Here is a 72089-nt window from a genome sequence, read left to right as displayed (position 1 = left end):
TCCCCACCAAATCTCCTATTGAATTGTAATCCCCAGTGTTGAAGGTGGGACCTGGTGGGAGGTGATTGGATCATAGGGGTGGTTTTCTCATGAGCGGTTTAGCACCATCCTCTTGGTGCTTTTCTTGTGATAGTGAGTTCTTGTGAGATCTGGTTGTTTAAAAGTGTGTGGCACCTTCCACCTCAATCTCTCTTCTTCCTGCTCTGGCCGTGTGAAGTGCCTATTCCTGTTTCCCCTTCTACCATGACTGTAAGTTTCCTGAGGCCTTCCTAGAAGGCAAGCAGATGCTGCCATGCTTCCTGTACAGCCTGCAGAACCGTGGGCCAATTAAACCTCTTTTCTTGATAAATTACCCAGTCTCAGGTATTTTTTTGTATAGCAATGAGAAAACAGACTAATACACTGAGGTACCTCGCATAGTCAGATTCATACAGACAGAAAGTAGAAGGGTGGTTGCCAGGAACTGGGGAGAAAGGAGAGTGAGGAGTTATTGTTTGATAGGTATGAACTTTCAGTCCGGGAAGATAAACAAGTTCTGAAGATAGATGGTAGTGATGGTAGCACAACAGTGTGAATATAATTAATGCCACTGAACTGTACACCTAAAAGTGGTATAAATGGTAACTTTTATTTATTTATTTTTATTTTTATTTTTATCGTTTTTGAGACGAAGTCTCATTCTGTTACCCAGGCAGTCTGGAGTTCAGTGGTGTAATCTCAGCTCACTGCAAACTCCACCTCCCAGGTTCAAGTGATTCTCCTGCCTCAGCCTCCAAAGTAGCTGGGATTACAGGAGCACACCACCATGCCCTGCTAATTTTTGTATTTTTAGTAGAGATGGGGTTTCACTATGTTGGCCAAGCTAGTCTTGAACTCCTGACCTCAGGTGATCCGCCCACCTTGGCCTCCCAAACTGCTGGGATTAGAGGCATGAGCTACCATGCCCAGCTGGTAAATTTTATATTATGCATATATTACTACAAGAAAAAAGGCTAACTTAACTCTCTGGTAATATATGAAGAGGGGGAGACAAAGGATTATTATAAACAGCTGAGCAGAGAGGCATAGCTGGCTGGCAATGGAGACCAGACAGAACCCCTGGGACCTAACTCCCAATTCTGTGTTTTTTGGTTTCAGAACTCCGACCCTGGGCTGACCATGTGCAGATGCAAAATGGTGTAGTGAAGAGATAAGAGGACCAGGTATCAGGAAACCAAGATTCTAACCATAATTCTGTCATTCCTGGCTGTGACACTTGAGAGGAGTCTTTGACTTTCCTGGGACTAGTCCTCTGGTCAGTAAAATGTAGAGATCGACAACATTTTCATCAGCAAAATAAAGAGAATGTCTCCCAAAATATTTTGCTTGGAATACTGGTGTCAAGAGATATCTGCGGGGAAAAAATATGGTTTTGTAGTCAAATATTTGGGACATGCTGCAGACTTAATCCCTCTTTTGGATATTCACAAAACACATTAGCATGTTAAAAGAGCTGCAAAGTTCTGTGGTAAAGAAATCTGTTCATTTTTCTTTACCCACGATCTTACTTTGGGCTCCCGAAGCAGACACTGAGCCAAGGATTTCCGTACAAAAAGTTTATTTGGGAAATGGAGGGAAAACGGTAAGGAAATCAAGAAGGAAAGTCAGTCTTAAAGGATACGTAATCAAGTTAGCTGCCCTTGGGACAGCCAGCTCACAGTCCCACTGGGGAAATTCTAGAAGCCAGAGTAGGACACAGTTCAGTGATCACACCTGAGGGGTGGGGGAGCTGAGGTGTTTATATACCACCACCTGCCAGTCATAGGCTGAGGACGGCTTGTGGTGAGTGTCAAGCTCCTGGCACTCTTGGCCCATTATTTGAAGGCAGAACAACCCTCCATGGCTTCAGAAAGGACCCTAGACAAAAAGATTCAGACTCGAGTGCTGGACGTCAGCCTCTTGCACTGAAGCAGTAAGACTAGAGGGATACAGCAGAGCACCAACAGCATCTGCTCCATCAGCTTTTCCCAAACCCTCATGACCCTAGAACGCCTCCTCCCTTATTTCTGGACACCTAAAAATATCCTACAGAACCTTAGGAAACAACACAATATGTGAGATCCCTCTGGTTCTAATGTTCTAATAAACTCTGATTTTAAGTTACTTAAAAAAACTTATGATGCAACTTCCAAGCTCAACTACCATTCTATTTCTCAGCCTTGACCCTACCTGGCATGTGCTGGGCAAGGCTGGCCTCCTGCCAGGGCTGGCACAGAGACAGGCTGTCCAGGCATGGCAGGAGGAAGAGATCAGGGACCTGCCCTCTTCTCCCGCCCCTCTAGTGCCTCGGATCCATGGGTGTGTGTCTCAGGCTTTTCTCTCAAAGGAGAATGCACCATCTGTAAGAAGTGGCAATCTCTTCTTCAAATGCACACATTCCTTGGCTATTATTAAAAAGTCAAAAAAATAACAGATGTCGGCAAGGTTGGGGAAAAATGGGAACCCTTTTACACTGTTGGTGGAAATGTAAATTAGTTCAGCCAATGTGGAAAGCAGTTTGGAGATTTCTCAAAGAACTAAAAATAGAACAACCATTCGACCCAGCAACCCCATTACTGGGTACATATCCAAAGGAAAATAAATCATTCTTCCCAAAAAACTTACATATACTCGTATGCTCATCATAGCACTATTCACAGTCACAAAGACAGGGAATCAACTGAGGTGCCCATCAATGGTGGATTGGATAAAGAAAATGTAGTACATATATAACATGGAATACTATACAGCCATAAAAAAGAACTAAATCATATCCTTTGCAGCAACATGGATGCAGCTAGAGGCCATTATCCCAAGCAAATTAGCACAGAAACAGAAAACCGAATTTTGCATATTCTCACTTATAAATGGGAGCTAAACATTTGGTACGCATGGACATAAAGATGGGAACAGTAGGCACCGAGGACAATAAGAAGGAGGAGGGAAGGAGGAGGCAAGGACTGAAAAACTACCTATTGAGTGCTATGCTCACTACCTGCATGATGGATTCAATCACACCCCAAACCTCAGCATCACACCCCAAACCTCAGCATCACACAATAAACCCATGTAACAAACCTGCTTATGTACTCCTGAATCTAAAATAAAAGTTGAAATTACACACACACACACACACCCCCACACACACAGAGAGAGAGAGAGAGAGGAGAGAAGAGAGAAACAAAGATTTCTTTTAAAAGGAGGGTTCTTGTCTAGGTTCCCAAGTTTGCATATTTAATTTTTTTTTCTCCAAAAACAAACCGACCTCTTATGTTCAAAAAGAGAACTCTTGTCTGAGCCTGGGGAAAATTTGAGGCCAGAGATCAATCACTAAAGTCTAATATCATACCTGTTTGTAATGAAGAAAAGAAAGGACAAATCCTTACCCATGAAATGTGGATAATTCCTCCAGACAAATGGGCTGTCCTTAAAGAAGTCATATGCTGATGAACAGTCAGCCCCATCCAACCCCACCGTCAGCGTTCTCTCTCAGAGCCAGGCAGCTTGAAGGCTTCCTTCGGGTAGAAAAAATTACATTGGCCTTGGTTCAAGCCTCCTCACTTTCTTTAGCTGACAAGTCTTAAAAAGAAATCAAGAACCAGAAAGAATTAAAGGTTTGCCTATTTTTCCTCACAGTCAGAGGCGGTGCTGCTTCTAGAATTCATCTTGAAGCTCCATTCTCAATCTCTTTCTCCCTGCACAAACACATCAATAATCGTCCCATTATACACACACCTGAACTATATTTACAAAATGCAAGTAGAAATTATCCTGCAAATTGTATTAACACTGTGAATAAATTTAAGGATGTTCATGCGAGACAGAAAACCAGCCTGTTTCTAAACAACAAATACCAATGTAAAATCTATTCAAGTCAGTTCAGTCAAGAGCCTGGCTAGGTGCTGAGTGCTGAGGAGACAGCAGGCGAGGCTCGGTTGAACTGCTGTTTTTGTAGGAAGAAAAAGGTCAGATATTGGCAATTTAATGTGGTCAGCCTTATACAAAAATAAGTCACACAAACCCTGGGTGCAAGGAGTTTACAGTTCAGGAGAGAAGACTAATATGTGAAACAACCGAGGTTGAAACAAGGACCTAAAAACGTACAGTGTGCTAAGGAGCTGAGGGAGGTAACCAGGGCAGGTGCTTTCAGGAAGACTTTTTGCCTTTTATGTTAACAAAAAAATCAAATATGATGCAAGTATTTTATTTATTTATTTATTTATTTTTAGATGGAGTTTCTCTCTTGTTGCCCAGGCTGGAGTGCAATGGCGTGATCTCAGCTCATTGCAACCTCCGCCTCTCAGGTTCAAGCGATTCTCCTGCCTCGGCCTCCCAAGTAGCTAGGATTACAGGCATGTGCCACCACGCCTGGCTAATGTTGCATTGTTAGTAGAGATGGGGTTTCTCCATGTTGGTTAGGCTGGTCTCGAACTCCTGACCTCAGGTGGTCCGCCCACCTCAGTCTCCCAAAGTGGTGGGATTACAGGCGTGAGCCACCGCACCCAGCCATACAAGGATTTTAAAAAGAAAACTTCCCCAGAGTCCTTCCCTCCAGAGATAATTTACATTATCAATAGTTTAGTGTATTTTAGATTTTTTCTTTGTCTACACTTTTATTTCTGTTCTTTAAAGAAAAGTTGGGGCTAGGCATGGTGGCTCATGCCTGTAATCCCAGCACTTTGGGAGGCCGAGGCAGCAGATCACTTGATCCCAGGAGTTTCAGACCAGCCTGGGCAACATGGTGAAATCCCATGTCTACAAAAAATACAAAAATTAGGGTGTGGTGTGTGCACCTGTAGTCCCAGCTACTTGGGGGGCTGAGGTGGAAGAATCACCTGAGCCCCAGAGATAGAGACACAGTGAGCTGTGATCGTACCAGTGCACTCCAGCCTGGGCAGCAGCGGAAGACCCTGTCGAGAGAGAGAGAAAGAGAGAGAGAGAGAGAGAGAGAGAGAGAGAGAGTGAGAGAGAGGGAAGGAGGGAAGGAAGGAAGGAAGGAAGGAAGGAAGGAAGGAAGGAAGGGAGGGAGGGAGGGAGGGAGGGAGGGAGGGAGGAAGGAAGGAGGGAGGGAGGGAAGGAAGGAAGGAGGGAGGGAGGGAAGAGAAAAATTCCTTTATTTCCTTTACTTTCTTAATAAACTTGCTTTCACTTTCCTCTCTGGACTCGCCTCAAATTCTTTCTTGCGTGAGATCCAAGAACCCTATCTTGGGGTCTGGATTGGGATCCCTTTCCAGTAACAATACTGCTGATGTCATAAACGCCCCTTCACCACTACACTTACACACATATGTCTCTTCCATGTCGTCAAAGGGTATTAACTCCCTGGGCCTCTCTAAGGTAGCAGACGGAACCAAAGTCCATGTTGGATAATCATTTAATCATTTATGAAGTAATAGAGCAGGAAGCGCTTCAAGTTGACAACTGTAGTTTGGAAATCAAGGAGGCTGTGATGGGAACGGAAGTGGAGGTGGTAAAGGCTTCGGCAATGGTGATGGAATTGATAAGGACCGGTAGGTGGAGGCCTACCAAGGCCCCTTTTTTTTTGCTTGGCGCTGTCTTCTCTGAAATTTGAAGGTAGAGAAAGTGTTGAGAGAGAAAAAAGTGCATCAGACGCAGATAAGAATTGGAGAGATAAAGGATGTGTGAAGAGCAACCACCTTCAGACTAAAGAACTGGAGCCCTGGGGTTATGCAGAGACTTTCCTAAGGACACAGGACACAGATGGTTCTGGAGAATTAAGTTCCACATCCTCCATTTCCACGCATTAATTTGCCTCGGGATGTGTCTGCAGCCAAAGGTCCTGGAGATTTGCCTTCCCCGCCTCCCCCTTCACAAATCCAACTCCCACTGCTGGCTGTTATTTGGTTTGTTGTTGTTAACCATTTCCTCAGTGCATATATTTTCTATATTGTGGCACAATTTTGCTCAGAGGAGAGTCTCACAAGATGCCCTAGGGAAAGCAAGGGAAGGATATGATCTATAAATGTCAAGAAACCAGGAGTGGTTTTCCGACATCCTGTGTGTGATGAGAGATAGCCAGATCAGGGCTTTTATTACACTCTGTCTGATCAGTGTATCAGATGGGATCCTACCACGCGCCGGGCTGCATTCTGTAATCGATGGCAAGTTGTCAAAAATGATTTTTTTAATGAATTGCTTAGACTACACTGTGCCTTGAGAAAAATGGCCCTGTATTCAGAAAATCTCATTTTTTTAGAGAGGCAATTTTAGTAGCTAAATATTTGAAAGTAGTTAAATATTTATGGATTCACAATGTTAAATATTCACATTACCTCTGGTAGGCAGATGTTTCTTATCATCAGTCATAGACTCACAGATTCATGTGTCTCTCATTACCCGCTTCTTCAGTTATTCTTCCAAGTCCTTTCCAGTGATCTAATTGCTCCTGCAACCAGGACATTTTTATCGTCTTCTGTTAATTAAAAGGCTCAACTTCCAATGTGCCATGTCTAAACCAGAATTAGTAGTTGAGAACTATAATCCTTCTTGGAGTGGCTTGGCCATTCACCCACCCTGCTCCCTGCTTCCACCATCATAACCAGCCATCTCCAGCTCCAGCTCTCTGATACTTGTTCCTTGTGACTCTCTTGTCTTAGTCCCTTTGAGCTGCTAAAACAAAATGTAATACCTTAGACTAGGTGGCTTATAAATAACAGAAATTTTGTGCTCACAGTTCCAAGAAATCCAAGATCAAGACACCAGCAGATTTTATGTCTGATAAGGGCCCATTTCCTGGTTCATGGAAGAAGGACTAAGCCAGCTCTCTGGGGTCGCTTTTATAAAGGCACTTATGCAATTTATGATTAATTAACCTAATAACCCCTAAAGGCCCCATCTTTTAATACCATCACCCTAGAGGTGAGGATTTTAACATATGAATTTGGAGGCAGCACAAACATTCAGACCACAGCATTCTGACTCTTCTGTCCATCTGCAAAAGGAAAAGTGAGGCTGCCCCTGTGGGTCTGCAGGAGCTACAGAAAACAATTAGGGTCAATATGGCTGGATATCTTCTCATAAATCTCACAGTTTGGGCCAAAAGCACTAAGACCAAGCTTGTTCATTCACTTAATCCCCTTATTTGGTCATATATGACCCAGGCAAGCCCACTCCGTACTCATTCATCCTTCTCACTACTCATTACCTCCACCATTATCTTAATGCTAACTCCCAGAGAGAAATCAGTAAGAGATGCAAATAAGGTCTGTGCAACACACAGCACTGTTGGTTCTAGTCCCTAAGGTTCCCTTTCTCTTCAATTCTGCAAACTCAGGTCCTTCCAGTGAGTCCCTTTCTTGATTAAACTAGTTTGGGTTGGATTTCTGTTTGTACATCCCAGACTGCAATCATGAACAATGTATGCAATGTATGAACTACTGTTGCTTTACCATCACAATGGTAGCTTATCTAAAGGGTCTCAGTTCTATCAGTTCTATTTTTCCACAAAACAAGAAGATCCATATGATATGTACTACATGCCAGGAATGCGCAGATGGATGAGCTGCTCCTTCACCAGAGTCAACAGACATTATCTGGGTTCCTGATGTAAGTCACTGGCCTCATGAGCTTGCTATCCAAAGAGAGTGCTCCCCTCTAATTATGACAATTGTCATAAGAGAGGGACAAAATACTTGCTATGGTGGCTCAGGTGAGAACAATGATACCACCATTGTGGGAGCAGGAAAGGCTGATGATTGATGATGCATTTTAGCTGGGTCTAGAAGGATAGGTAGGGTTTCAGCCGGCAAAGATCATGAGAAGGAACTTTTCAACCAGAAATCCAGGAAAAGCAAAAGCAGAGAAGCAATAACATGCAGGGCAAGTTTGCAAACCAGCAGTACCCAAGCTGGCTGGAATGTCGGGTGTAGGAGCATGAGCTATGTGAGAAAATACAGGGAGGGAAGACGTAATCACGTGGTGGAGGGGGTGCCTACCTTGTGCTAGGCCAAAAGTGCTAGGCCATTTTTTTTATTCAAAAAAATGAATTTAATTTATTAAATTAAATTCTCTTAATTTAATAAACAATGGAAAGAACTCTCAGAACGTTTCTGAGTCAAGGAATGATGCGATCTGAGCTCTACTTTAAGAAGATTAATCCAGCAGCATTATGTGGGATGATTTCAAAGACAGAGAGAATGGGGGCAGAGAAACTAGTAAGAAAGCAGATGCAATAAGCTTAGGCAAGAGATAATGAGGGATTGAACTAGGACGGTAGAGATGGGAAGGGGGAAATTGATGGACAGGAGAGATACTGCAGAGGTAGAAAACCGACATGATTTGACAATTTTAAGTATGAAATCCTTCACAAACGTGTGTATCATTCTTATTTGGTGTTACTTAGAGTAGTCAAGATATGCAGACCATCTGTCACTGATGCTAATGAGGAAGTCAGATTTTATCCTCATTTGAAGCAGGCTGTCAGAAACCGAGAGACCCCAGGCTCACAGGACGGTGTAGTAAGGGAATATCACAGGGCCAGCATTACAAGGACCAGTCACCTATTTAGTGCAATGCCCAGAACAATACCAGGTTCCTACACCCCTAACACCTCCCCAGGTAGAACACCTTGACAGGTACCTGAACTATCACTACCTTCATGAACTTTCCCAAGGTCCAGTAGGACTGTGTTACACTTGGAGGCAAACCTGCTTCAGAGCGCCTCCCAATCCCCCAAGCAGGCCCAGGGCTCCAGGTAGGGACAGAGAACAATCGTTAGAGTCAGGAAGTAGGACTGCCTGTTTCTCACCTGCATCTGCAGCACCCAGCACAAAGTCAGCATGTAGCATTGCACAGGAAATGGATGAAAGAATGATTCAACAACGAAATGAGGCTGGGGATAGTGGCTCACTCTCATAATCCAAGTGCTTTGGGAGGCCAAGGCAGGAGGATTGCCTGAGGCCAGGAATTCAAGACCAGCCTGGGCAACAGAGTGAGACCCCCATTCTAAAGTTTTTTTTAGAGACAAGGGTCTCACTCTCTTGCCCAGACTGGAGTGCAGTGATGCCATCTCAGCTCACTGCAACCTCTGCCTCCCAGGTTTGAGAGATTCTCGTGCCTCAGCCTCCTCAGTAGCTGGAATTACAGGTGTGCACCACCATGCCCAGCTAATTTTTGTATTTTTAGTAGAGACGGGGTTTCAGCATGTTGGCCAGACTGGTCTCAAACTCCTGACCTCATGTGATCCACCTGGCTTGGCCTCCCAAAGTACTGGTAGTACAGGCATTAGCCACCATGCCCGGCCTACAAAAAAAAAAATTTTTTTTACTTAGCTGGGTGTGGTAGTGCACACCTGTAGTCCTAGCTACTGGGGAGGCTGAGGCAGGAGGATTGTTGAGCACAGGGATTTGAGGTTACATTGAGCTATGATCACAACACTGCACTTCAGCCTGGATGATAGAATGAGGCCTGTCTACAAAAATAATCTTAATAATCATGATCATAATAATTGACCGAATTACAGGATTTCTAGAATGTCCAAGCATCCTATGGAGGCCCCAGCAGCTGCCGCCCCTCTCCCTCCACCAACATCAGATCCCTGCATATCTTCTGAAGCACCCCAGAAAAGCTGAGTTCTCCGTGGCTTTCGGCTGTAGCCTGCAAGGTGGTGGAACATGACCCCAACTTGCAGGAGACAGGGGTGGGTGAGGAGGGCTTTGCAGAGTTATGAATCCACTCCTGCTCCACCTTCACCGACTTGGAAGGCCATAATGTTTGTTCTCTCAAGGGTGGGCGAAAGAGTTGAATATATTAAACAATCATTTTTTAATTTAAGTTGGTGAAGCATTTGGGAATATCAATGGTGTGAACAATTCTCACAACCAAATAACATTCAAGGCACCCGCCACAGTGACTACTTATGTCTCAACACTTGTTTCTTTCCTTATCATCCCTCTATTGCTTCAAGCCATGATTTGATGAATCTCGGTGCCAGAAAAAAAGCAAAACTTATTAAAATTGTGCTATCAAACTGTTGTGATTTTACTTCATCATGCGTTTGACTGTTTAAAAACAAGGTTCCCTCCCCAACCCTTGAGCCCTAAGCTTGGAAACAATACCCGCCTCACGTTCTTCTGCTTCTTTCTTGCACAAACAGAAGTTTCTCCTGTAATATTGGGGTCTATAAAGGTCCAGAAAGGGAAATCTCTTGTTGTTCCCCCTTCCTTTAACTACATGTGGGTTGTCATTACTGTACACATGTGGCATTTTGAGATTGAAAAATTACAGCAATCAGAATTCTGCCATGCCATGCCCCAGGAGGATCCCCTGGAAAAGGTCTGAGCAAAAGGCCCTGATCTCTATTAGATTTTTGTTTGTTTATTTTTTTGAGACAGAGACTCGCTCTGTCACCCAGGCTGAAGTGCAGTGGTGCAACCTTTCCTCACTGCAACCTCCACCTTCTAGGTTCAAGCAATTCTCCTACCTCAGCCTCCCAAGTAGCTGGGATTACAGGTTTCTGCCATGATGCCCAGCTAATTTTTTTATTTTTAGTAGAGATGGGGTTTCACCATATCGGCCAGGCTGGTCTCGAACTCCTGATCTCTAGTGATCTTCCCACCTTGGCCTCCCAAAGTGCTGGGATTATAGGCGAGAGCCACCACACTCAGCCATCTATTGGGTTTTGACCACATCAAGGACCTGGGCCCTGCAAATGAGCTGAATGGGGTAAATTCAGCAACTCTCGAGGTGATCCTACAAGATCCTAGACCTTGGAAGGTATGGGGTCATCCAGTCTTTTCAGGTGAGAGAAGGCCATTATCAAGGGTGATGGCTCCCTTCCTGGAGACCTAGTGGCCACTGGTGAGCCTAGGCCTTTGTGACCAACTACGCTAAACCTACCCTTCTTGAATCAGCCTCAAAAAGAAGCTGGTGAAAGTGTCTCTGTGAAATCATACCAGGAAATGCTGGGGAAAAAAACAAGCTGTTTGGGGACCTGGCCAGCAGTGGCACCCAGACTAACTGGTGACAGAACTTTCGTGAAACTAAAGTAAGGAATCAGCACTCTATGATCACATTCATTTCCTCCCTCTTGTATTTCTGCGTTGTCTGGTTTGGATTTGTTTTTCCAGTGCATTTTCTAGTAAGATTTCCTTGGGAAAAATTCAACTTTACTTCAGCTGAACCATGGGCAGAAAGGATGCAGACACCTGGACCCAAGTAATGAACAAAGATCAGTCCACCTCCCCGTGTTGGTGCTTGGAGGAGTGGTGACTAAAGCTCAAGTGGAAATGGGAGGGCAGGCAGAAGACGGTGGGGTAACCAGGATAGAAAGCAAAATGTCAGAATTTTGGAGCTAGAGACCCTCCTGGGCTCCTCCTGGGGCACTCTCTCTCACCCTCTTTAGCTCCTCCAGTCTCTCACCTACACTGACTGCACTGAAGAGCATGGGCTGCCGGCAGGGGAGAGAGAAGAATATTAAGAGCACAGACTTTGCACTCAGACACGCTTGGGTTCAAGGACTCGCACTGCCACACTTGGCTGTGTGACCTTGAATGTGACATTGAATATCCCTAAGCCTCTTTTTTTTTTCATTTGTTAAAACAGAGTAACTAAAGTACTGCTACTGCATGATAGGTTGTTGCTGGAATGACATGAGATGACACAGGCAAACACTGAGTGGAATCGTGTGGCTCAGCCAGCCCATCACCTCTGCCTCTTCTGGGAAAGCATCCTTCTTCTCTTGGGGAATTACCCTTCCTCCCCCAACTTCACCATAGCAATCCAAATGGGAGTTGCTGCCTTTTTACATGACCTTGAAGGCAGTGACAAATCAAGAGGTGATCACCCATTCCAAGTTATGCCAAGCACGGTACACACCCCATAACTACCCTCACTGGTCGAGGGATGGGTGTGTGTCCTAAGCAAGTCAATGAGACTCTTCCAAAGGAACCTAGACGGCAGATATTGAAGCCCCTGGCTCCAGTCACCCGGACCTTCTGTAGTTGGCTATATGCTAATTCGAATTGTGGTTATGCACCATACAGGCAAAAGGATCCTGTAACAGCCAGAAGGGGGTATTTAAAGTAAGAGAGCCTGAAATGTGGAACTGGCTGAATTAAGGATATGGGGGTTTTAACAAACATCTGCAAATTCTGTAACACCCCTTCCATCAAGAGGTAGAGTCTCTGCTCCTTCTTGAAGTTGGGCAGGTCTTGGTGACTGCCTGGATTAACAGAATGTGGTAGAAATGACACTGTATGATTTCTGAGGTTAGGAAAGAAATAAGCCATGGGGCTTCTGACAGTTTTCCTTGGGACTCTCACTCTGGGAGCCTTCAGTCACCACAGAATAAATTCAGATCCCCGAGGCTGCCATGTGGACAGACTGCGTAGAAGGGGTTGCCTGAGAAGCCCCAGCTGTTGGAGTCTTCCCATTTCAGTCACCGCCTTCATGGGATGAAGTCTTTGCAAGAACCCCTTAGCTTCTGTCTGATACCATGAGTAACGCTTCCCTCGCTGAGCCCAGTCAACCCCCAGAATCGTGAGCAAAATACATGATTGTAATTGCTTTAACCACTGTTTTGGGTGATTTGTTGTGCAGCAACAGATAACCAGAATAGCAAGTGAAGGCAGTCAGGACTCCTTCTTTCTGATAGCAATCTTTGGTAAGAGTCAGTTAAGCTCTTTGTTAAGTGATTACCTGCCGTGTCTGGGGACTCAGCCCACTGAGACTAGAACTTTAGAGATTCGGGCAAATTGAGAGTACTTAAATGTATCATATCATCTATAAATTGCAAGATCCTAAGAAGCTTCTCCTGGAACTGATGAAAAGGAATGAACGTCACCAATGATGTGGTTGGGTATACAAGATATATATGAGTTAGATATGACTTTGAAATATTTCAAGATGCTGAGGAAATAAGTAAGCATGTAATCTTTCCATGAGATAGTTGCATTAAATTGGACGAGACATTTCTGGAAATGCCTTGAAAGGACTGTGAGTGTGTGTGTGTGTGTGTGTGTGTGTGTGTGCATGCACATTCATACCCAGGCACTGAATAGCCAAGGGTATGGACTGTAATGGATCTATTTTTCTCTTTACCCTGCATTATTCCCTTCTAAATACAACCCTTTCTCTGTCTTCTCCTCAGGTTTACCCTCAGGAGAGCCATCCCTCCTGTCCATTCACTAGAGGATCTGAAGCTGCCATTATCTTAACATGATGGCTTAGGAGGTAAAACCTGGCCCATGCTGGGCCTCCCAGAGGTCTTCCCAGCATTGCTGACCTGAGCAGGAAGGCAAATAGGGGGGTGAGAGGGAGAGACCCTTCGTGCTCTGCACTTGAATCTGTAATAATGAAAGACCAAATCTGAGAGCGGAAATGCTCCTAGCCTCATGCAGGATGAAGCCAACACAGAGAGAAAATAGTTGGTGGGAGACCAGAAAAGCCCATGTGGTGCTTGAGTAGCTACCTTTGCCACCACTGACTTACAGCAGCCAAAAATTCACGGCCAACACTGTTTGATTTAATCATCAGCAATCAACAGAATCTTTTAACACAGTTCCAGGGCCATAGAAAGCACCCAATAAAGGCTTTTCAAACCTGTTTTCTACTATTGTGCTTCAGCAAGAAGGAGAAAAGTCAACTATGCATGAGAAATGTGTTCAAAGCCACACTCCATTGGGGCTCAGTGGGCCACGAAGTCAGCTCACTCCATCAGCCTCCTGGAGAGCCGTTAAAATATAGCAGTGCCCAGATCCCACCCCGGATCCCTGAATGAGAATCTTTAGGGATGGGGCCTAGTGCCTGTGTATTGTTAAAAATTTCATGGGTGGATCCTGACTAAGTAAACACAGGTGCTTATCTCCACTCCTTCCTAAAACCCCATAAAATGACAGCAAAAAGAATTAAGGAGCTAAAAATATACAAAAGCAAAAAGAACAGGAGTAGAGCCAACAGCAGATGAGAAATGTCAATAACATTTTGTACCATGGAAACTGCATGGAAGAGTCAACAAAGAAAACCGAATCTAAATGCCCACGGGAAGATAAACAGAGGCAAGCCTGTTTGCACACAGGACCCCAGAAAGGCCCAGAAATTGATCATATGTACCAGGTACCCTGAAAGACAGAGGGGCAAAGTTGGGTTGAAAACAGGAGGATTGGTTACAACCCTGTGCAAGAAGCAGTTTGTGCCCCGATAAATGTCCCACCCACATTGCCAGGCAACAGCCCTTCCTTCAACAGGCAGAAGATAAGGTTCGTTGTCTAGGGAGGATCAACAAGCCAGGTGCTAGAATCTGGGACTCAGGCACAGGTGAGGGCAAGAGGAGATGTCCCTAAGATTAGGAGAGTTAAAATATCGCAGGCTGAAAGGAGAGAACCTCCATCCCTCTTCCCTTCCTGCTTCCCCAGTGCTGGAACTAAACTTAAACCTTCAAGACAAGAGCATAGAGGAATCCTCCCAGAGAAAATTGATAGGCCCTAGAGAAAGACCCACAAGTAAAGACGTTTGGGTGTCCCCATCAAAAAGCCAAATCCCCACCCATTGACCATATCAGGTCATGATCCTACCCATGTGCTCCAGGCTTCCATTTAGCTTTTCAGAGGCTTACATCTAGATATGAATGACAGCCGATGATCCCCAACACGTGAGGAAAACTACTTCAGGAAAAGAGACCAAAACCGTTACATGGGACAAAGATGCCTGGAAGAAAAAAGGCAATGCAGGGAGTAAAAGAAAACTTCTTTAAAAATTGTAATTAATCTGCTCACAGACAGAAGATATTACAGCAATGAAACTAAAATAAAATGCTATTTTTAAGAACCATTTGAGAACAAGAAAGATTATGGCAGAATAAAAGAAGTAAAAGATAAAGTCGCAAAAAGCTCACAGAAATTAGAATTTTTAATGGAAAATAAAAGAGAAAAGATGAGCGGCCATTCAAAAAATATTCCAAAAAGTGAAAACTTAGAGGAAAAATTTAACCCCCTCAAAAAAAACTACAAGAAAAATTATTAGAACTAAGGACATGCATTTCCCTTTTATGATGGCAGGAGGTAGAAACTCCAATCTCAAAACCCAAAACCACTGGTTAACTGCTCATTTTATCTCTACAAACTTACATTCACAGGAAATACATGGGGATAATAAAATAATTACTACTTACTGAGAACTTACTCTATGCCCAGTGCTTGCTGTGTCTTACATGCCTTATATCTCATTTAATCTTCATAGCAATCCTATGAAATTGGTGCTATTATTTTTCCTGCTTGCAGGTGAAAAAAATAAAATTCAAAAAAGTAAAGTAATTTAGAGGCTATAATTCAACCCAAGACTGCCTGTCCTAACCTATTCTGCTTCCTGCCTGTTAATACAAACTGCATATATGTACACGCACGCACACACACACACACACACAGATCTTTACCGGTGCCGCCCCTTGCTCTTACCTCTTGGGTAGCTGCTAACCAGTTTTGTTACTTGCTTTCTTTTGTTATTTTACTTTTCATAAAGACTTAATCCTTTTTGCCACTTCACATTCTCAATTTTTAACTAAATTGGCCATTTTCTGCTTTTTCATTTGGGAGCTTTGCACACAGAAATGTGAAAAATAGCTCAGTCCTTGGGCTTGCTGTACCAGCTCATATGGCCCTTTAACCTCACAGTCATTCTTCAGAAGTCAAAATCCCCTGAAAAAGAAAAATCTTCCTTTTGTCCCTATTTGATTAGGTAAGAGCCTGCTAAGGAAGGACTTTGCAGAGATGCAGAAGAGTTCACATCCCTCGTGAAATGCAAAGACCAGCTGGGAGACAATATTGATAGATCTTGGGATAGGAACAAGACCGCCTTTCACCAAGGACTGCTTTATTTGAAAGTGTGAAGATAATGTCAACAGTGTCTGTCTTTGGGCTCCTCTCTAAAGAAAGGGTATGTATTCAGCTGGGCTGAGCCGGCCCACTCCGAATAAAGGCAATGACAGAATCTTTCAAGGCACGTTGGCTCTTATGTGAACATTATGGTACATTGGCACTGAAAGCTTATAAAATACCTCAAAGGCTACAATGTTACTGCACGGCAAGGAGAGGTTTCTCTTCAAGGATGCACACATGCAATTTCTTCAGTCCTATCTGTCTATCTAGGTATTCTTTTATTTTTAAATTTTATTTATTTATTTGTTTTTGAGACAAAGTCTTGCTCTATTGCCCAGGCTGGAGTGCAGTGGCATGATCTCAGCTCACTATAACTTCTGCCGCCTGGATTCAAGCAATTCTCCTGCCTCAGCCTCCCAAGTAGCTGGGATTGCAGGCATGCACCACCACGCCCAGCTAATTTTTTGTATTTTTAGTAGAGATGGGGTTTCACCATGTTGGCCAGGCTGGTCTCGAACTCCTGACCTCAAGTGGTCTGCCCGCCTTGGCCTCCCAAAGTGCTGTGATTACAGGCGTGTGCCACCACGCCCGACCTATCTAGGTTTTTTATTTATTTATTTATTTATTTTTGAGGTGGAGTCTCACTCTATTGCCCAGGCTGGAGTGTAGTGGCACAATCTCCGCTCACCACAACCTCTGCCTCCTGGGTTCAAGCGATTCTCCTGCCTCAGCCTCCTGAGTAGCTGGGACTACAGGCACATGTCACCATGCCGGCTAATTTTTGTATTTTTAGTAGAGACGGGGTTGCACTATATTGGCCAGGCTGGTCTTGAACTCCTGACCTCGTGATCTGCCCCCTTCGCCCTCCCAAAGTGCTGGGATTACAGGCATGAGCCACCACGCCCAGCCCTATCTACATATTTTTAATGTATCTGTTTCCATAGTGGGTCAGAGGCTCTTCTGTTCCACAAAAACTGTGTGACTAATGCTGACTTTTTAGCAGGGACCATCTCTTCCAGATTCACAAAGGGCGAAAGGAATAATGAGGGAACTAGGGTTAGCTCCCTAATATGTGTCATCACTGAAGCAAATAGAGAGGTTAGAAAACAGATGATATCCACCACCAAAAGGAGAAAAGGTAGGTACAGTGACGGGTCGACTTTCAAGACGGGATTGTCCTGTGAGTCGTTGAAAACAATTCCATAGTAACAAGAGAACATCATTTTGCTAAGCCACCAATATAATTATGCCTTTGGCTATTTACGGGATTATGAAAATCTTGAAAATCACCTGTAGATCAAATTAAATGAATGGCAGCATTTGACAATATATAAAAATCATTAAATTATCCCAAAGTTTATAATACTTAGGGCATTCCACTTAAATATTCTTAAATTAATTTGAAAAAGAGGCCAAGCATGTTGGCTCATGTCTGTAACCGCAGCACTTTGAGAGACCAAAGTAAGAGGATCACTTGAGTCCAGGAATTCCAGACTAGCCTGGGCAAAATAGCAAGACCCTGTCTCTATAAAAAAAAAGTTTAAAAATTAACCAGACATGGTGGCACTTGTAGTCCCAGCTATTCTGGACGCTAAGGTGGGAAGATTGCTTAAGCTAGGTGGTCAAGACTGCAATGAGCTGTGATCACATTGCACTCCAGCCCAGGGGATAGAATGAGATCCTGTCTCAAAAAGAAACCAAGAAGAAAAAGAAAAAGTTGTTAAAATAGTATTTTGCAGACTACCCAGTGTTTTTCACATCATTTTGTTTGGAGCTTTAAGATACATTTATGAGATGGATATGTCTCCTGTTACTCTCCTCATTTTACAGAGAAGGAAACTAAGGCTCAGAAAAGCTAAGAGATTTGTCCAAGATCACACAACTAGTAAGAATAATGGCTAAATTACTATAGTACTTTACAAGACACTAAGTGCTTTTAAATTCACCACATCCTGTGGAACTCTCCCTATAGTCCTATTAGAACAATGTTTACTAGTAGGCCCATTTCTCAGAAGTAAACTGAGGCTTTGATAAGTGAGAAAGTTTTCCTTTTCAAGGTCTCACCATTGGTAGGATTGGTCAATTCAATACCCACATCCCAGATTCCAAATCTCACTCTCTATCTACTAGAATTCAAATCCAGGTCTACTGACTACGAATCCATTGCACTTTCTGCTGAACCACCTGGCCTTGAAGAGAATAGAGAAATAAATATTCTCCCCTCTTAACTGGCATTTGTTGGGCTGGATATTTTGAAATCCTTAGCGTCCTTGGGCTCCATGTTGATTATTTCAGCTCATTGGGTATTACAGCAATTGTCTACCCAACAGCACTTTTAAACTGATTTACGAATAGAAGATGCCTTAGAAACTACAGAAGTCTTAACATACGGAAGTACGGCTATAGTACGGCTATAGTTTGGATATTTAACCCTCCAAGCTTCATGTTGAAACTTGATTTTCAGTGTTGGAGGTGGGGCCTATTGGAGGTGTTTGGGTTACATGGGCAGATCCCTCATGAAAGGCTTGGTTCTGTCCTCACTCTATTATTCCTGTGAGAGCTGACTGTTGAAAAGAGCCTGGCACCCCTCTGTGTTTCTCTCTCGCTTCCTCTCTGGCCATGTGATCTCTACACATGGGCTCCCCTTCCCCTTCTGCCATGAGTGGAAGGAGCCTGAGGCCCTCATCAGAAACAGAGGCTAAGGCCATGCCTTTTTTTTTTTTTTTTTTTTTTTTTTGAGGCGGAGTATCACTCTGACACCCAGGTTGGTGTGTGCAGTGGCATGATCTCAGCTCACTGCAACCTCCGCCTCCCGGGTTCAAGTAATTCTTCTGCCTTAGCCTCCTGAGTAGCTGGGATTACAGAAACCCGCCACCACACTCGGCTAATTTTTGTTTTAGTACAGATAGCATTTCACTATGTTGGCCAGGCTGGTCTCGAACTCCTGACCTCAAGTGATCCACCCACCTCGGCCTCCCAAAGTGCTGGGATTACAGACACGAGCCACCGCGCCCAGCCCGGGGCCATGTTCCTTGTACAGCCTGCAGAACTGAGAGTCAAATAAACCTCTTTCTTAAATAAATTACGCAGCCTCAATAATTCCTTAATGGCAGCACTGAATGGACTGAGGCAAGTACATTCATATATAGCATGATATTTGAAATTTTACATTGAAACCAAGACCTATGATTTTAGAAGACCTAAGCATGCCTCAAAATGCCATCACTAAGCCCTCCACCAGGTCAATGTGTTGAATTGAAAGCATGCAGTAAGGTAGTTTCAAAGCAACACCCACGCGGCCACCTACAAAATACCCTGTTGTTCTGAAGACCCTAAACACTCCTCTTAGAGTAATCTAAATCTCACCAGGTCCAACTGGGAGACAACAACGAATCTGTTAACAAAGTCCAAAGGTTATTAGTCCTAACATAGCGTTCTGTCACTTTTCTTCTCTTTTTAATTCAAAGTTAACTTTATTTTGGCATTGATTTTGGTATCTGGTATAATTTCATTTTTCAAGCAAAATTTAAAGACTGTCATTTCCACACACTTGCACCCAATGAGAAACAGCTTTGGTGACAACTTTTTTTATTAAAGTTCCTCATGACCAAACAATAGTGCTTCATTCATCTGAATTGAAAGACAAGGTTGTCAGAAAATCTGTAAACTGTTTCCACACAAATCCCCAAGCACTATGAATAGTGCCTCTGTCCAACTTTTTTCAGAGGTCTGGCTTCAGCACAAAACTTGGCTCAGTAGGTTTCATAAAACCAATCTTCAGATGCCACAAATACCCAGCGGGTTTTCTGTTGACTCTGAAAATATCATATACTGTATTTAATCTCTTCATGGGGCACGTTCATTAGTTTAGTTTCCACGTTTCTGATCTATTCGAAGGTTCTTACATGCTCAGGGTATAGTTTTAAGAAATCAAAATGGTTTATTGCTTTTTATGTTTAATACAAAATAATAGGTGTCACTTTTTCTTTTCAACATTTTTACTTTCCTAAACAAAGTGAAGGTAGGGATGAGGGGGAAAAAAAACTTAATAGTGTGTTACAAAAGTCCATCATTCTTCTGTTTTCATTTCTGTAATTCTTATGTAACTATGTAGCTAGTCTTTGAATTAATACCGAATCTCAATGTCAGTGGAAATCTTGGTCCCGAGAGAACTGCCAGGGATTTAAAACAGAAAGTAGCTCACATGATATATGTAGCTGGCATCAATCTAAGAAACCAGCTTATTAGGGAAGCTTTTCTTTGAAATGCAGCACGAAAGGCTTAACTCATTGCTGCAGATGAGATCTTTCTTGGCTTCACAAGAGAAGGTAGAGCAGGTGCCTATGGTGATTCTCAGATTACGTATTTGATTTTTTTTGCAATTAAATGAAAAGTTAGGAACCTCTTGATTGTTCACATTTGTTTTTGCTACAGTTGCTCCCAGGAGAAACAGTATTTCTGCCATTTGTAAATTGGCAGTAACTCCCAGCTTTTCCTTTATGTCGTGGCATATGTTATCAGCAGTCTTCTGTTTCTATGATATTGATATGTTCTTTTTAATCCCTGCTTAAAATTCACTTTTCCTGTGCTTCCATGTGTGAAAACCCACCAGCTTGCGCCACTCTGCTACTACTGTGCATCTTCATTTAACTCAGCACCTATTACATGCTGGCCACTCTCACTGGGCATCTCCACACGTTAGTTCATTTCTATGCTCTCAATAACTTTCAGGGATAAGTGTTTTGTTTTTTTTTGTTTGTTTGTTTGTTTGTTTGAGACAGAGTCTCATTCTGTCACCAGGCTGGAGTGCAGTGGTGCAATCTTGGCTCACTGCAACCTCTGCCTCCCGAGTTCAAGTGATTTTCCTACCTCAGCCTCCTGAGTAGCTGGGATTATGGGCATGTGCCACACGCTCGGCTTAGTTTTGTATTTTTAGTAGAGATAGGGTTTCACCATGTTGCCCATAGGGATAAGTTTTGATGTTCTGATTCTACAGATGTCAAACCTGACATTCAGAGATATAAAAAGTAACTCGTCAGCCAGGCTCAGTGGCTCACACCTGTAATCCCGGAACTTTGGGAGGCCAAGTCAAGCAGATCACTTGAGGTCAGGAGTTCAAGACCAGCCCAGCTAACATGGTGAAACCCCATCTCTACTAAAAATACAAAAAAATTAGCTGGGCATGGTGGCGCACGCATGTATTCCCAGCTACTTGGGAAGCTGAGACAGGAGAATTGCTTGAACCCTGGGGCAGAGGTTGCAGTGCGCCGAGACCGCACAACTGCACTCCGGGCTAGGCAACACAGCCAGACTCCGTCCCAAAAAAAAAAAAAAAAAAGTAGGCCGGGCTCAGTGGCTCACGCCTGTAATCCCACAACTTTGGGAGGCCAAGGCGGGCTGATCACCTGAAGTCAGGACTTCGAGATTAGCCTGGGTAACATGGTGAAACCACATCTGTACTAAAGAAAACCACAAAAATTAGCCAGGAGTGGTGGCGCGGTAATTCCAGTTACTCGGGAAGCTGAGGCAGAAGAATTGCTTGAACCCGGGAGGTGGAGGTTGCAGTGAGTCGAGATCGCTCCATTGCACTCCAGCCTGGACAATAAGAGTGAACCTCCATCTCACAAAAAAAAAAAAAAAAGTAATTCATCTACAGTCACAAAGTTCATCCATAGGAGAATTGGGATTTGACCCCAGGGCTAGTGTACTCCAGAGCCTGGCCAGTCCATGTCAGCATGTTGTTCCTTAGATGATGTGTTACATCTGCCTGGAGCAGTAAAGGAGCTATGAATACTGACAGCGTCTACATGTGTGTATAAAGGTCACATGGATCATGACTTAGATTCCGCAGGTCTTTGAGATCATCTCTTTCAAACTTCTACACCCTAATAAGCAATTCCCTCTACAACATTCCAAGTAAATGGTTTCTCAGTCTGTGCTTGAGCTGTTTTTAAATGAAAAAAAAATGTAGTAAATGGCTGTGAATATGATCACACTTACATATAAATATTCATCCCGTGGTTGAGTTTCTGCAGCAACGCTCTACTTGGGAGCAATTGTGCAAACAGCCATGCTCAGGGTGGATCAGAGAATTCCCACCAGCAGAGCCAGGCACCCAGGAGAGACCCAGCAATGAGGTATAATCAAGAACTACAGTCCTTGTTGTTGTTTATGTGCCTTCCTGGGACTGACAATCTTGAAAGTTGTCCCCAAAAGGGCCAAACAGCATCCTTTTAAGACGGCACAAACAAGATCAACATAACACAAATTCAGAAAGAAGGGGGATCCCTTACAATCCCACCGGCCGAACTCATCTGTTTCCATTCTTCTTGCTTCCAATCCTTACCCACATGTAAACATGATTTTTAGAGTTATAATCAAGTATACTTGCAATTTGCTATTCCACTCTGCATGTTTAACATTATATCATCACATTTTATGACGCTACGCAGCCTGCATAATTACAATTTTTAGTGACTATATGGTAGTCCATCAAATTGACACAATGTAATTTACTTAACTACTCACTCTTGAGTAGTTTCTGGTTTTTCTTTATTATGAATTACTCCACAATGGTCATTTTCATTGTTATTGATTTGCCTCTTATTTTGGATGATTTCCTTGGAGCCAAAAATCGGTATCTTCTTTTTTTTTTTTTTTTTTTTTTTTTGAGACGGAGTCTTGCTGTGTTGCCCAGGCTGGAGTGCAGTGGTGCAATCTCGGCTCACTGCAAGCTCCGCCTCCCGGGTTCACGCCATTCTCCTGCCTCAGCCTCCCAAGTAGCTGGGACTACAGGTACCCACCACCACGCACAGCTAATTTTTTGTATTTTTAGTAGAGACAGTGTTTCACCGTGTTAGCCAGGATGGTCTCAATCTCCTGACCTCGTGATCCGCCCACCTCAGCCTCCCAAAGTGCTGGGATTACAGGTGTGAGCCACTGCGCCTGGCCAAAATCCGTATACTCTTTAAAAAATAAATGTAAATGGATTCTGTTTTAAATTTTGTAACACACCAAAGATCCAAGGCCTTAGTGGAATTAACATCATGTGTGGTTATTTTTTTGCATTTTATTTAGTTTAGGTATCTAACAGATTTGTGCTGTAAATAGATAAAATCCTGTTCTCGCGGAGCTTACTTGCTAAGAGAAAGTACAAAGAGAATTTTTTCAAGAGTAAAATAATTTCTAAGTCTTCCCGAAAGAAAGGGTTTGTTTTTTTTTTTTCACTTTTGTTATCTTTCTGCCTTTTGTTATCTTTTCTCTCTTTTTAAAATTTCAACTTGTATTTTAGGTTCAGGAGTACATGTGCAGGTTTGTTACATGGGTGTGTTGTGTGATGCTGCAGTTTGGGGTACGAATGATTCTGTCACCCTCGTAGTGAACACAGTACGCAATAGGTAGTTTTCAGCCCCCTCCCCTCTCTCCCTCCCTCCTCCCTTGAGTCATCCCCAGTGTCTATGGTTCCATCTTTATCTACCAACACTATAAAAATGCTAGAAGAAAATCTAGGAAATACCTTCCTGGACGTAAGCCTCAGCAAATAATTTATGATTAAGTCATCAAAAGCAATTGCAACAAAAACAAAAATTGATCAGTGGGACCTAATCCTTTCTATTTTTAAAGTCTGCCACATTCAGCCATTCACATGGCTCAGCAAACATTGGTTTTTAAGTAGGAGGTTTTTGTTATTGGACTTGTTGCCAGAGAGGGCCACAAGGTGGGAGGAGGCCTGGACAGGGTGGAGGTGTAGCAGGGGTCCAGTTAAGAGACCACAGCAATATCCATGCTCACAGGATGAAGCCCTGTGAGGTATATGTGGAGATGTGAGGACAGGAAGTAGGGATGGTCAGAAGGGTGCAAATGCAGGTGACATTTCTCAGAATGGTCAGGGGTTGAAGATCAACTAGGTGTGCGATTGGATAAGTATGCTCGTTTGGCAGCTCATTTTCTTTTCTTTTCTTTTCTTTTCTTTTTTTTTTTTTTTTTTTTTGAGATGGAGCCTTGCTCTGTCACCCAGGCTGGAGTGCAGTGGCGCGATCTCGGCTCACTGCAAGCTCCGCCTCCCGGGTTCACGCCATTCTCCTGCCTCAGCCTCCCGAGTAGCTGGGACTATAGGCGCCCATCACCATGCCCGGCTAATTTTTTGTACTTTTAGTAGAGACGGGGTTTCACCGTGTTAACCAGAATGGTCTTGATCTCCTGACCTCGTGATCCGCCCCCCAAAGTGCTGGGATTACAGGCATGAGCCACCGTGCCTGTCCTGGCAGCTCATTTTCAAATGATCCTGCCCCAGGCTTAGGAGCAAGAACAATAGATACCTGCAAACTCAGGTTCACCTGAAGTATTTCCAAATCTCTGAGCTCACCTGCCAAAAATGCTGCCCCAAGGGAGTCACTTGTTTAAGGTGACATCCCACCTCCCCATCAGCCTCTAGTTACACTGCAACCCACTCCTGAGTGAATGACATATTATTATATCATCCACAAGGTGGACCTGAGGAAGAAGCCACTAGGCTAGGGAGTCAGGGGACCTGAGTCCTAGTCTTTGCTATATTGTTGTGGTAAGTCCCTTGATCTTGCCCAAATTCAGTTTAGTATCTGTACAATGGGGGTAGTAATGACTATCTGCCTGTTTGACAAGGTTTTGAGCTTCATGTGAAATCTTGCATGTGAATTCTCTTTGTAAACTCTGATGTACTACAGAGATGTTGGAGGCGTGAGGGAGCAGAAAGGGGAGGCAGGAAGCTGGTCATATCCCCAGCTGGATGGTGGATGGTAGAAAGCAGAGTCCTAAATGAATAAGATACAGGATAGGTAAATTCTGATGAGTGAGCCTGAAAATTTGCCTTAGTTTGCTCAGGCTGCTGTTATAACAAAATTCCATGGACTGGATAGCTTAAACAGCAGATGTTTATTTCTCACAGTTCTGGAGGCTATAAAGTTCAATGTCAAGGTGCCAGCAGGTTCAGTTCCTGATGAGGGCTCTCTTCCTGGCTTGCAAACAGCCACCTTCTCACTGTGTCCTTACATGGTGGAGAGGGTGGGCTCTGGTTCTCTTTCTCTTCTTACAAAGACATGAATTCCATCATGGGCTCTCCACCCTCGTGATCTCATCTAAACTTAATCATCTCCCAAAGGCCCCATCTCCAAGTACCATCACATTGGGGGTTAGGGCTCAACATATAAATTTTAGAGAGACACAAACATTCGGTCTATAGCAAGGGCTAACATTTGAGGACAAAGCACTGAGGGAAACAGACCTGAATGGGAGGCTGATGGGGCTTCAAGCACCCAGGACAAGAGGATGCCTGAGGATCCTCTTGGTGGTGAACAATGTTGTGAATCCTGCTCCTGTCACTTTCTAGAGTTGTACAAGCTGGACAGGTTACCAACTCTGCCATACTTCAACTACCTGTTCTAACATGGAGACTCATTTATTCACTCACCAGATATTTATTGAGCAGCTACTGTGTACCAGAAACTGTTCTCAGTGCTGGGGATTATAAAAAGGTGATTAAGACAGACTAAGTCCCTGCTTTTATGAAGCAAACATCCCCATGAGATGTACCAGTGCCCTGCGGGGGTCTCATGCAATCTACATGGCATGGGCATAGTAAGTGCTCTAGAATTGCTAGCTGCTATTATCATCTATTTCACCATTTTTCCTGGGGCTTGTCCTGTTAAGATGCTACGTGAATAGAACAAATGCATAGAAAGCCAGGGTATTAACCCAGAGGTCCATTCATATATTGCATCTGTTTGTATTTGCTTTGTGGATAGAACTTCCAGGGTCACCCCCGCACTGCTCATCTCACTGGGTAGCCAATATCTGTGCTATTCAACCACTCTCTGAGCTCTCTTCTCCAATGTGTCCAGAAGGGCATCGCTTATTTAGGAAATGACATGTTCCGAGTTATTAATACATTCCAAATATTAAAATTTCAGCCGAAGCACTGGGAAAATCATGGCAGGATCATAATTTAGGGAGGCCAGGTGGCTAATGAATGCTTGGTGCCCAGGAATATCTTGATTCCTCTGCCCCTCTCTCTCAATTAACAAAAGCGCTGATGATCTCGGGGCTGTTTCTGGCCAGCTGGGATAAATCAGCCCTCTGGCAGCTGCTCAAATGATGTATTTTAAGGGCACAGGCCATGTGGCTCACGATTGCAAAGCAATTGGGGTCACTGTGTTTGCATATGGATTAACTTGCTGTGCAGGGATCCTACCCGCTTACTGTGCCCGCTGTGGGTTGACACTCAGTAACTATTCAACAATGATAAAGAGGAGCCGGACCTAATGACCCTTCAGAATGCTCCCCATCTTCATTTCTCTCCATTCCTCATTTTATTACTTGCAGTACAGAGAATTCAGTCGGCTTTCCTATTTTCACAGTCCTTATTCTTCTTAGAAGTTTTCCACATTTGACAGAAAAAGGTATCTGGGTGACTATGGTTGGGAAAAAAACATACTGATAGGTTGAAAATTATCGGCCTGGCCCATTCTCCTTGGTGATTCCAAGGCAAGTTGCAAAAGTTAGAGTCGTTTTGAATAAACTATTAATTGGATGTGCTGTTCTCTGGGGAAATCCAGGGTAAGTCCCATTGATGGGCTTAGGTGGTAATTGCTCTGTTGTGAACAGTGTCTAGAAGTTCCTGAATAGTCTGCCTCCAGTCCCCTGAGCAATCATCTGTGGCACCAAGGAGGTAACTGACTTAGTCCCTATTTAGCCATTTAGTAAACATCTACCAGCAATCTACTGCATTCAACACACCATATTAAACATGGGAAGGTTCCTACGATGTAGAAGACAGTCCCCAGCAAGCCAAGAGCTTGCTGTCTTACAAAAGGGATCACGAATTCACAAAATAAACACAACACAGTTCATACAGTTTAGGCAACAACAGTTTCATGATCATTGTGATGTGTGATCACAGGTCCTGGATTTTCTGAGCTCATTCTAATACTTCATTTTCTCTGTTATTATCCCCATAAATCATTGAAATATTCCAAAAATTCCAATCGTTAAAAATCCAAACTACATTTCTCAGACTACCTCTACTATTTGAAAGCAAGACAAAAATCCTCTGTTAAAGCAGAAGTTCTGGTTTTTACCTAAAATGATGGCCACTGGCCACCTAAGTATTCTTACCATAGGTGACTGGCCCATTGATGATTCTGCGGTGGTGATTAACAAGGAACATGAGCCTCTTCAGCAAGCTCTTCCGTACAATGACTTGGCACACGTTTTCAATGGTCCTTGTCCCACTTTCTTTTCTTTTTCTTTCTTTCTTTTTTTTTTTTGAGATGGAGTTTCACTCTTGTCACCCAGGCTGGAGTGCAGTGGCGTGATCTCAGCTCACTGCAACCTCCGCCTCCCGGGTTCAAGTGATTCTCCTGCCTCAGCCTCCCGAGTAGCTGGGATTACAGGCGCCCACAATCACACCCAGCTAATTTTTGTATTTTTAGAAGAGACAGGGTTTCGCCATGTCGGCCATGGCTGGTCTCAAACTCCTGACCTCAGGTGATCCACCCACCTCGGCCTCCCAAAGTGCTGAGATTACAGGCGTGAGCCACCGTGCCCGGCCCACTTTTCTCTTCATGTATTAATTTACTATCCTTCTGCCCAACGAACAACAGTAAATAAGACGCAGACCTGAACTCCCAGAAGCTTACTTGATGGTCTAGTGGGGACAACAGGCAATTAAACAGGTCAAGAGGAAAGCAGGGAAGGGACCGGAGCTTCAGATGTGCTTCAAAGGCATTTGGACTTGACTCTGATGGAACTAGGAGACACAGAAGGGTCTTGAGCAGAGGTGCGAGTGGATGTGAGTTGCACTTCAGAAAAGGTGATGTCACCACAGGGGAAGAGATGAAAAGGAGCAGGACTGAAGACAGTGAGGAGGTTCTTGTGTCATCCCAGAGATGACTGCCTCATAAAGCTCCACTGAAAGCGGTTTGAGTTCTTGAGAGCGGAAGGGTGAGATGGAGTCCACAAGCCAAGATACAGTCGCCATGAGGGGTGCAGGGGCAGAGCATAGCTCCAATTATTTATACATAGTCTTGTATCACTATGCTCTGTGCAGGTCCTGCACACTCTGGTATTTGAATGAGAAGGAGGAAGCTTAGAGACACTCGGTAAAGATAACTTGAAAATACCTATCTGTGTGGACTAATATACTTTTAAAAGGCTCAAAATTTGCTAAACTAAAGGGAAGAAACCCTGTTTTGATGATTCCAAAAGGCAGATAATAAATGAATACCTGGTATTTGGCTTTAGAATATGACATTATTTTTTCTGGAGTGTATCTGTCATCAGTGCAATTTTTTTTTTATTTTGCCAATGTAAAAATATTCCCTGCAGTAACTCCAAATAGGCTAGACAACAGGAAGTAGAAAAGGAAAAGCAAATAGAGCCCGTGAGCCACAAGGATGTAGGGTCTGTAATAATGCACAAAAAGTTAATTGCCGGGCTGGGCGTGGTGGCTCACGCCTGTAATCCCAGCACTTTGGGAGGCCAAGGCAGGTGGATCACCAGGTCAGGAGTTCAAGACCAGTCTGACCAACATGGTGAAACCCTCTCTCTACTAAAAATACAAAAATTAGCCAGGCATTGTGGTGGGCACCTGTAATCCCAGATACTCTGGAGGCTGAGGCAAGAGAATCACTTGAACCTAGGAGGCAGAGGTTGCAGTGAGCTGAGATTGTGCCACTGCACTCCAGCCTGGGAGACAGAGTGAGACTCTGTCTCAAAAAAAACAAACAAAAACAAACAAACAAACAAACAAAAAAGTTAATTGCCTATGACAGCCAGACATCAATGCCCTCTCACCTCCCCTCCACCTAGGTTGTAAACATCAGTATCATCATCAGAAAATTCTAGAGATGCTTCAGTTGCTTGACTGGAGTAATTATGTTAGTGACATGGTGAAATTCCCTTAAAGGCTCTCCTTTATCTTTAACCACTTGTCCCTAAGCACCCTCCTTCTCCTAATCTAAACGCCGAGGTGTTCAGAAAGCTGTAGTGATGGAAAGCTGTATGTAAATGTAACTACAATAATAGTGCCATGAATTGGAGCTCTCCACTGCTCCCCAACCCTTCTGGAAGACAGAAGCTCTGTATGGATTCCCAGGAGACAAGGGGCTGTTTCTTGTTCTCCACTGTCCATTCCAGGACTTTGTTCCAGCACCCTCTATCTGCAAAATCTCTTCTGACATTCATGCATCCATTCGTACTACCTTCTTCTCTCTCTCATCTCTGCCTAGGGAGTTCCACATAGAACATACTGCCACTCTCTGTCACAATTTCTGCAACTCCCTCACAGGTTTTTTGGTTGTATCCCTGTCGGGTCCCTATCATGCATGCCCACAGCAACTGCTGTGGTGTAAATGTTTGTGTCCTCACTGCCACATTCATATGTTGAAACCTAATCCCCAATGTGGTAGTACTGGGAGGAGGGACCTTTGGGAGATGGTGGGTCATACGGGCTCCTAGAATTAGTGTCTTTTTAAAGAGGACTGAGGGAGCTTGTTTGCTCCTTCCTCCGTGTGAGATGCAGTGAAAATGTTCCATCCTGAACCAGAGACTGAGCCCTCATTAGACACAAAGTCTGCTGGTGCCTTGGTCTTGCACTTCCAAGCCTCCAGAACTGTGATCAGTAAATTTCTATTGCTTATATGTTACCCCATTTAAGGTATTTTGTTATGGCAGCCTGAATGGATGAAAACAACAACTTCAAAATGCACGCTAATTTCAACACCTTTCCTTCAATATCCTCAACCCCTAGATGTGTCATGATCTCCAAACCTTTGTTAGTAAGTCCACACTTTAGACCACATTTTTACGCAAAATTGGTCCACCCCTAAAATCTCAGTCTGAGTTCTCCTTCTCTGATTACAACCTTCTTAGTTTCTCCCTCTCCTGTCCCATCCAGACACCATCATCATGCCAGTCCTTCCCTATTCCTGGTTCATGAACCTTTCCTTACTTCGTGGACCTTCCTTCCCAGCCCGTGTTCTAGAATCACCTAGCCCCTGACTCTCTCTCCTTCTCAAGACAGCCTTCAATATCCAATACCCCACTGGGCACGGTGGCTCACACCTGTAATCTCAGCACTTTGGGAGGCCGAGGTGGGAGAATCACTTGAGGCCAGGAGTTGGAGACCAGCCTGGCCAACATGGAGAAACCCCGTCTCTACTAAAAATACAAACATTAGCCAGGCGTGGTGGCAGGCACCTGTAGTCCCAGCTACTCGGGAGGCTGAGGCAGAAGAATCGTTTGAATCCGGGAGGCAGAGGCTGCAGAGAGCCAAGATCACGCCACTGCACTCCAGCCTGACAGAGCGAGACGCGTTTCAAAAAAAAAAAAAAAAGGCCAGTACTCCTAATATCTTCCACGTTCCTCTAACCTGCTCTGTCTGTTCAGTGCTGATGGGGAGTCTTGGCTCCTTCATGCTCTCCAGCCCCAAATGGTTGCTGCTCTTATAAATTCTTATTGTATTTCTCATACAACTGATATCAACTTCTCCCACACTCCCTAAACCCTGCTGGCTGCTCCAGCCTCTTTGTCTCAGCAGATGGTCTTCTTGGCTTATTTACTGACACTATCAAGTACAACATCTGCACTTGAATTTTCACAGCTCTTCAACTTAACACGTCCAAAACTCATCCAGTCATCCTGACTTCCTCCCTCACTCACCTCACACTCAGCCAGTCTCCAGAGCATGTTGATTCTACCTCCTGCAGCATGGATCTGAAATCCTAATGGACTCCTTAGGATTAATATTTCTTCCCATCTGTATCACTTACAATTATTCTAGTTCAGACCAACATCATCTCTTGCCTGGACCACTGCAAGAGCCTCCTAAAGGGTCTACTCTTGGCCAGGTTCAGTGGCTCATGCCTGTAATCCTAGCATTTTGAAAGGCCAAGGAGGATCGATTGAGGCCAGCAGTTCAAGACCAGCCTGGGCAATGTAACGAGACACTACCTTTACAAGATAAATATATGTGTATATTAATTAATCAGGCATGGTGCATGCCTGTAGGAAGCTGAGGCAGGAGGAACACTTGAGCTCAGGAGTTCAAGGTTACAGTGAGCCTTGATCCCACTACTACACTTCAGCCTGGGCAACACGGCCAGACCCTGGCTTTAAAACATTAAAATAAGGCCAGGCACGGTGGCTCACTCCTGTAATCCCAGCACTTTGAGAGGCAAAGGCGGGCAGATTACCTGATGTCAGGAGTTCCAGACCAGCCTGGCCAACATGGTGAAACTCTGTCTCTACTAAAAATACAAAAGTTAGCCAGGTGTGGTGGCGAGCGCCTGTAATCCCAGCTACTCGGGAGGCTGAGGTAGGAGAATTGCTTGAACCCAAGAGGCAGAGGTTACAGTGAGCTGAGATCGTGCCACTGTACTCCAGTCTAGGCAACAGAGAGAGACTCCATCTCAAAAGAAAAAAATAAAAGTAAAATTTTAAAAAACTACCCCTTCTATTTCACCCACTCCAGTTTGATTATTCTACTCCACAGTGGCCAAAATGATATTTTTAAAATGCAAACCAGATCATATCATTCCACTGCTTTAATCCCCTTAATGACTTCCCAATACTAAAAGGAAATTTTTCAAAATTCTTAACATAGCCTAGAAGACTTTATTAGCCGAGGTAACTGTCTCTCTCTGTAGAGTCATTTCTGGCCACTCTTTCTTTTGTTCTCTACAATCTAGCTTTCCCTTTTTCCAATGCCAAACTACCATTTCATGGCCTTCTAATACGCTGTCCCTCCACATTTCCCACACCCTTTCACCCATCTCCTTTCCCATTTGGAAAATTCCATTTCCCATCTGGAAAATTCCTCTGCTCTCAGTTTTCAACCTAAATTACACTTCTTCAGGTGCTTTCCCCCTTCCCCACTCAGGGTAAATTAGATGTTATACGATCTTAGTGTAGCCTATGTTTTTTCCTCATACTGTGTGTCACAAATGCAATGACATCATATTTTGTGATTACCTGCTTAATCACCATGTTTTCCACTATTCTGTAAGCTCATCAAGAGCAGGAGCCATGTCTCATTCGCTCAATACTGTGTGCCCAGACCTGGCACAGTGCCTGAGAGCAGAGTTGGGTTATAACCTCCAGAGAATGAGCCTACCGGTGGGCCCAGCAGCAAGGTGGGTGGAGGAAAGCAAGCCTGTGAAAGGGAGCACCCCTTTGATTTCATTCTTCACGAGTGTCTAAGTTCATTTTGTGCTGCTAAAACAGAATACCACAGGCCAGTTAATTTATAAACCAAGCTTATTTGGCTTATGGTTCTGGCAGCTGGGAAGTCCAAGAGTAAGGTGTTGTACCTGATGAGGGCCTTCGTGGCAGAAGGTGGAAGGGCAAGAGAACACATGCCCATGTGAGAAAGGGAAAGGGGGCCGAACTCCTTTTATCCTTTTATCAGGAACCCACTCTCACAATAACTAACCCACTCCTGCAGTAGTGGAATTAATCCTTTCACACAAAGGCAGACCCCTCATGACCTAATCATCTCTTAAAGGTCCACCTCTCGACACCTGCATTGGGAATTCAGTTTCCAGCACATGAATTTCGAGAAACACATTCAAACCACAGCAGTGAGCCTCCCAGTCTTGCTCCCTTACTGCTTTTCCTACTGCCTTTTCATTATCTATAACCATCATCATGTGAACACACCACCTTAAAGTTGTTGAAAATATGCCACTTTAGGAGAATGTGCTCAGAGGAGGCAACTGATCTCCATACCCACTCGTCACCCCTCACGCCCTGATCAGCTACTTTCTGTATATTATGTGTTAAAAATGTATGAATGAGACAAGGTCTTGCGTTTCCCCTGATTCCTCGACCTCTCGTCAATGTCTGTTTGGCCCCAAAGTATCCACTCACCACTCATTCCCTCAAGTCCTTCTCTCCTTCTCAAGGTTCATCAAGGGAAGGTGGTACCTTCCTTGATCCTCTAACTCCCCTCATCTAACCTCCTTAGATTCATCCTTCTTCCCCTCAAGTTGAAAGTTCTTGAAAGAATTGTCTCCATTTGTAGCATTCACTTCCTCCCCACCTACTCACTGTTATTTAGTGCTTTATTCACACAATTCCTGAGTAGCTAATACGTGTTCACAACATAGAATTCAAAACATTCCAGAAGGTTCACAGTTAAGCATCTTCTTTCTACTGGTCTCCCCAAGCTTCACATTTTCCTCAGTGGCAACCCCCACTACCAGCATCTCGTTTGTCTTTCCAGAAAGCATATACTTATATTTATTCTTGTTTGTGTTTCTTTATACAAATGGAAGCATTTCTACGCATTTTCTACCTTTTGCTTTTTTCACTTAGAGAGTGTTTTTATCTTAGAGAGTGTTCTATCTACATCACGATATCCAAAGCTGCCTCATTCTTTTAAAGGGCTGCCAAAGCCCCATGGTGAGAATGGATCATAAATTCTCTACTCTGGACATTGAGGATATTACTCGTGCTTTGTTCTAACAAACATGCTGCAGTTAGCATCGTTGCACATACAGGATTTTTCCACCCTTGTGAGTGCATCTGTAGGATAAATTCATAGAAACGAAACAGCACTTTGCATTTTGGAATCAAATTGCTCTCCATAGAAGTTGTACCAATTCACCCACTACAGTAGTCCATAAATTCACTGCCCCTCATATTCCTCAACAGATTGTTTTAACAAGTGTTTTTATGTTTTTCCAGTGAACCAATCTACTTTTAATTTGCATTTCCTTGTATGAATGCAGTTGTTGCCAGGCGTGGTGGCTCATGCCTGTAATCCCAGTATTTTGGGAGGCCAAGGTGGGCGGATCACTTGAGGTCAGGAGTTCAAGACCAGCCTGGCGAACATGGTGAAACCCCATCTCTATTAAAAATAGAAAAATTAGTCAGGCATGGTGGCTGGCGCCTGTAATACCAGCCACTTGGGAGGCTGAGGCAGGAGAACCACTTGAACCCGGGAGGTGGAGGTTGCAGTGAGCCAAGATCGCACCAGTACACTCCAGCCTGGGTGACAGAGCAAGACTCTGTCTCAAAAAAAGAAAAGAAAAAATAGGCAAAACAATGCTGTTGTGCATTCTTCTTACATTTAAGAGCCCTTTGTACTTCTTGTTTCACCAACTCTCTGTTTCCATTCTTTGCCCATTTTTTCTACTACATTTTTGCTCTTTTGGTTTTCCTAGGAAAACACTATACAAGAAAACTAGTTCCTTGTCTGTGGTATAAGTTACAAATATTTTTAATTACTCTGTAATCCTTTGCAATGTGTCTTCTGTGTCCAGGGAAGCAAATGGAACTATTGTCTCACTGGTTCCCCATGGCCTCCTGGTTGTGCCCTTCCAAGGCCTTTCTCTGTGCTCATTTTTTTTTTTTTTTTCAGCATTTGACAATGCTGACCCACCCTTTTTGAATGTGCCTTTAAAAATTACATGTACTACTTTATATTGCACCATCTCCCACCTCTCTGACAGTTACTTCTCTTATTCCTTCACCAAAATTCCTGTGAAGAATGCCCTTGTGAAGAGATCTTTGAACTCTGCCTCAGCAGTTCCCCAGGGATGAGCCCTGGCAGAAGATCTTGCTGGAGTTTTTTCTAAGCACCTTAAGTCTAGTGTGATGCACAGACAGCTATTTCCATAGTTGAGTCCAAGGCAGGCTCAGCATGTTTCCTTGGCTCTTTTACTTTTCATCTCCACATCAAGCTCAACATGTCTAAAACTGTTCCTTCCAACTTTTTCACTTCCCTGGGGTTCCTATCACTCTCCCAATCCTCCTAGGTCTGAATCCTCCAGTTCCCACAGCCCAGGAGTTGCCAAGTCCTATCAATTCTTCTGTGAAAGTCATCTCCTCCACTTCTGCCCTCCTTCCCAGACCCAAGTCATCATGCTTGTCACCTCACTCTTTATCATGTGTCTTGGATGATTCTTCAACACTTTTTCCTTCTGCAGTCCTGCACATGCAATCTCCCGCTGCCCTTTGGGGAAGCCTCAATCCCTCCCATGCACCAGTGCTCCTCACTTACACCTCACCAGAGGGCTCTGCACAAAGCTAGAATCGAATGTGAATTAAGGAAGCCTGGATCCAAATGAAGTACCATGTATCCTGGAACTGGAAGATGGCATTTCCGAAAGTGAAAATTTTATATATATATATACACACACATATATATACATATATAACATATAGATATACACACACACACACATATATATATTTGTGTTATTCCTTTGGACACATCAGTTCTGTGTGTGTGTGTGTGTGTGTGTGCGCGCGCGCGCTGGCGCGCGCGCTTTACCATTGTTGCTTTTGTTTGCACTTATTTAATTTATTCAACCAACCAGCGTGTACTTTTATTCTGGTCTCCCAAACTCCTTCCCTCCAGCCCCGCTCTACTTAGCTCTCACTTTTGCTGCAAGTGTACCCACCCCCTAGAAAAATTGGTGGCAAGGAGCCATCTCCAAGACCCTGCTCCGTTTTCCAGTCCCAGGGGCCATCCAGCAATGCCAGGCCAGTGAGAAGGTGGCCTAACCCTGACACTCTTAGGCCAGTGTCTCCTGTCCACCTGCGCCACTCTGCTGTCTTCTCCTTCACCTTCCATGAGCCATCTTTCCCCCACCCCCACCCCAGCACACACATACAAAGACCCTGCAGGAAATGGCCTCCAGCCAGGTGTCACAGCAGAGTCCGCTGACATTCTAAGACATCCTCGGTGCATGGCTAGTTGCTCTGGCACTTGAGTATTTCTTTGGGTCCCAGGATTCAGCATCCTGCTCTGAGGGACGCAACCACCCTCACACATTCAGAGTCACCGGGATGCTGTTTGGGGGTCAGTAGACAGGATAGAGTGAGGAGAAAAAGGGGCATCCGGGAGTGCAGGACGAGCTGCCCGCCGCAGGAGAGAGAAGGAGGAGAGAGGTGAGGCGCTGGAAGGGGTGGGGACGGCTGGGCTGGCCCAGGCGGGACCGTGCACCCTGTGTGCGCGCGGCGTTGAAATGCCCTGCACGTCGGGGCAGCGGGACAGAGCTCAGGGCGCCCAGGGAGTCTGCGAGTGCCTCGCTCCTCCTGCTCGAACCATGACAGAGAACTCCGACAAAGTTCCCATTGCCCTGGTGGGACCTGATGACGTGGAATTCTGCAGCCCCCCGGTGAGTACCGCCAGGGATTCCACACGCAGGGCCCGGGGTGAGTATTTCGTTCCACAGTTCCGACTCAGGGATGCGTGCCACCGAATGAGTATGTTGGCGGGGGGGATAAATTTGGGTTCCAAATGTGTGCGTGGGGTGTCGGCCCACGCGTATGAGTGTGCAGGGGGCACGGCATCCACAGGCGGGTACGGAGGGGCGTCCCGTGGACGATGGAGGGTGCAGGTCCTGGGGCAAAGGCCCCGCGCTGCGAGGTTTGCTCACCGCACTTCCTCGCCCGATTGCAAAGGACCCTCGGGAGCTAGCGCGGCGAAAGGGGCACCCGTAGGAGCCCGGGCGACTGTTTCCCGCCCGACTCCCCACTCCCTGGGGGCCACTGCGTGGGCCCGGGTGCGCGCGGGGCCGCAGGTGCGGGCGGCACAAACGTGACGGTCCCTCTCCCGCCCCCGTCCGCAGGCGTACGCTACGGTGACGGTGAAGCCTTCCAGCCCCGCGCGGCTGCTCAAGGTGGGAGCCGTGGTCCTCATTTCAGGGGCGGTGCTGCTGCTCTTCGGGGCCATCGGGGCCTTCTACTTCTGGAAGGGGAGCGACAGTCACGTAAGTCCAGAGGGCGGCGCGCGGGGACACCCGTGTCGCCCACGGTGCCCCTAGGGGGAGCCCGAGCGCCAGCCGGCGAGGTTGCGCGCGGCTGCCGCAGGACTCCTCGGGCCCAGCGGGAGCTCCCCTCTCCAGTCCCACTCTGGCACGCAACTTTCCGCCTTAGGTCAACTTTGTAGAAGAGGAAGTGAAGGTTTCACGGGAGAAGATTGAAGCCTAGAGTAGGGGAGAATGCAGTAGACGGTCCGAGAAAGGCCGTTTTCGGCCATCTCCCGCTAAGCAGTGGCGCGACAGTGGGGAAGGCATGTCACCTTTCGGCCTCAGTGTACTCCTCCTTAAGGGAAGAAATAGAACTGGATGATCTCTAAGGCCTCTCCCTGCTGAGAAAGGCTATGGATGTAAAATCCAGGACAAAGATAGTGGAGGAATATTCAGACCCATATTCAGACCCATTGGGAAGGAATTTTTGCCTTTCAGAAGGTTTTTTTGTGACCTAGCCATGAACATTCCCTTCTCTCTCTGGAAAACAAAAACAAAAACAACAAACAAACAAACAAAAAGTCTAACTTCCTTAAAGGTGGAAAATCTCTTTAACAATTAATTCTGGCCTAGTCATCACATGTGATTTAATAGTAGGTGTTTTACTGACTGCTGTCCTACTTTCTTTGTACGCAACTATTTATTTTAAAGCTCCATGGCTCTCTAGGAGTATAAAGACTGCCTCTAAGTTGACTGGGCAGAGCTCCAGTGTGTTCTCTAAATACTCTGAATGTGTTCACCTATGTAAAAGGGGGCATTTTATCTTGATGACCACTGCCAGGTCTGGTATAAGCTTATTTCGACTAATGGAAAAGAATTCCATCTCCAGGGCACACACAAAGGGTTCTTTCATAATCACTATCCTCAGAGGATCGGTGATTGCTGTTTTTTCCTCTCTCTCCTACCATGAAATGCAAAGCATGAACGAATTCCAGTACTTACAGAAAATGGTGCTGAAAGCAATTCAACCATTTTACACATCACATCTTCTGCAGTCACTGCATAATTTGTATTTTTAACTCAAATGTCTAATGTAGATAAGCATGCCATTTAGCACCGAGTCTGTTTTAGAGACTATATCAAATTTACAAGCATCGATTTGTAAGATCAGAGTTGCACTGTATTTTGTGGGTATTTGAAAAGTGCCTTAATGTATTTGTATTTTAAATATAGAAGCTGGGCCAGATGCTCATGTTTGAAACAGCAAATGTGAATAAGAGAATGATTTCAATATCTACATCTCCATTAATAGCGGGGTTTAGATTGTCATCTCTTTGGGAAATGCTGTGGTTTTAGAATGTAAACGATATCTTTTTTTTTTTTTTTTTCTTTTGAGACGGAGTCTTGCTCTATCGCCCAGGCTGGAGCGCAGTGGTGCCATCTCGGCTCACTGCAAGCAAGCTCCGCCTCCCGGGTTCACTCCATTCTCCTGCCTCAGCCTCCCAAGTAGCTGGGACCACATGCGCCCGCCATTGCGCCCGGCTAATTTTTTGTATTTTTAGTAGAGAAGGGGTTTCACCGTGTTAGCCAGGATGGTCTTGATCTCCTGACCTCGTGATCTGCCTGCCTCGGCCTCCCAAAGTGCTGGGATTACAGGCGTGAGTCACCGCCTGTAGATAGCATTTAAAATGCTATCTTTTAAATAACAAATTCTCAGTGGTATAGGTCAATGGGGGATAAAAATAGCTATGCTTTTTTTGGGTAAAGATTCTGGACATGATATATATTTTAAAATGAATACCACTTGGCATTTAATTATTCAAGGTAAACTTCACTAACTGACAAGCTTCTAAAAAGAGAGATTAAACAATCATACTGAATAAGCACAACTCCCTTTTTCATATCTTTTACTTTACTGCAAGATGATTGGTTGTCTGGTTCAAGAGAGCAGTATTAAATTCTAAGAATTCAGAGGAACAGTGACACACATTTTATTGCCAACAATCAAAGTTATTACTATATCCTATACAGACAGGAGAATGAAGAAAATCACGATAGTTTTTTTCTCCCTGATCCATATGACTTAAGTATGAAAAACAAATCACAAAATACTAAATAGAGTAACTTTGGCACCATCTAGGCATAGCACATACACAGGTCTCTTTGCCTGAATACAAATCTAGGTAGCTCAGACAAAATGTAATCAAAAAAGGTAAGTCTCTGTCAAACAGAAAGACTTGTCATACCAGATGGATTATCCACTCTTTGGGGATTTTCTGTGCCTCGGCTCCTCTGTATTGGTTTATAGAGGAGAACCAGCTGTAATTCGCCACCTATGCCTTTCATGTGGGTAAATCCCCTTAGGACAGGTTTACTGAAATTTAGTTGGAGGACTCTGAAGCACCGGAGTACTAATAATCAGGGTACAACTGAACTGGTCTCCAATATTGAGGCCATTTTTCATCCACATTATTGTAAATGGAACAAGTCACTGAAATATGGGAAATTTCCACCAGTATGAGATAACTGACAACCCCACCCTGTGGGATGAGGGAAGGAGATCATTGCTTGGGGCCTTTCCTCTCAGACTAATTTTTCTAGACATTTTCCCAAACATGTAATTAATCTTATAGAACGTAGGCCTTGTTAAAAACTCATTAGCAAATATCCTTGGCTGTGAAAGGCACCATATTGAGCAGAATTTTGGGAAATAATAAATTTCATCTTATTTGGATAAAAATATCCTTGGGTGTCCACAGTTCCACGGACTTACAGCAGATAAGGTAAATGCTGCTCCAACAGCCCAGCCTCGTCCCCAGCTCAGAGTCTAGTCTGTTAGAAACTGGACTGCCTCCTCCCCCTCCAACCTCCCCCAGTAGCTTCAAGAGGGCATGAGCTTTTCACTGCTGTCCCCATGCAGATGGCGCAGTGCACATAAAAGGTGGGCTGCAGGCTCGGCATGGTGGCTCAGGTCTGTAATCCCAGCACTTTGGGAGGCTGAGGCAGGAGGATCACTTGAAGTCAAGAGTTCAAGACCAGCCTGGCCAGCATGGTGAACTTCCATCTCTACTAAAAATACAAAAAAATTAGCCAGGCATGGTGGCGCATGCCTGTAGTCCCAGCTCCCTGGGAGGCTGAGGCAGGAGAATGGCTTAAACCTGGGAGGCAGAGGTTGCAGTGAGCCAAGATTGTGCTACTGCACCCCAGCTTGGGTGACAGAGTAAGACTCCATCTCAAAAAAAAAAAAAAAAAAAAAGGTGGGCTGCAGCTGCACAACCAAGATGCCCTACGTCAAGCTTGTCCTGCATGTGGCCCAGGGCGGTTTTGAATGCAACCCAACACAAATTCGTACTTTCTTAAAACATTATGAGATTTTTTTTTTTAGATTTTTTTTAAAAACTCGTCAGCTATCGTTAGTGCTAGTGTATTTTATGTGTGGTCCAAGACAATTCTTCTTCTTCAATTGTGGCCCAGGGGAGCCAAAAGATTGGACACCCCTGCACCTAGTTAGGGAGGCTTTGTTGGGGAGAAGACAGCCAGAGGTAGTGGTGGAGGAATGTGAAATTCAGACCACAGACCACTCTTCTAGTGTGACAACCTTGTCTCCTTAAGAACTGCTAAGAATTTAGAAATGGTTATGTTCTTAAATGTTGCATTGCTTCACTAGTAAAAGCTTATGTGCAATGTTCTTAAAAAAAAAAAAAATCAAAAAACTGAACCTCTTGTCACATGAGTGGAAGATACTCACATGGGTGTTGCCTGCCAGGCTCCTTCTGACAGTTGTCACTGACCCATATGAACACTGGCTGCTCAGAGAGCACCGGACAGAACAGAGCCTGCTTTCCAAACCTCGCCTGCAGGAGTCTCACAGCCAAAGAAAACAGGTTTCCCAAACTGGCTGATCATAAGGGCCACCTGAGGGGCAAGGGGAAAAGAGACTGGTGGGCTGTGCTCTAGCTCCACTAAATCAGAACCCCTAGGAGTGATTCTTGTGATCAGGGAAGCCTAGGAGACAGTAAATTGCAGACATCTAAGTTCCTCTGAAAGAGACAGGGAAGGAGGGGCGATGAGGGATGGTTGAGCTGAAACAGGACACTGGTATTTTCTGTCCTGCTGAATGAATGCTGTTCCTAAAAGGGTGCTGGATAGCAAAGCCATTTCTGTATCTCTGCTGATAATAAAATAGTGCACTGTGGGTCTTGTAATAATGAGTCTTCTGCAAGAAATAGATCCAACAGTAACAGATCCTTTTTCCAGTGTTTGTGCACGTAGCAGTCACTTTTCATAATGAGGAAGAAAAATCAGACTTGAATTGGATGTGAGCTATTTGCAGTTTTGACTGGCTGACTTGACATTAAGTAGCAACAGTTTTTCATCAGTTCTCACTCCTCCCCTTTAAGGATTTATATATATGTATACATATACATCTACAATTTATATATAAGATATGTAATATATCATATGTAAGATATATAGATATACATCCATATGCATCTAAATCCAAAAAACAAACCCACCTCCTAGCCCTGACACACAGAAAGGCCTACCAGGACAGCAGCACACCGAGCAGGAGCAGCATCTGAGTTATTTTGAAACCAGTGCAGTAATCAGGTGTCTGAGCCCTTTGGGTCGGCTAATTAGTGGCAAACTTAAAAAAAAAAAAAAGTTTTAAGTGTTGAAATTTGTCTTTCTAACAAAATGTTACTCAGAAATGCAACACATAAGACAGAAAAAGCAGAGCCACTCTGGTTAGACTGTGGATGGACAGGAGAGAACAGAGTGCTACAGTGCCATCCTCACCTCTAAGCCATGCCCGTGAGATCCCAACAGTTCTAAGTACACGGATGAAAGCCACCTATGAGGTCCAACTTCATTCTACACTTGCGGCAACTCACAAGATCCAGAGATGAGTGGTGTGGCCACCTGTTTTCCTGATTCGTGGACTGGTGCTGTTCTGCAGTGTCAAGTCCCTTCCCCTCTTCCACACACCCCACACATCTCATAACAAAATGCCCTACAGCACCATGGGCCTGCCCCATAGAGTCGTTCAGGGAGTACTACTGTTTTGAACTGAAACAAACATGCACATTGGCCTTCCTCTCCACACATGCTGCTCTATATCAAGCATACCCTGGTCCTGTCTGCAGTCCTTTTCATATACCTAATACCATATACCATATGCCTAAGGCACTCCATGCCTAATCTTGACCAAAGGATGAAAACAACTTGTGAAATTGAGGTGCCACTGCAGACGTATTCAGCTGGGAGTCCAATTAACCTTCTGCCTCCTCAATTTCCATTTATCCATCAATAGTTCTCAACCCAGTTGCATAATAGAGTTGAGCTTTAGAATAAGAAAGACCTATGCCCACGCGCCCTCCCCACAGCTTCTGATTTGATTTGTCCAGGGTGAAACCCAGGCATGGTACCCAGAGAGTCTACCCAGATGCTTCTAAAGTACAGCCAGCATTGCAAATTACTGAGCTATTGGAATAGGTGTCAGAGACAACCAAAGGTTTTACTCATAAGGTGTTTTTAAGGAAATCATTGCATTAACTGATTGCTGTATGAATGAAGTCTTCGTATATAAATGTATTATTATTAAGGACTATCCCAAGTATCTCTGAAACATATGTACGCTACCTGATACGCTGCCGTTCTAAAGATAAGCCCTGACTTGCTCAAAAAAGAAGACATCACTAACTCTTATGCTCACTTTCAGATTTACAATGTCCATTACACCATGAGTATCAATGGGAAATTACAAGATGGGTCAATGGAAATAGACGCTGGGAACAACTTGGAGACCTTTAAAATGGGAAGTGGAGCTGAAGAAGCAATTGAAGTTAATGATTTCCAGAATGTAAGTATATTTCATGCATTTACAGAGTTTAACCAGGCAAGCCTGGGGGACTTTTCTAATTCATGGAGAAGCAGCATTTCTCACACACATCCAAACGGTAACTGTTCTTTATAGCAGCTGTAATGCCACTAATCCACATACGTCATATAGCATATTCTCTTTGAGAAAGGACCAAACTTTGTCCTTCATATTTGTGAAAGAAAAAACAACACTTCAGTTGTAAAATACCAAAAACAAAAAGAACCACCTTCATTGAATTCATGTACATAAGGATTTAGCTGTTTTGAAAAAATTTTTTTACTTCTAGGAAATTAAAGGTATTTCCTGGAAATCAAAATAAAACTTGATTTTTAAATGTAGAAAAAAAAAAAACCATAGCACTGAAAAGAACAAGTTCTTCTTAGAATTATATAAAGTCTTGGCAGAAAGACTTGAAGGAGCTACTTCTTTTCAAGCGAATTTCTGTAACATGATGAATGAAATGCTCAAAACTATCCAAGAATGTTGTGAGATTTGAAATTTAAATTTCTGAAGTAGAGGGAAATTTTAATGACCTAATAATCTCAACAGCAACAAGTGGGATCTATTTACATACTTTTCTCAATTCCGATTTCCTATTTAATCCGGAAAATTACCATGAGCAAATTCTCCTATTATAGCATATGTTTTCTGACCATAGCATATTAGAGATAAAACATGCACACCTCCTTTGAAGAGGAGAGACTATTTTGTTTTGATTTTTTAACAAAAATTTCATTTACAGGCAATTTGAGACATTAAGCTGTGCAGCAATGTTTCAGTGTACATCTGCAAACCAAAGTGTCACTCCAGGCCGAATTTCCTGTTGGTCAACATAAATTTTTTTTTTTTTTGAGATGGAGTCTCGCTGTGTCGCCCAGGCTGGAGTGCAGTGGCGGGATCTTGGCTCACTGCAAGCTCCACCTCCCGGGTTCACGGCATTCTCCTGCCTCAGCCTTCTGAGTAGCTGGGACTACAGGCGCCCGGCACCACGCCCTGCTAATTTTTTTGTATGTTTAGTAGAGACGGGGTTTCACCGTGTTAGCCAGAATGGTCTCGATCTCCTGACCTCGTGATCTGCCCGCCTTGACCTCTCAAAGTGCTGGGATTACAGGCGTGAGCCACCGCGCCTGGCCTGGCCTGGCCTGGCCTGGCCAACATATATATTTTATGCCCTTTCATGTTTTACGATGAGGAAGAGGCATTACTATTTGTGTTTTCCTGTTAAATCTGCAGATGGAGTAGGTGAAACTTCATAATGAAAAAAGGCTCTTGAAAATAATGTCTCTTCTGATAGTTTATTGGTCCACAAACACCTCATCGACCCATCTTCCTCTGATTGATGAGAAAAGCTAAAGATGCTTTTCATTTGAGTGAAAGCACTCCTCTTGTTGGTACCAAAATATACCTCATAAGTCCATTTGAATACCCAACAGATGCTAACATTAGAGCTGCTGTGATGTTAGATATTATTTGATCATGACAAGGACTGACTGACTATGTTCAGAATGATCTCTGCCCTGGGGACAGCCTCTGCAGCTCTGTATGTGCCCAGCTGCACTTTGTTTAGTCATAGCTTTGCAAATGATTCTGGTCAATGCACACGTATAATTTCTCTGCACTTATTAAAGGCTTTTACTGCAAGACACAGGATAGGGTAAAATCATTTTTTCTTTGTACTACTCAATATAAACTAATAAAATGTGACTCCCCAACACACATTATTCAATCCAGAAATTGAATACCTGTGGTATGCCACAATATTAAGATATGCAAAGGGAGCTACAGAGATGAATAAGAAAAGATTCATCTTTCTTGAGATGTTCATGTATCAAAAATATTCTTTTCACATATTTTAATCCCAAACCTGTATTTCTGTTTTATAATCCTTTGGTTCTTTTCTAATAATGGTATCGATTGTGTTTTGTTCTTGTAGACCAACAGGGCCACAGATATTTTATAAACTGATCAATTCTCTTTGATAGCTTCCACATTTCTCTAAGTCAGAACTGGTGAGTAGAACATTTTTTTGATGGATAGAACCTGTTGTGGGTTTAAACAAGCCTGAACTTTTGAAAACACATGAATCAGTCACTATGGTACCTACGCTATTGCTTTCTCCTGTATTTTGAATCAACAGTCAAATTCAAGAAGCATTTATTGAGACATACTGTGTGCAAGGGATGGTGCTAAGCAGGGGGAATGCAAAAATGATTGACCCTTCCCTCAAGGACCCTTTAATTCAGTCCAGGAGGCAGACACACACACAGAAACAGCTTCAGGTTAGCCTGGAAAATGTGTTCCAATGAGCCATGAACAGAGAGGAAACATCCTTGCTGAACAGGGGATTGGAGCAGGTCTTACGGAGGTGGTGATGGCCAAATCAGGTCCTGAAGAATGATTAGGATTTCAACCGTCAGACAGGTAGGGGAAGGCTCTCCAGGCCCAGGGAAAAATAGTGAACACGAATGTGCAGGCTTGTTCCAGGGTTCTAATTCTAAGTAGCCCAGTTCAGCCCAGCTTGGGGAAGGAAAGAAGATGGGGATACAGGTGGGGCTAGATCATAAGAGGTTTTGAATTGTAAATGAACAGTCTCCCCGGTTCATCCAGGACCCCACCAAGATTTTAGTAGAACCCAGTGGGAAAAAACAACCCCCAAGGAAGGATAGCACTGAAAAAAGTGCTCCAGGCTCTCCACCCTGAGAGATAGAAAAGCCAAGTTCATTCAAGCTGTGTGAGTTACATTCCAGTTATACTCTCACAAACACCAGCGCTGTGCTTTAAGCCAACACCCTTAGACTGAATGCCCCATTTATATAACAGAAAGCCTTAGAAATTGAAAGAAAAAACTGATGGGTATATGGGTGTTCACTGTATAATTCTTTTAATTTTGTGAATATTTGAAATTTTTTATTTAAAAAGCTAGAGAAAGTAAAGACAGCATAACCTATCAATTCAGCCTCCAACTACAAGGTAAAGGAAAAAGAAAATGAAACTAATTTATATTAAAAATATGGACTTCATATGTAAATGTTCAGCCAGATGCACTAAAGACATAAAGTCAGATACTTATAGTATAGTAGTAGTTGAATGACTGTCAGTGCCACAGCCCAAAATGCAGACAGACACAAGTGTGTGTTGGCAATTTAAATGCTATGTAATTTTCTCAAACAGTGAAGAAAAGCACTGTTTTCTCTCCATTTCACAGTAATTGCATTCCTAGGAAATTTGTTGTACATTAAGACTATGCCAAAAAGTACTTTGTGTATACATATAAAACAACATTGAGTGCTAGGCACTGATATTTACAAACAGGTTTTTTTTCCTCCAACCCAGGACAATTAGTTCTTCAGGACTGTCCCAGGCTCTGCAGGACCTGACGTCCCTGGGCCCTGTGCAGTAAAGGTCAGGAGTGCCCCCAATCTTTGTGACAACAAAAAACTCCTCAAAGGATTTCTAAAGTGCTGTCTTGGGGACAGGAACTCCTACCATCCTTGGGAACCTCTGGTTTAAGCCATAGAAGTAGATAGATGAGATACTTTAGAAAGAAAAAAACGTGCAGCCAAGGTAAGATTACCTCACTCTTTTGAAAAAAGAATGTTAGATTCTTGGACTCTTCACTCATCACCCTTGCTAGCAAATTTCTTCATTATCACTAGCTTCTAAAGCCTGTTTGTTTGCAAAAACAGAAGGTTTGCTTGGCTTTCTTGTGCTTCTTTCAGTTCCCTCTATTTAATCTCTTAATATATCTGGCTGCTTGATGTGGAGTTTTAGCTAGACATGGTGGTAAATATGTGTGAATTCTTTCCCACACTTCCCACCCCATGGGGGTTTCAGTTCTCGCTGAGGTGTGTCGACTGTCAGAACCAACTTAATACGAGATTCCCATTCAGGGCTGTGAATCCTTCAGTAGAATCAGCTCTCCCCTTTGGGGATATCGTGACGGTTGTATAGCGTTCCCTCCACACATGTCACATTCAGGGGATGTGTCTGAAGTTAAGAGAAAATGTCACATAAGGAGAATCATCTCCCTCCCTGCCTTCTGTTTTTCAAACTATGAGTCCTAAATTTACATGCCAAATAAGAGCAGTGGCCCTACAGGAGGTAGCATAGAGAAAGCAGTTATTCTCCACGTGTATTCCTCAGGCTGCCAGTGGAGTATCACTGGAAGGCTTGTTAGAAATGCAGATTTTAGGCCCCACCCCAGACCTACTGAATGGGAAACTGGGGGTGGGGTACAACACTGTTTAATTTAACAAGTCCTCCAAGTGATTTTTTTTTTTTTTTTTTTTTTTTTTTTTGAGATGGAGTCTCGTTCTGTTGCCAGGCTGGAGTGCAGTGGTGCGATCTTGGCTTACTGCAACCTCCGCCTCCTGGGTTTAAGTGATTCTCCTGCCTCAGCCTTCTGAGTAGCTGGCACTACAGGTGCACGCCACCATGCCCAACTAATTTTTGTATTTTTAGTAGTGACGGGGTTTCACCTTGTTGGCCAGGATGGTCTCCATGTCTTGACCTCACGATCCTCCCGCCTCGGCCTCCCAAAGTGCTGGGATTACAGGCATGAGCCACTGCACCCCACCCAGGTGATTTTTTAATTTGCCTTTTTAAAATTGTTACATAATATTTTATATATTTATGGGTTATATGTGATATTTTGTTACATGAATAGAATGTGTAATGATAGGGTATTTGGTTTTCATTTCTATGTGTTGGGAACAAGTCCTCTCTTATAGCTACTTCGAAACATATAATAATACATTGTTGCTAACTATAGTCATCCCACTCTGCTATTGAACATTAGAACTTACTTCTTCTATCTAACTGCATGTTTGTACCACCCATTAACCAACCTGTCTTCATTTCCCCAGCTCCACCCATATACCCTTCTCAGCCTCTGGTGTCTATCATTTTCTGCTTCCATGAGATCAACTTTTTTAGCTCCCACATAGGAGTAAGAGCATGTGACATTTGTCTTTCTGTGCCATTTGTTTTTCATTTAACATAGTGACCTCCGGTTCCATCCATGTTACTGCAAATGACATGATTTCATTCTTTTCTATGACCAAATAGTATTCCATTGTGGATATATAGATATATATACCAGTGATCCTTCTCCCTTCCAAGTAGCTGGAACTACAGGCACACACCACCACACTTGGCTAATTTTTAAATTTGTTTTGTAAAAATGGGGTCTCACCATGTTGCTCAGGCTGGTCACGAACTCCTGGGCTCAAGCAATCCTCCTGCCTCAGCCTCCCAAAGTGTTGGGATTAGAGGCATAAGACACTATGATTGGCCCTTTTTAAATCTTTTTTCTTTATTTTTGTCTGACTGGGTTATTTCAAAAGACTTGTCTTCAAGTTCTGAGATGCTTGAAATAGTCTATCGTTGAATCTTTTTTTTTTTTTTTTTGAGACGGAGTCTGGCTCTGTTGCCCAGGCTAAAGTGTGGTGGCGCCGTTTCAACTCACTGCAACCTCTGCCTCCTGAGTTCAAGCAATTCTCCTGCCTCAGCCTCTCGAGTAACTGGGATAATAAGCATGCACCACCATGGCCAGCTATTTTTTGTTTGTTTTTTTATTTTGTATTTTCAGGAGAGACAGGGTTTTGCCATGTTGGCCAGGCTGGTCTCGAACTCCTGGCCTCAGGTGATCCACCTACCTTGGCCTCCCAAAGTGCTGGGATTACAGGCGTGAGCCACTGTGCCTGGCCTCTATTGTTGAATCTTTTAAGTGTATATTGTATTTAATTCAATGAATTCTTCAGTTCCATAATTTCTATTTGGTTCTTTTTTATAATATACATCTCCTTATTAAATTTCTCATTCATATTCATATTAAATTTCTCAATCCTAAATTTTCTGATTTGTCATGTTTTTCAGTATTCTCTTGTATCTCATGGAGCTTCTTTAATATCAATATTTAAATTTTTTTCTGGGATTTAATAAATTTGTTTTTGATTGCGATCTGTTGCTGGAGAATTATTGTATTCCTCTGGAAGTGTCATATTTTATGGCTTTTTCATGCTTCCTGTGTCCTTGTGTTGATATCTGTGCATCTGATGTAATAGTTGCTTATTACAGTTTTTTAAATTTGCTTTCATGGGGTGGATTTTGGTGTTGGGTAGGTAGGGCACTTAGGCTTTGATTCTGGGTGCATGCAGTAGTATACTCTCTGTATGTTTTTTTTTTTTTTTTTTTTAGCTGTAAGCAGCATCAGTGGTGTCTGTGATTTTCCTTGGTGGCTTAAGGTGTGGTTGTTAATGAAGACTTCTGAAGTTTTGCTGGGGACCCAGGGGATTTTTGATACAAGGGAAGGTTTGTGAACCACTGATAAAAAGAAACTTGGGTCCAAAGGTTATTGCAATCATGTTAAAAGCTTTGTTACCTTGAATACCTTTCTCTTTCATATGGTAGTCTTCAACCCTGGCATCAACCCTTTAAATGATAAACACCTGGGGAGTTTTTAAGACTACCATTACCTGGGCCCCAAAGCAAACCAATCAAATGGGAATCTCTGGGAAGGGGCACAGGCATCTGTGTTCTTAAACCCTCTCCAGTGAATTCTGCAAGTGCAGTGAGAGCCAAGCCTCAGCAGTGAGCCTCGGAGTTCCTCCCCTTCTGTAAAGTGGGGATAATGCCCCTGTCTCTCTCTCTGAGTGAGCAGAAGTGCTGGGAGAAATAGGTGAAATGAGTTACATATGTATGCATGATTAATAAAGCCACAAGACAAATAATAAAGAGCTTGAGGAAGAATGAGCCTTGTCTTCTGTGTTCTGCAGTCCTTTACTCACCAGCTTCTGTAGGACTCCTGGCTCTGGGACTGCATAAGGTAGAGCTATCCATGAATCCCCTCCAGCATGACTTACATTTAATTTTCTTCTTCATTGTAAAGGGCTGAATCTTGAGCCAGGATCCCTACATTTTAAGTGTTTTCTTCCCCCATTCCTTGTCACTGGACCTGGTACCATTTCTATATCATCCCAACACTTGCCTCAACTCAACAGAGGACTGATAAGGTTCAGATTTGTGCTAGTATCTCCATTATTATACCATAAAAATTGTAGGCCTTTAATATTATTTTAGGTTCACTACTCCTGAAACTAATAGCAGCAGGGGAGAGTAAACATTCTTGGGACAGAACGTCCTGTTACCCATCATGTCCTCTGTGGGTAGAACCGGGGCTGTGCTGTCAGCCAAGACTGGAGCTTTGAGGTTGATGTTTCCCTTGAGGCAGGTTTTAGGCAGACCAAGAGAAGATATTGTTTATATCTCTCAGGAGACAAAAAAAAAAAAAAAATCCGAGTCCTTGGGTAAGGTATAGAAGGAAAGTTCAGGACCAGGCGCTGTAAAAAGTTTTACTGTTTACTCTGGGTTCAGTAATTTAGGAAAATTCTGAATTCATAGAATTAATTAATTTGACCAACATCTTTCGAGAACCTTTGTGGGGTCACCAAAAAAGAAAACAAAAAAGATTCAAATACTGATCTCAAGAAGCTTATAACTAAGTAGGCTATGTATAGTTGAGTAATTATCCCAGCTGAGGAATGAAGAGGGGAGGACTTATGGGAAAGCAGAGGAAAGATAGCTGCTTAGGCCGAGATGTTCAGAGAAGGCTGCATGGAGAAGGTGGCATTTCATCTGAGCTTGTGAATATAGATGGAATAACTAACATACTCTGTCCCAGCTCAAATATCATCCCCTCACTGAGTCACCTCCCCTGAATATGCTGTCTAAATTACCACCTCATCATTCCTGTCTTATTTTTCTTCATAACAGTTATTACCTGACTTTATCTCTGTTTTTGTTTGTTTCTGTTTTTTTGAGACAGAGACTTGTTCTGTCACCCAGGCTGGAGTGCAGTGGCTATCTTGGCTCTCTGCAATCTCTGCCTCCCAGGTTCAAGCGATTCTCCTGCCTCAGCCTCCCAAATAGCTGGAGTTACAGGAGCTCGCTACCACACCCCACTAATTTTTGTATTTTTACAGAGTTTCACCATGGTGACCAGGCTGGTCTCAAACTCCTGACCTCAGGTGATCTGCCCACCTCAGCCTCCCAAAGTTCTGGTGGCATGAGCCACCGTGCCCGGCTGTTTTTGTTTTTTTGTTTTTGTTTTGAGACGGAGTCTGGCTCTGTCGCCCAGGCTGGAGTGTAGTGGCGCGATCTTGGCTCACTGCAAGCTCCACCTCCCGGGTTCACGCCATTCTCCTGCTTCAGCTTCCCGAGTAGCTGGGACCACAGGCGCCCGCCACCTCGCCCAGCTAATTTTTTATTTTTTATTTTTTGCATTTTTAGTAGAGACGGGGTTTCACCGTGTTAGCCAGGATAGTCTTGATCTCCTGACCTCGTGATCCACCTGCCTCGGCCTCCCAGAGTGCTGGGATTACAGGTGTGAGCCACCGCGCCTGGCTGCTCGGCTGTTTTTTATTATTGGTAAATAATGCTAAAAGGTAAGTTCCATCAGGGCAGTTTCATCTCTTTTGTTCATCCCTATCCCCAGCACCCAGAAAAGCATCTGGAACACAGTAGACACTCAATAAATGGAATAAATGAACAAACGGATAGATAGATGGATACACTTTTGTTTCATAGGGCATCACAGGAATTCGTTTTGCTGGAGGAGAGAAGTGCTACATTAAAGCGCAAGTGAAGGCTCGTATTCCTGAGGTGGGCGCCGTGACCAAACAGAGCATCTCCTCCGAACTGGTGGGTACCAACATGCCTGAGACAGTGAGACTGCTAGGCAAACATTGTTCGAAGGCACAACCCTTCCGGTTTTTATTTTTATTTTTATTGAGACAGAGTCTCACTCTGGAATGCAGTGGCGCTTTTGGCTCACTGCATCCGATTCTCCTGTCTCAGCTTTCCAAGTAGCTGGGACTACAGGCACGCCACCACGTCCAACTCACTTGTATTTTTAGTAGATACGGGCTTTCACCATGTTGGCCAGGCTCTTCTTGAACTCCTGGCCTCAAGTGATCTGCCCGCCTCAGCCTCCCAAAGTGCTGGGATTACAGGAGTGAGCCACCGCGCCCAGCCTAAAGGCACAACCCTTTTGGTTTCTAGTATCTGGATAGGTTCATGACTAGATCGTAAATTCTATTTCTTCTCTGCCAAAGGAATTTAAACTGTTTTTGTCCTACTGGGGTCAAGGGATTCTTCTCACATGATATAGCATATTTAAACGTTTTGGGAAGCCACATTTTAAAGTGCATAAAGGGGCTGGGTGCTCATATGGCCTTATTTGCCTGCGGTTAGGGAACTATCTGGTCTGTGGTTAAGACTCCACAATAGAGGCAGGCATGGTGGCTCACGCTGGTAATCCCAGCACTTTGGGAGGCTGAGGTTGGCAGTTCATCTGAGGCCAGGAATTTAAGACAAGCCTTGACAACACAGCAAAACCATGTCTCTACTAAAAACACAAAAAATTAGCTGGCCGTGGTGGTGCGTGCCTATAGTCCCAGCTACTCAGGAGGCAGAGGTGGGAGGATCACTTGAGCCCAGGAGATTGAGGCTGCAGGGAGCTAAGATTGCACCACTGTACTCCAGGCTGGGCGTCAGAATGAGACCCTATCTCCCAAAAAAAACACAAAAACACACAAAAAACAAAACAACAACAAAAAAAAACCCAAAAGAGACTCCACAATAAAGACAAAGGACTCCACAAGATAGAGTCTTCATTAAAGGGACCCATGATAGCGAATCACACAGCCTCCACTGGAAAGCAGCCACAGGGCACTCATCCCCCACCCCAATGCCAGCCAGCTTCACTGAGGGTAGTTCTAATTGTTTTGCCCTACATTAAGCTGAGATAGCTCCTCCTACAACTTCTTCCCACTGGTTCAGGTTCAGCCCATTGAAGCTACACAACATATATCCAATTCCTTTTCTATGTGTCAAACCTGTGAGGTTTTAAAACATGTTTCTTTCATTTATTATTAATAACTTGCCTTTGAGCTTGATTTTTTAAAAAATTTACTTTAGGAATTGCATACAGTGTTCTAAAGACACATTTAACAATAATACCTTTCTTTTAATAGTGGTTTAGGGCTTACAAAGTGGTCCCATTGATTATTGTCTTTTATTTGAGTTGTGGCAGGAGAGGGTGGAGAGAAAATGGGCTTTGAAGTCAGAAAGACGTGGATTTACATCCCAGCTCTCATACTCCCTATGGATATTGTCATCTGCAAGCTGGGGGTATGCACACAGTACCCATGGCCCTGAATCTACCTGATGGTTGACAGATGGCTGCTGCTCATTGTTAATTTTATTATGATCATCTTTGATCCTCCCAGTATCCCTGAGAGGAGGTAAAGTAAGTATCAGCTCCCTCAAGGCAAAAGAGGAAAACTATGGGTAAGCAAAGGTGCCTGGAAACTGCCTGATTGTTTGCCCCCATAGGAGCAGCTGCAGACGGTGTCTCAAAACAGAACAAAACAAAAGCTAAAAAACAAACCTGTGAGTTTGTAAAGCTGGCTACCATTCCTCTGTTTTCTCTTTTCTACTGTTTCCCATCCATCCTGTGAGATGTATTCCAGACCTTCCTTGCTCTGGTCATTCTCTCCTGATGGTGTTCCAGCTGGTTCCTTATGAGCTGTGCTGTTCAGAATCAAAGACCATCTTCTCAGTGCGAATATGTTATACTAAGTATAAAAATGGGACCAAGACCTCCTTTGTTCAGACCCTTGAACTTCTCTTATTGCATTACCATTTTTTATAGTCATATCCCTCAGTTTCTGTCATGAAGACTTCAGTGAACTATAATCCTTGCCATTTTCCCTATAAATGGACCCAGAACTTGTTCTCTCCTGCCTTCTACAAGGACCAATTCCCCAACAATGGCTGACCCAAATTTAATCATAAGTTTGCAGTATATTTTCTGGGTTTTTAAATATATTTTTCCCTGATTTTTTTTTTAAAAAAGACTTTGTTACTGTAGGAAATTTGAGAGATACATAAAAGTATATATACAGATGGCCAAATAGGAACAGCTCCAGTCTGCAGCTTCTAGCATGATCAACACAGAAGGTGGGTGATTTCTGCATTTCCAACTGAGGTACCTGGCTCATCTCACTGGGAGCGGTTAGACAGTGGGTGCAGCCCACAGAGGGCAAGGCAAAGCAGGGTGGGGCATTACCTCACCCAGGAAGCTCAAGGGGTTGGGGAACTAACTCCTTACCCTAGCTAAGGGAAGTTGTGAGGGACCATGCCATGAGGAACAGCGCCTTCCGGCCCAGATACTATGCTTTTCCCATGGTCTTTGCAACCTGCAGACCAGGAGATTCCCTTGGGTGCCTACACCACCAGGGCCCTGGGTTTCAACTGGGTGGCCATTTGGGAAGATACCGAGCTAGCTGCAGGAGTTTTTCTTCATACCCCTGTGGGGCCAGGAACGCCAGCATGACAGAGCCATTCACTCCCCTGGAAAGGGGGCTGAAGCCAGGGAGCCAAGTGGTCTACCTCAGTGGATCCCACCCCCATGGAGCCTAGCAAGCTTAGATCCACTGGCTTGAAATTCTTGCTGCCAGCACAGCAGTCTGAAGTCGACCTGGGACACTTGAGCTTGGTGGGAGGAGGGGCGTCCACCATTACTGAAGCTTGAGTAGGCGGTTTTCCCCTCACAGTGTAAACAAAGCTGCCAGAAAGTTCAAACTGGGCGGAGCCCACTGCAGCTTTTCAAAGCCGCTGTAGCCAGACTGCCTCTCTAGATTCCTCCTCTCCCGGCAGGGCATCTCTGAAAGAAAGGCAGAAGCTCCAGTCAGGGGCTTATAGATAAAACTCCCATCTCCCTAGGACAGAGCACCTGGGGGAAGGGGCAGCTATGGGCACAGCTTCAGCAGACTTAAACGTTCCTGCCTGCTGGCTCTGAAGAGAGCAGTGGATCTCCGAGCACAGCACTCAAGCTTGGCTAAGGGACAGACTGCCTCCTCAAGTGGGTCCCTGATCCCCCATGCCTCCTGACTGGGAGACACCTCCCAGCAGGGATTGACAGACACTTCATACAGGAGAGCTCTGGCTGGCATCTGGTGGGAGCCCCTCTGGGACAAAGCTTTCAGAGGAAGGAACAGGCAGGAATTTTTGCTGTTCTGCAGCCTCTGCTGGTGATACCCAGGCATACAGTGTCTGGAGTGGACCTCAGCGAACTCTAGCAGACCTGCAGCAGAGGGGCTTGACTGTTAGAAGGAAAACTAACAAACAGAAAGGAATAGCATCAACATCACCAAAAAGGATATTCACACAGAAACCCCATCTGAAGGTCACCAACATCAAGGAAAAACCAGTGCAAAAAGGCTGAAAATTCTAAAAACTAGAATGCCTCTTCTCCTCCAAAGGATCACAACTCCTCGCCAGCAAGGGAACAAATCTGAACGGAGAATGAGTTTGACAAATTGACAGAAGTAGGCTTCAGAAGGTGGGTAATAACAAACTCCTCTGAGCTAAAGGAGCATGCTCTAACCCAATGCAAGGAAGCCAAGAACCTTGAAAAAAGGTTAGAGGAATTGCTAACTAGAATAACCAGTTTAGAGAAGAAATTAAATGATCTGATGGAGCTGAAAAACACAGCACGAGAACTTTGTGAACCATACACAAGTATCAATAGCCAAATCCATTAAGCGGAAGAAAGGATATCCAAGATTGAAGATCAACTTAATGAAATACAGCATGAAGACGAGATTAGAGAAAAAAGAATGAAAAGGAATGAACAAAGCCTCCAAGAAATATGGGACTATGTGAAAAGACCAAACCTATGTTTCATTGGTGTACCTGAATGTGACAGGGAGAATGGAACCAAGTTGGGAAACACTCTTCATGATATTATCCAGGAGAACTTCCCCAACCTAGCAAGACAGGCCAACATTCAAATTCAGGAAATACAGAGAACACCACAAAGATACTCCTCGAGAAAAGCAACCCCAAGATACATAATCGTCAGATTCACCAAGGTTGAAATGGAGGAAAAAATGTTAAGAGCAGTCAGAGAGAAAGGTCAAGTTACCCACAAAGGGAGGCCCATCAAACTAACAGCGGATCTCTCGGCAGAAACCCTACAAGCCAGAAGAGAGTGGGGGTCAATATTCAACCTCTTAAAGAAAAGAATTTTCAACCCAGAATTTCATATCCAGCCAAACTAAGCCTCATAAGCAAAGGAGAAATAAAATCCTTTACAGACAAGCTAATGCTGAGAGATTTTGTCACCACCAGGCCTGCCTTACAAGAGCTCCTGAAGGAAGCACTAAATATGGAAAAGAAAAACCAGTACCAGCCACTGCAAAAACATACCAAATTGTAAAGACCATCAACACTATGAAGAAATTGCATCAACTAACGGGCAAAATAACCAGCTAGCATCAGAATGATAGGATCAAATTCACACACAACAATATTAACTTTAAATGTAAATGAGCTAAATCCCACAATTAAAAGACACAGACAGGCAAATTGGATAAAGAGTCCAGACCCATCGGTATGCTGTGTTCAGGAGACCCATCTCACGTGCAAAGACACACATAGGCTCAAAATAAAGGGATGGAGGAATATTTACCAAGCAAATGGAAAGCCAAAAAAAAGCAGGGGTTGCAATCCTAGTCTCTGATAAAACAGACTTTAAACCAACAAAGATCAAAAAAGACAAAGAAGGGCATTACATAATGGTAAAAGGATCAATGCAACGAGAAGAGCTAACTATCCTAAATATATATGCATCCAATATAGGAGCACCCAGATCCATAAAGCAAGTTTCTTAGAGACCTACAAAGAGACTTAGATTCCCACATAATAATAGTGGGAGACTTTAACACCCCACTTTCAATATTAGACAGATCAATGAGACAGAAAATTAACAAGGATATCAGGACTTGAACTCAGCTCTGGACCAAGCAGACCTAATAGACATGTACAGAACTCTCCACCCCAAATCAACAGAATATACATTCTTCTCAGCACCACATCGCAATTATTCTAAAATTGAACACATAATTGGAAGAAAAGCACTCCTCAGCAAATGCAAAAGAACAGAAATCATAACAGTCTCTCAGACCACAGTACAATCAAATTAGAACTCAGGATTAAGAAGCTCACTCAAAACTGCACAACTACATGGAAATTGAACAACCTGCTCTTGAATGACTACTGGGTAAATAACGAAATAAAGGCAGAAAGAAAGATGTTCTTTGAAATCAATGAGAACAAAAACACAATGTACTAGAATCTCTGGGACACACCTCAAGCAGTGTTGAGAGGGAAATTTATAGCAGTAAATGCCCAAAGGAGAAAGCAGGAAAGATCTAAAATCGACACCCTAACATCACAATTAAAAAGAACTAGAGAAGCAAGAGCAAACAAATTCAAAAACTAGCAGATGACAAGAAATAACTAAGATCAGAGCAGAACTGAAGGAGATAGAGATATGAAAAACCCTTCCAAAAATCATTGAATCCAGGAGCTGGTTTTTTGAAAAGATTAACAAAATAGACCACTAGCCAGACTAATAAAGAAGAAAAGAGAGAAGAATCAAATAGACACAATAAAAAATGATAAGAGGGATATCACCACTGATCCCACAGAAATACAAACTACCATACTATAAACACCTCTAGACAAATAAACTAGAAAATTTAGAAGAAATGGGCAAATTCCTGGACACATACACCCTCCCAAGACTAAACCAGGAAGAAGTCGAATAACAAGGTCTGAAACTGAGGCAGTAATTAATAGCCTACCAACCAAAAAAAGTCCAGGACCAGACATATTCACAGCCAAATTCTACCAGAGGTACAAAGAGGAGCTGGTACCATTCCTTCTGAAACTATTCCAAACAATACAAAAAGAGGGACTCCATCCTAACTCATTTTATGAGACCAGCATCATTCTGATACTAAAACCTGGCAGAGACACAACAAAAAAAGAAAATTTCAGGCCAATATCCCTGATGAACATCAATGCAAAAATCCTCAATAAAATACTGGCAAACTGAATCCAGCAGCATATCAAAAAGCTTATCCACAATGATCAAGTTGGCTTCATCCCTGGGATGCAAGGGTGGTTCAACATACACAAATCAATCAACATAATCCATCACCTAAACAGTACCAATGACAAAAACCACATGATTATCTCAATAGATGCAGAAAAGGTCTTCAATAAAATTTAACACTGCTTCATGCTAAAAGCCTTCAATAAACTAGGTATTGATGGTATCTCAAAATAATAAGAGCTATTTATGACAAACCCACAGCCAATATCATAGTGAATGAGCAAAAACTGGAAGCATTCACTTTGAAAACCGGCACAAGATAAGGATGCCCTCTCTCACCACTCCTATTCAACATAGTGTTGGAAGTTCTGGCCAGGGCAATCAGGCAAGAGAAAGAAATAAGGGGTATTCTAATAAGAGGAGAGGAAGTCGAATTGTCTCATTTTGCAGATTACATGATTGTATATTTAGAAAACTCCATCGCCTCAGCACAAAATCTCTTTAAGCTGATAAGCAACTTCAGCAAAGTCTCAGGATACAAAATCAATGTGCAAAAATCACAAGCATTCCTATACACCAATAATAGAGAGCCAAATCATGACTGAACTCTCATTCACGATTGCTACAAAGAGAATAAAATGCCTAGGAATACAACTCACAAGGGATGTGAAGGACCTCTTCAAGAACTACAAACCACTGCTCAAGGAAATAAGAGAGGACACAAACAAATGGAAAAACATTCCACGCTCATGGATAGGAAGAATCAATGTTGTGAAAATGGCCATATTGCCCAAAGTAATTTATAGATTCAATGCTATCCCCATCAAGCTACTACTGACTTTCTTCACAGAATTAGAAAAAACTACTTTAAATTTCATATGGAACTGAAAAAGAGCCCGTATAGCCAAGACAATCATAAGCAAAAAGAACAAAGCTGGAGGCATCATGCTACCTGACTTCAAACTATACTACAAGGCTATAGTAACCAAAACAGCATGGTACTGGTACCAAAACAGATATATGGACCAATGGAACAGAACAGAGGCCTCAGAAATACTGCCACACATCTACAACCATCAGATCTTTGACAAAACTGACAAAAACAAGCAATGGGGAAAGGATTCCCTATTTAATAAACGGTCTTGGGAAAACTGGCTAGCCATATGCAGAAAACTGAAACTGGGCCCCTTGCTTACACCTTGTACAAAAATTAACTCAAGATGGATTAAAGACTTAAATGTAAGTCCTAAAATCATAAAAACCCTAGAAGAAAACCTAGGCAATACCATTCAGGACATAGGCATGGGCAGAGACTTCATGACTAAAATACCAAAAGCAATAGCAACAAAAGCCAAAATTGACAAATGGGATCTAATTAAATTAAAGAACTTCTGCATAGCAAAAGAAACTATCATCAAAGTCAACAGCCAACCTACAGAATAGGAGAACAAATTTTTGCAATCTATCCATCTGACAAAGGGCTAATATCCAGAATCTACAAGGAACTTAAATTCACAAGAAAGAAACAACCCCATCAAAAAGTGGGTGAAGGATATGAACAGACACTTCTCAAAAGAAGACATTTATGTGGCCAACAAACATATGAAAACAAGTTCATAATCACTGGTCATTACAGAAATGCAAATCAAAACCACAATGAGATACCATCTCATGCCAGTTAGAATGGCAACCATTAAAAAATCAGGAAACAACAGATGCTGGAGAGGATGTGGAGGAATAGGAATGCTTTTACACTGTTGATGGGACTGTAAATTAGTTTAACCATTGTGGAAGACAGTCTGGTGATTCCTCAAAGATCTAGAACCAGAAATACCATTTGACCCAGCAATCCCACCACTAGGTATATACCCAAAGGATTATAAATCATTCTACTATAAAGACACATGCATACGTATGCTTACTGCAGCACTATTCACAATAGCAAAGACTTGGAACCAACCCAAATGCCCATCAATGATAGACTGGATAAAGAAAATGTGGCACATGTATACCATGGAATACTATGCAGCCATAAAAATGATGAGTTCATCGGATTTGCAGGGACACGGATGAAGCTGGAAACCATCATTCTCAGCGAAGTAACACAGGAACAGAAAACCAAACGCCGCATGTTCTCACTCATAAGTAGGAGTTGAATAATGAGAACACATGGACACAGGGCGGGGAACATCACACACCGGGGCCTATCAGGGAGTGGGGTGCTAGGGGAGGAATAGCATTAGGAGAAATATCTAATGTAGATGATGAGTTGATGGGTTCGGCAAACCACCATGGCATGTGTATACCTACGTAACAAACCTGCACATTCTGTGTATGTATCCCAGAATTTAAAGTACAATTTAAAAAAGTTAAAACAGTTGAACTCATGGAGAGAGAGAGCAGAAGGATGATCACCAGAGGCTGGAATGGTTGGGGGAAGGGAGGATGGTAATGGGCACAAAAAGTAGTTATAAAGAACAAAAAATAGAAAAACTAAATAAGACCTAGTATTTGCTAGCACAGCAGGGAGACTGTAGTAAAAAATAATTGTACATTAAAAAAAAACTAAGAGTATAACTGAATTGTTTGAAACAAAGAATAAATGCTTGCAGTAATTACCCTCATGTGGTAATTATGCATTGCATGCTGGTATCAAAATATCTTAGGTAACCCATAAGTATATATCTACTATAGATCCACAAAAATTAAAAATAAAAAAAGAAAATAGGTGTAAGAATCTTAACTAAAATATGAGTAAAAGGAATATAGCAATATGTTGAATAAGTAACATGTCATGACAAGGTAAGGTTTATTTCAGGGCTGTACAAATGGTTCAATACTGGGACATCTTAGGGAAAAAAAGTATAGATAATAAAATTACATACAATTATATAATTCACAAAAAGCTAATGCTAATGTTTTGGTGAATTTTCTCCGTTGTGTGTGTGTGAGAGAGAAAGTGATAGTCTTTCCATAAGTGAAATTATACTGTTGTATGGCTTATTATTGTCATAACTTTAGTTCTTCTAAAATGTAGATTATAATGGACATAATGCTTTATCACATGATTATAATTTTAAAAGTCTTTTATTCTTAAATACTTTAGGTATCTTCAATTTTTCATTAGTTTAAATAATAACAACAAAAATTACTATTTTTAAATAACATCATTTACCATGGTAAATAAATTCTCCATGATGGTGAATGCTTTTATATTTAAATCTTTGTCTGCATCTGATTCTTAGGCCAAAGAGGTAGATTATTTGTCGTGTGTTTCAGTTGTTTATGTCATGCATAATGGATCCTCTAGTGGACAGAAACAAATTCAGACAATACATTTGTGTGAATTAGGAATATATTTGGCTGTCAGTAGCAGAAAACTACCCTTAGAATAACTTACACAAACTGGGATCTGTTTTTCTCCACAGTAAGCAATGCGGAGGCAAGTGGCTGCAGGCATTGGCTCAGTGGCCAGCATTTCTGTGATTTTAAAAAATCTTGCCTTCCAGCTCCAATCGGTTGCCACTGCTCAACCTCTTCCTAACTTCCTTAGTTGGCATTCAAGTAAAAATGTCAGGAAAAAAGAGGTTGAGCAATGCCAACCACGACTTCCCTTTAATCAGGAAAAGCAGAAGGCCTCCCAGGCCCTCAGCATACTCTGGATCTCGCTGGCTAGCACTGGTCACCCAGGCATCCCGGATTGCTGGAGAACTAGAGAAAGCAAGTGTCTCTCCTGGGGCAGGGCTCACTGCTGCTTCCAATAAAAGGACTATGTTACAAGGCAGGTGAGGGAGGAAGGAGATTGGGTAGGCAACCGAAAGTACGTACTTCAAGATTTATTTAACATTCTTAGCGTGGAGGATGCATCTATATGCATTATCCCAATCACCCCACTCTTCCCCACACACTTTAGACTAAGATGGGGTAGATTTATGTACCACTTGCTTTCATAAATTTTTCATCAGTTTTGTATAACTTTAAAAAGCTACAGTACTCAAAGAGCATTCGTTTCCTGGATGCAGCCATTTAATTTAAGGTAAATAACTGGATTACCTGTTAGCTTCCTCCAATAACTTTAAGTTGTTTTAATGCAGCCATAAGCCTGAGGGAGAAAGCATAAATGAAGTACCGCTTTTAGCTAAAAATTAGGAGAAAACATTTTAATTTCTCCAAGCTATTGCAAACTAATAAATACATGAAAGGAACAACCTGGCAAGATAAATTTGTCTCCTGGGTTATCAAACCATTCTCAGCATCTCACTGTGGAAGAAAATCCAAGGTTTAACTTTGAAATCTCAGTGGTGTGCTTGATGCAAGGAACATCTGAAATATGTGTTGTTACAGCTGGGAAATGGAGAAATGGTTTATGTTAAATAATACTTTGAACCGAAGACATTAAAGAGGCAATCACTTGCTTTTTCCATTGTTGTTCAGAAGCTGCAGAACAAAACCCCACAAGATTTTCACTTCAAATGAAGGCTTCCTCTATCCTTTGTAGGATTCCAGGGTTCGTTCAATTGCTTTTCCTCAAAAACATCTTTGATCAAAAACATCAGATTAACCTAAATCTCAAAGTTGGTATCAAGTAATTTTCACTTCAACTCAGGGCACTTATGTTCACATGGTACAGCTATCCAGAGTCAGGGCAACAGGAGGAGGCGTGCTGAATATTGTGAAAAGAGCTACAAAGAGAAGAGATTAGAACCGTAAAGTGCACGACTGTACACACGCACACTCGCACTCGGAATTCTCATTAATTTTTTATAAGGCAAAATAACCTTTTAGCAACACGTGACTCTTAATATGCAGCATGTTTCACTGTCCTCTTTGCTCAAATGCAATCGTTTTTACTTTCAGGAAGGCAAGATCATGCCAGTCAAATATGAAGAAAATTCTCTTATCTGGGTGGCTGTAGATCAGCCTGTGAAGGACAACAGCTTCTTGAGTTCTAAGGTCTTAGAACTCTGCGGCGACCTTCCTATTTTCTGGCTTAAACCAACCTATCCAAAAGGTAACATTTTAAATTATCTTAATGCTGTTTACAACTCTCCCTGTTCATGCATGTGAGGTTCCTCCAAGCCCCTCCACAGGCCTGAGCATGTAACAAGGAGGATAAATCAGGATGCATGTGGCAGTGTCTCAGTAATTAGCATGAGAGATGAAAGCAGGAAAATAGCCCATGACTATTGTAGGGAAGGGAGGGAGCAGTGGGGTTAACAGGAGGCAGACTGGGAAGACAACGCCAAGGCATTACCTGCAGCTTTTGTTTATGACACTCTCACTTCTTTCTGCTCTGCCCCTTAATCTCAGTTGTTTGCACCTTCCAATTTTACATTTTTTTATTTCTAAGGCATAGAATCAAGGGACTAAGAAACTGTCATACTGCCGAGTCTTTATTGTGTTCAAACCTAGAATTATGGGACAGCCAAAAGCTGCTGTGGGTATTGGCTGAGATTCCTCAAATTCAGAGCTTGAATATTAGCTTCCAAGTCCAGTGAAAATAAATGCAGACTCCCTGGAGTTCACAGCTAGGCTGGAGCATATCTTTGAGCTATTTCTGGGTGATGAAGGGCAGGTGAGCTCGGTGGACCTCGCTCTGCCTCCTGAGTTTCTCCTGTCCCCCGAGTTCTCTCACTATTTCTACTGCAGTCACCACACTGGCCTCCCAGAGGCCTATTTTGTAGCTCTGGTTCAAGTGTGGGAAAAAAAGGCCTTTCTCCTAGCACAGCTGAGATAGGCTAATGTTTTCTGAAAGATTTTATGGAACACTAGCAGACAGCAGCATGGAAATAAAGAAAATATAGGCCTTTAAAAGCACTAAGCTTGGTGGGCACGCAGTGAAAAGACTGGGCAGTTAGTGTTTAATAGGTACAGTTTCATGTTTTGCAAGATGAAACATGTTCTAGATGGTGATGATTGCAGAGCAATGTGAATGTACTTCATGCCACTGAACTGTACACTTAAAAATGGTTAACGTGGTAAATTTCATTATGTATATTTTACAATTTTTAAAAGTACCCACCAGGCTTAGGAAGTACAGGTCGCTGATTCTGCCATGACTAACTTATTCTTATGGTTCACAAGTCCCATTCTGTCCCAAAGCTGGAGAAGATGGCTCCTCTCTAGCCTGGGTGAGGCAAATAGGATTCAGTGACAAGCCACTGGCAGTAACTGCCCGGCACAGTGGGCTGGGAAGGAGCTCGAGACCATATGCAGGCTCAGTAAGAAAGAATTCCAAACTCAGTCAACACGGGCTGGCTGGCTGAAGCAGGCAGGAGAGGGGCTGCCAAATGGGCTGTGCTGTTGCCATTCCTGCTCTTGCTCCTGTGGGTGGTCACAACTCACAGTTCTATGATGGCTTGCCAAGTTCTGGCTTTCTGTTCCACACCTGCCGCCACCTGGGTGGGCCTTCTTACTTTCCATCGCCCAGAACTCCCACCTTTTCCAGTTGAGGATGAGAGTCTGCAGTGTGCTACCAGTTAGGGCTCTCCCTGATCACTGAGGACAAGTCTCTTACCCAGAGAGTTCATTCACTCATTTGACAGACATTCATGAGGGCCTAGTATGTGCCATATACTTGTCATAGGTACTTGAGGTGCATCCGTGAATAGAATAGACAAGAACCCATGCCCTCAAGGAGTTTTGCATTGTAGCAAGGGGAGACAGCAAATAAACACTAAATTAAAATAAGAAAATTGTATAATATGATACAAGGTGCTATGGAAAACACCAGTGCAGGGCCATGGGGTGGGCATTGGCGATCAGAACACAGCATTATCGGCAATGCTAAGACAACTGGTATGATGAGTAATTTCTCACTTGGGGAAAGAGCTTCTTCCCTACACATTCAAGATGTGTTTTGGTCCCTCCTAGCCCAATAGCATGAACACATTTTAAGTATTCAATCACCACAACATCCATACAAGAATCACACATATTATGTACACAAGAAAAGTGGAAAACACCTCAATGCCCCCAGATTAGAAAGGTAAATGTTGATATATCCATAAAATGGAATATCATAGATATGAAAAATGGATTCCCCCATCTCTCATAAGTACAGTTATATTTTACAATACAATCAAGAAACTAAGTCCCCCTCTGATGATGCCAGGCTTCCTACCACCTAATTCTAATAAAAGCACCACACTCCAGGGTCCAGTGGCCCATGTCCTTGGATCTTGAAGCCAGCAGGTCATCAGTGTCACACAGCTATATTATCAGAGACACTGGGAATGACAGCTGGACACAGGTCAGAAGGGAAGGGGGAGAGCTGACGCCTGCTGAGCTCTATGTGTCAGGCATGACACTAGAGCATTACGCTTTGTCCTCATTTAATCTTCGCCAACAACTGTGGGGGTAACTACTCGTTCCCATTTTATAGATGAAGAAACTAAGGTTCACAGAGGTAAGTAATTTGCCTAAGGTCATTTAGTTAGTTAAATGAAGCAGAACTGTGATCAAATCCAGGTCTCACTTGTGCCTCTCCAACCATGCTATCTGTGGAAGCTACCAATGGCTTTAAAGCACATCTGAGTTCTCCTAAATAACAAAGCATGATATAATCCTCATCACCTAATAGTTCAGTGCTTATTATATGCAACACATTGTGCTTAAACCTTTAGACAGATTCTCATTAACCCTATCACTACCCTATGAATTAGATACTATTATTATCCCCATTTTACAGATAACGAAACTGGGTCTCAGAGAGACACCAAAATCCAAGCTGTGTGGTACTTTCTACTTTTTTTTGAGATGGAGTTTCACTCTTGTCACCCAGGCTTGAGAGCAATGGCACAATCTTGGCTCACTGCAGCCTCTGCCACCCGGGTTCAAGTGATTCTCCTGTCTCAGCCTCCCGAGTAGCTGGGATTACAGGTGCCTGCCACTGTGCCTGGCTAATTACTGTATTTTTAGTAGAGATGGAGTTTCACCATGTTGACTAGGCTGGTCTCAAACTCCTGACGTCAGGTGATCTGCCCGCCTCAGCCTCCCAAAGTGCTGGAATTACAGGTGTGAGCTACTGCTCCTGGCCTGTATTTTTGTTAATTGGCAGCCATCAGCCCCGCTGCAGGACCCATGAGGCTGTGTGGTAAACTAGACCCAGGGTGTTCACGCTGGGCACGTAGCTATGCCAACCATTCTGTGATCTTGGCCAAGTCACTTGGCCTTTCTGAGGCTTGATACCCTCATATATAAAAGCATTTGCTTTTTCTATCCCATAGGATTTTTAAAAAGCATAAGCCAAGATATTTCCCTTGCAAACTGTAAAGCTTTATACTGATATAGTCAATCCATTCGGAATACTTAGGGCTACAATTAACAGAATATTTGATCAACAGTGGCTTCAACAAACACAGGTTTATTTTTTTCATATAGCCAGAAGTCTAGAGAGAGGAGGTTTTTGACACTACCTGCTACTCAATGATACCATCAAGTCTCTTCCCAGTTACCATTTTACTACCTGTAGCATGCTGGCTTATGATGCCTATCACTTCATCGTCACAAGTTGACTCTTATAACTCCAGATATCACATCTGTGTTCAAGAAAGGAAAAACAAGACAGAGAAGCCTGTCTGTCCCCTTTTACCGAGAAAGCAAAAGGCTTCCCAGAAACTGCACTAGCATATTCTGCTGATGTCTCCCTGGTCAGATATGTCTCACCTGGCCACTTCTAATTGCAAAGGAAGCTGGGGAAATGAGTGGTGTTTTACTTTCTCAGCCCCAGTAGCGAAGGCAGACCAAAAGAAAGGGGGGAGGTGGTGTTGAGGTTTGCCAGGCCATCTTACAATGTCGTCCTCAATTAGTATTACAAAACCAAATTCAGATTATCTGTATGTTTAACTATTAGCTCAAGACTCTAAAACATGCTTTATTATTACAAACATCAGTACAAAAATTTTAAACCATCTGGTTATGCACAAACTTTGATATCCTTTTCTTATGTTTTTCACCCTGATAAACACAGATATAATTTCCTTAATTATTCAAATAAAGGGATTAACTTACGGAAATTTTTGCAGAAATCCAGAGGGAAAGAAGAGAAGTGGTAAGAAAAATTGTTCCAACTACCACTAAAAGACCACGCAATGGACTACAGGGCAACCCAGGCGCTGGAAGACTGAATAATGAAACCAGACCCAGCATTCAAGAGGACTCACAAGCCTTCAATCCCGATAATCCTTATCACGTGCGTTCCGGTGCTTTATGACATGATTAGACAAATGCATTATAGTGCCAAGGCCAGGTGTGGTGGCTTACACCTGTAATCCTAGCACTTTGGGAGGCAGAGGTGGGCGGATCACGAGGTCAGGAGTTCGAGGCCAGCCTGGCCAACATGGTGAAACCCTGTCTCTACTAAAAATACAAAAAATTAGCCAGGCATGGTGGCACACGCCTGTAATCCCAGCTACTCCAGAGGCTGAGGCAGGAGAATCACTCGAACCCAGGAGGCGGAGGTTGCAGTGAGCCGAGATCGGGCCACTGCACTCCAGCCTGGGTGACAGGGCGAAACTCCGTCTCAGAAAAAAATAGTGCCGAAATGGTGTTTGTACGTGAGGTTTCAAACGAGCATTTAGGTATTCAACTTAGACTTTTATTCAATTATTTTAAAAATACATTTTCATTTGTTGCAAAGTTTTTTTGTTGTTGTTATTTCACTGCAACCTCCGCCTCCCAGGTTCAAGCAATTCTCCTGCCTCAGACTCCCAAGTAGCTGGGATTACAGGTGCCCGCCACCATGCCTGGCTAATTTTTTGTATTTTTCTTTTTTGGTAGAGACAGGGTTTCACCATGTTGGGCAGGCTGTTCTCAAACTCTTGACCTCAGGTGATCCACCTGCCTCGGCCTCCCAAGGTGTTGTTGGGATTACAGGCGTGAGCCACTGCACCCAGCCTGTTGTAAGGCTTGTAATTAAGGGTAAGAACACTTAAGCATTACCTCTGTAGTGTAAAATCCTGATTGGCTGGTAACCCTTATTCAGTTGTTTTCTGTGCTCTCTTTTTTGAGTCACAGGCAAATTCAAGAAAACAAATTCATATGAGAAATTTGATTATTTGAAAATGTTTCCTAGAGTGCTCCCTGGAGGAAACATATGGAAGTATTCTCCTTCCCCCTTTATACCCACTTTATTCATTCATTCAACAGACAGTCATTTAGGCACCTGCTCTTTCCCAGGCTCTGTGCACAGTCAGGAGAACCTTCTGCCCTCAGGGGCTCTCAGTCCAGTTAGAGGATAGACCCACAGTTAGATGTAAAACGCTTTAGGCTGAAACACTAAAAAGTGATGTTTGTGAGAATGACACAAAGGTGCTAAAAACTCAAATCTTCCACAAAGTATTTACCATTATACTTTTCAGGGAGTGAAAAAGTAGAATAAGTATTTATTTGTAGCTAGCTTTTAAAATAAAAAGACGGGTTGGGCGCGGTGGCTCACACCTGTAATCCCAACACTTTGGGAGGCCGAGGTGGGCAGTTCACCTGAGGTGAGGAGTTCAAGACCAGCCTGGCCAACATGGTGAAACCTCATCTCTATTAAAAATACAAAAAATTAGCCAGCACAGTGTCGCGCACCTGTAGTCCCAGCTACTCGGGAGGTTAAGGTAGGAGAATTGCTTGAACCCAGGAGACTGAGGTTGCAGTGAGCCAAGATTGCACCACTGCACTCCAGTGTGGGTGACAGAGTGAGACTTCAACTAAAAACTAAATAAAATTTTAAAATACATGCAGAAATTTTTTAAAAAACAGTACAAAAGATATATTATGAAGTGTTTTCCTTCCACCCAAGACACCCTCCCCAAAGCAACCTATTAACAATGACTATTTGTCCAGTGTCTTTGCTTAAGTACACACAGACACAAGCACACACACTTTTAACACAAAGTTTTAACACAAAACTTTTATACCTTGCTCTCTTTCAGTTACAGTATTTTGGAGACTGTTTTCCTACATAGTACCTCATTCATTTAATGACTACTATTCATTTAATAGTAATTCATTGTATACATAAATGTACAGAAATTTAGTTATGCTTTCATGACTATAAATTATTTCCGTCTTTTGCTGTTTGCAAATACTGCTACAGGATACAATCTTGTATATGACTTACAGGATTTGTACAGGATTATCAACAGTAAATCAAGGTAATGCAGGTGGAGCTCTTAGCACAGGGCTTGGGACACACAGGTGAGCAGTAACTTTCTCAATGTTAGCTATTAGTATTGTGCCGCTTTGTACACACACGGAAGTCTATGTTTAGCATAAATACTGAAGCATGAGTCTGCTGCATTGAAGTAGATTTACATTTTAATGGAGGATACCAAATTGCCTTTCAAGAAATTACATCAGCTATATGTCTGCAAACAGTAATGGAAGGACCCACTTATTATCAAACTTAAAAAAAAAACTTTCACCAATCTCTTGGGTGTAAATTTTATCTCCTGGTTGTTTATCCTGCTTGTCTTTAATTATGCGTAAGGGTGAGCATCTTTTCATATACTAAGTCACCTGCACGTTTTTCTATGTAGCCTATTCAGTCCAACACTATTTCAGGTGTTGCCAATATATTTCCTAGTTTATCATTTTAAAAATATTTTAGAAAACCTTGGAGCAAAAAGTATTTTCTAAATAACCAAAGGCTTATCATAAAATTCAGGACACCATAATACTACCTTAGCTTGAAGAAAAAAAAAAGAATCTGAATAGATGAACAAAATTTAATATTGTTTATTCCCTGGGGAGCTGGGCTGCCTGAATCTGGCTCAAGGGGTGAGGGCATCAGTCCCTTTACAATTGGGCAGGATGTGACTTTGCCTTGGATCCAGTCTTGAGTGACCTGTATCCCTTGAAAATCTCCAATTATATCAATTTTTTCCTTTATTATATGTTGGACTTTAAGCAGAAATATTTTCAAAGCATTTATCTCCATGATCTCAGTCCTTCAGTTATTCCTTTAAAAAAAATGTATCTTAGGGTAACAACATGAGATTTCCTCCCAACCTTTCAATCCTAAAACTTTGTCAGACCCTCAGATAAGGAGGTGCCTCAACCGACAGGCCTTTTAACTCTCCCTGCCCCATAATTAATAAATGAGGTTGTTGTCTTTTTGCTGTCCCAGATTAACCTATTCAAGAAATAAGGCAAAGAACAGAGAGAGTCTGATGAATTAAAAAACGAATGCTTTAAGGGTAAGATAATAAATATTTTGATGACATAATTTGAATATAGATTGTATCAGATCATGTTAATTTTGTGATAATGGCAATCTGGTTGTAAATTTAGGAACACATCCTTATTTTGGGGGGCACATTCTAATTATTTATGGATGAAATGTCACAATTCCTCCAATTCTCTTTAAACTCACTTCAGAATTCACTTTAAAATACTAGTTTTGTTTTGATGGACATTATTTCCTTATCTTTTGCTGTTGCAGGAAGGGGAAAAGCAAATTTGACAATAGGTTAGCAATTGTCCAATCTAGATGAGTCTACTGGTGTTCAATATATTTTTTTTCCTGTACTCTCCAGTATGTTTGAAATTTTTTTTTCCGAGACAGTTTCACTCTTGTTATCCAGGCTGGAGTGCAATGGCACAATCTCACTTCAACTTCCGCCTCCTGGTTCAGAAGATTCTCCTACCTCAGCCTCCTGAGTAGCTGGAATTACAGGTGTCCACCAACCACGTCTGGCTAATTTTTTTGTATTTTTTTAGTAGAGATGGGGTTGGTTTCACCATGTTGGCCAGCCTGGTCTCAAACTCCTGACCTCAGGTGATCTACCTGCCTCAGCCTCCCAAAGTGCTGGGATTGCAGGCGTGAGCCACTGTGCCTGGCTGAAATTTTTAATAACTTCCTCCCCATCCCAAATTATGATTAAAGACTTTTTGTTTCAACACCAGAATTAGTTAACTTTAGGAAAGAGGCTTAAATTGAATCAAGAATTTTAAGATAAGGGCTTCTTGGGAATGTACTTCAACACTATATTAAAAATAATGCAGAATCTCTACCCTTAGAAGTCCCCTAAAAGGAAAACCAGATATGTAAACTGGGCAGGGTTAGAGGGATGGGAGTTCCTTCCAGTTCTGTAATCTCACCAGCAGTGAAGATGGAGATTTTTACTTCAATATAATCTTGTGTTTATATAACTATACTTACATTAAAAACTAGAAGGTAAAGTTTAAGGTCTTGAATTTTACATGTTTTTGTGGAGTCTTTTCCTGAGACCCCTTTGTCCCTATAGAGATAACATCCCCATTCTGTTACTGAAATGAAAGCAGGAGAAACTAAATGACTTGACAGTGTTCTCAGAGCCAGTGTAACTGGAACTGAAATCTGTCTTTAGCCTAGATTGATGAGTTTCAAAATGTGCTTCTAAAGATCCTGGAAGCCATTACTGCAAGAAGTCACAAGCATTCAACTGACTTAGAATTAGCAGTGGCAGAAATGCTACTTTTTATCATAATGCTTCCTTTCTTGCTTTCCTACTTAAAACAAGCTGAGTTACTGAGTGGTAACCATGGTTCATTAAAGGCATGGAGAAACTCCAGGATATCATTTTAAAAGACAAAACAACTTTCTAGTCAGTGACAGGTGAGATACGTGTAGATTCCTTGGTGTCAAAAGGAATTATGAATGACAGCAGGTAAACAAGATCAAAACTCTTTACAGCAGATTACAGTATCTCGTAGTAGTGAAAAATTCAGAATCTTATTTTAAAATAACATGCATGCTATGACCTTCTCATTATGCAGTTATCACAAATAATTATCTTTTATTTCACAGCAGCAGGAAGGGGAAAGCATGACATTCGACCCTAGACTGGATCACGAAGGAATCTGTTGTATAGAATGTAGGCGGAGCTACACCCACTGCCAGAAGATCTGTGAACCCCTGGGGGGCTATTACCCATGGCCTTATAATTATCAAGGTTGCCGTTCGGCCTGCAGAGTCATCATGCCTTGTAGCTGGTGGGTGGCCCGCATCTTGGGCATGGTGTGAAATCACTTCATGTATCATGTGCTGTAAAATAAGAACTAGCTGAAGAGACAACCAAAGAAGCATAAGGCATGCTGATGCTGATGGGACCACAAAATATTTTTACACTCTGAGCAGTTATTCTTGACACTCTTAACAGAATTTTTTTTCCAGAACTTTAGTATGTGCAAATGTACTGAAAGGGTAGTTCAAGTCTAAAATGCCATAACCCCTTTATTATTTGTCATTTTTTGCTTTGCTTTGCCATAAGTCTTCCCTTGCTTATATCTTCCAAAGCTATTTTGAAATAAACATGAAAATTTACAATTTGTCAAAAATCTCAATCATACACCTGAGCTCCTTTTAATTAAGTCATGATGAAAATAAGTCCTTGTTGTTTGTACAGAATTCCTCAATTGTTCTTAATCTTTTTTGCTCTTCCTCTTGTAAACGTGCCCCCAGAATTCCCAGATAAAAACACATAAAAAGGAAAGGATATATAATGGAATCTATCTAAAAGTGAACATGTTTAGCCTCAATGTGGAAGCTCATGGGGAATTATTTGAGTGCACTGGCATGTAACCTGTGTTAAGAGTCACCTCCAGGAAAAGAGCACTAGGATAAAGAAAAATGCAGTCGAAGATAAATCAGACTTGTGGGGAAGACTTTACTGACATTCTGA

At 43.0% G+C, this 72089-nt stretch overlaps 1 protein-coding gene across 2 annotated transcripts; it reads left to right on the top strand.

Moving 5' to 3' along the window:
* The first annotated feature begins 35716 nt into the window (after nt 1-35716).
* On the top strand, nt 35717-71738 carry CNMD (chondromodulin). 2 transcript variants are annotated; one of them, XM_025364490.1, is made up of 7 exons: nt 35717-36010; nt 36464-36604; nt 42306-42446; nt 51054-51167; nt 62293-62446; nt 66462-66628; nt 71219-71738. In XM_025364490.1, the coding sequence occupies exons 1-7, from the start codon at nt 35858-35860 to the stop codon at nt 71429-71431; spliced, it is 1083 nt and encodes a 360-aa protein (XP_025220275.1). In that variant the 5' UTR covers nt 35717-35857; the 3' UTR covers nt 71432-71738. The 2 variants fall into 2 exon arrangements, with proteins under 2 accessions (XP_025220275.1, XP_025220273.1); XM_025364488.1 differs by having other exon boundaries at nt 71216-71738.
* Nucleotides 71739-72089: the final 351 nt, after the last annotated feature.

The sequence above is a fragment of the Theropithecus gelada genome, chromosome 17, assembly GCF_003255815.1.
Source record: "Theropithecus gelada isolate Dixy chromosome 17, Tgel_1.0, whole genome shotgun sequence".
NCBI classification, from domain to species: domain Eukaryota; kingdom Metazoa; phylum Chordata; class Mammalia; order Primates; family Cercopithecidae; genus Theropithecus; species Theropithecus gelada.
This window is presented reverse-complemented; position numbering and strand designations above follow the sequence as displayed.

What these genes read in the sequence shown, in the direction of transcription:
- CNMD (XM_025364488.1), top strand. Translation starts at nt 35,858, where the DNA reads ATGCCCTGCACGTCGGGGCAGCGGGACAGAGCTCAGGGCGCCCAGGGA. An exon ending in GGAAGGGGAGCGACAGTCAC is followed by an intron (nt 36,605 to 42,305) that starts GTAAGTCCAGAG and finishes GCTCACTTTCAG; the next exon opens with ATTTACAATGTCCATTACAC. An exon ending in TAAACCAACCTATCCAAAAG is followed by an intron (nt 62,447 to 66,461) that starts GTAACATTTTAA and finishes AAATTTTTGCAG; the next exon opens with AAATCCAGAGGGAAAGAAGA.